The 72,089-nt window shown below is 38.1% G+C and overlaps 1 protein-coding gene across 1 annotated transcript; it reads right to left on the bottom strand.

The window, feature by feature from the left end:
- Positions 1 to 19,089: 19,089 nt before the first annotated feature.
- usp38 (ubiquitin specific peptidase 38) lies at positions 19,090 to 39,071 on the bottom strand. The gene is made up of 11 exons (XM_073842259.1): positions 38,946 to 39,071; positions 36,062 to 36,796; positions 31,369 to 31,504; positions 30,902 to 31,031; positions 30,606 to 30,707; positions 29,716 to 29,874; positions 29,052 to 29,245; positions 28,724 to 28,817; positions 28,307 to 28,413; positions 22,105 to 23,383; positions 19,090 to 19,944 (listed from the first exon to the last, which is right to left on the bottom strand). Exons 2-11 carry the CDS (start codon positions 36,741 to 36,743, stop codon positions 19,783 to 19,785), a joined length of 3,045 nt encoding a protein of 1,014 aa, XP_073698360.1. The 5' UTR covers positions 36,744 to 36,796; positions 38,946 to 39,071; the 3' UTR covers positions 19,090 to 19,782.
- Positions 39,072 to 72,089: the final 33,018 nt, after the last annotated feature.

Below are 72,089 nucleotides of genomic sequence, written 5' to 3'. Positions count from 1 at the left end.
ATACAGCCTAAATTTAATGTTGCTGACAAACTCATAGCCTACCTACTTAAAGGAGACTGAAACTAATCGATATAGCTTGTAATCAGGGCCAAGACTGCATTCAATTTAATCAAATAACTCAACAGTCCAACGGAAGACATTGTGAAAGTACAGAAGGCATTTAGAAAACCTGGGAAAACAAACTATGCTACACGGAAAACGGAGAACAAAAAAAAACAGAGAAAATGAAAGTGTGAGACTTCCATTTCCGTCTTATCTAATCTCTGCATGGGAAAGAACAAGTCTGAACAAATATCCCCTGCAAATAAAAGCTCCCATCTGTTTACAAACTGCCTTTTCCTGTAAGCCTCTCATTGCTGTACATACTTTGGCAGTTCAGCGCTTAGGCCAAAGGCTAATTCAGGATCAGCTGACCAAACAACGCTAGTCTAGATATGTAGACGATGACACACACAAGAATAAAAGCTAATCAAACGTGTGGTGAATCAGATGTCTAAGGCATCGATAGCAAAGGGCCACTGAACACTTCAGCAGGTTATAATTAGCTAAGATAGTCACGCTCAATGACTGAGCACTTCAAACAAACACTACAGATAACACTAGGAGCACATGACTATAGCGGGGCTCTAGATACAGAACTGTGAAATAAAACCACTTCTTGAAAAACTTACCAAGACATATAATGGAACATCGGATGCAAAATTCACTTTTACATGGTGTCTGCATATAAATCCTACAATGATAAAAATCCCTTTACTTCAAAAACCTGAACACTCAATTATCAAGCCGTTTTGATTTTCTGAGCAGCATGACATCACACTGCTCAGGCCCCGCCCACAACCGCTGATGGACTGTCCTGTATTAGCATATTACCGTCCTCAGCCAGTTATACGCTGTCCATCATTTTCTCTGCGCTCAAACAGCTGTAGCGACAAGAAAGTCTTGTAAGCAATGCAGGTGTTTTGAAGTTTGATATAAAAGTGAAGCTGGTTTCAGACTGCAAACGCTTCCAGTGTGACTACACTTAAGTTACGATGACCTGAAGCTGACGTAAAACTCATGCTTGCGGTGTTAAAGAGGCATAAGATTCTTCATTTTCTCCTGACATCAGAGCCTCTGAGGATACATTAGTTTTGTTTTTGATGGTAACGTGTCACCAAGCACACAAAACAACGAAAGAGAGGGGCGGAGTGAGCAGAGCTCATTAACATTTAAATAAACATGCACTGAAACGAGTTGCTGTGAATAGAGCTGTTCTTGACAAGGTAAAAAGGGTGCAGTTTTACACGACCATTGAGGAATTTTAACCAAAGTATGTTGCACACATTTCATGAAGAGCCTAAAGAATCATAGCAACTTGTGGAAAATGGGCATCTGATGTTCCCTTTAAGATCCTGAGCAACTAGACTGGGTGTATTAAACACATATTACTCACGGTGCAACAAAGGATTTTTTTTTTCAGTCAGGCCAGTGGTTCAGATTTTTGATTGCACTGCTAATATTTTCACTTGTCCTACATAATAACATATTATAATCACATTTTATTTTTAGCAAATGTAGCAAAAAAATATTTAAATAAAAAAAAAAACACTAGTAATTTATAATTTAATTTATAAGTAATTTATTGCCGTGATGGAAAACGCAATTTTTTAGCAGTCATTACTCAAGCTGCAAAACGATTAGTCACGATTAATCGATTCAAAATAAAAAGTTTGTTTGCATATATGTGTGTGCTGTGTATGTTTATTATGTATATATAAATACACACACATACATGTATTTTAAAAAATATTTTGTATGTAAACACTATATCATTTATAATATTTTGCATATAAATCTAACATATTTTTCCTTAAAGTAAACATGCATGTGTGTCTGTTTATACATATACAGACATAATAAATATACACAGTACACATACATATAGTATGCAAACATTTTATTTTTTTTTTAAATCGATTAATTATGACTAATCGTTTTGCAGCTCTAAATTGAATCATTCTAATACGCTGATTTGTTGCTCAAGAAACATTTCCTATTATCAATGTTGAAAACTGTGTTTGCTGGTTTATATTTTTTGCAGAAAAAGAATAAAAAAACAATACTTTTATTCAACAAGGATGGATTAAATCGACAAAAAAGAAATTTTAAATGTTACAAAAGATTTCCATCATGAATAAATACTGTTCTTTTGAACTTGCTATTCATCAAAGTGATGAAAAAAAAAACATCAAGCAGCAAAGTTTTCAACATTGATAATATGAACCATTATTAATAACTGATCACCAATAATTATTTTTAATATAATTATATTTGACAATAATTGAGCAGCAACTCAGCATATCAGAATGATTTCTAAACAACTGTGTGACGTTAACTTTTTTTTTTTTTTTTTTTTTTGCATCAAAATTTAAATAACTGTTTTGTTTTTCATGCTGCAAAGAGGCTGAATGTAGAGCTGACCATTTAGGTAGCAATACTTTATTATGCATGACACAGCAATAAACAGAAACATAGTTCCCTGCTTATTCTACATCCAGTTTGTAGCATGCAGCTGCCACACATAAAACATTCCATTCAGTGAAAATAATAACAGTGATTAAAAATATACATAAATGAAGATGTTTGTCAAAAGCATGCAGTTCACTATGGAAGTGGTTTAACACAATAACAACAACAGGAAAACTCAAACACAACACTGTTTCCAAAATAGTTTCCCACCAAAAAGGAATGTAAATAGTCTGTATGTAAAGTCCTGAGCTCTGGATCAAACTGATGGAGCCCTGGTGAATAATAATAATAAAAAAAACTCTGGAGCTTCCCAGCAAAAATAGAAAGGTCATAGAGTAAAGGGAGAAACTATGTATGGTTGTGTGTGTGTGTGTGTGTGTGTGTGTGTGTGTGTGTGTGTGTGTGTGTGTTTGTTTTAAAGGGGCAGGTCCCCTTCCCTGCTCCCAGACAGAGGCTGCCTTTGGAGGCCCTCTAGAGAGCAGACTGTGTGAATGAGTTACGACAGCTGAGGCCTGTTCCCTCACCACTGGAATCCTAAAACACACACCATCCTGCCAATAAAATCAAATCAACCGAGGAACAAATGCTTATCCAATGCTAATGTAATGCTCTCGTGAGAATCTGCATACACCTAAGGCACTAGAGCTCGACAGAGTGAACCGCACAGATCGCCCTGAATGCAACTACATGATCGTGCGGATCCCGAAATGCAAGCATCATACCAGTTGTTTCCCACAAGGCCTCAAAACATTTTCTGAAGAGGGTAAAACTAAAGTCTACTTCCTGTAACCACTAAACACTTCCAAATTTAATTGACCTATATCACAACTGTATCAAACAAAATGTAAACTTGCATACATTTGTGTTGTATATGCATGCAAAACGATGACATTCAATAGTTAGCAGACAAGGATGTTAGTCTCCCAGAAGTGTGTTAATGTGTTAGGTTAAGCAAGTTATCATTTTAATTAAGCATTTTCTTATTCCAATATATTAGTCACTTCAAGGCTGTTCCAAAAAGAACAGACACACCTAATTGTTATCTGCCTATTTTATGAAAAGTTTCAATTATATCCTCTCTAAAAACCATTCAGACAATAATCACAGCCATTGGATGTGCTCACTTGAAATGCAATGCAATTCACTAAACCAATGTTTATGTAAGCCTTTATTTTTCGTTGATGCAGATTAGAACTGTGACAGCTAATGATGAGATTGGCCAGGGTTTTTAACAACAATGCTGAGGCATTATATAATCTTGATTCTTGATCAGGTTTGTTTTTGACAACCATCTTAGATTTAGTCTTAGTCTTAGTCTTTTGGACTAAAATGCTTATTAGTTTTAGTCAAATTTTAGTGACTTCTATATGTGACAGTTTTAGTCCAATTTTAGTCGACGAAAAGTCAAAAAGGTTTTAGTCTAGTTTTAGGGGGAAAAGTAGTCTTTTAACAAATTAATGTAGGTCAGTAAGTATTTTGCTGTTGGGTAGTGTCACTTATAAGTTGTGAAAATAGCAGATCTATAGTTCAACACAATGTGAGCTTCCGGATCGACTATTTTCACCAATAATTACAATAATGACGGAATGGTTTTAGACATAAAAGACATATATTTGAAATAATGTGCAAACTGCCGCCATCATGGTTAATCGTCTGTCTGTCTGAGTGACAACAACGTGACGTGTTGAGCGTAACCAAACAAGAATAGAATGCTAAAACGCTTGCCATACTAGTATGGCAAAGAGTATTTAATGCTAAAACGGCTTGCCATAGCGGCAGATACTTTTTAGGTTTTAATTGGCATGCACAATAAGCAGAAATGTTGTGCATTTTAAACGTCTGACGGACCACCCACTAACATTTTCGTCTATTCTCGTCTCGTCAACGAAAACTCACACACGTCTCGTCATGTTTTAGTCATCAACGAGCCATTTTTATCTCGTCATCGTCTCGTTATCGTCATGAAAAAAAGTTGCGTCAACGAAATGATTTCGTCATCGTCATCGTTGACGAAAACAACACTGTTCTTGATAACTCTTTCTGACATCATCAAATTTAGATCAGGAAAACTGAAGTTTACTTGGATACAAGGGATTTCAGTTATAAAATGCCTCTGAAAGAGGAAGCCACAAATGGCCTTTTCAGGCTAAAATGTCAACTGTTACTTTAACAGCTGATAACAGAACTTTCGGCATGCATGTGGGAAAAGATCCTATTTAAATTGGAAGTAATGTAAATGGCAATGGCTGATTTACTGATTTAGAAGTGTATGAAAAAAACAAATAAAACAGAATAAAAGTACCTGACTAAACAAATACTTAGGGTCCTAAGATTTAAGCATCAAACCAGGAATGGAATCACAGAATCCAGTCATAAAAATAGCAAGTCAGAACACTTAAATCAAAACACGATATGGACTAGTGTATGTGAATATTAAGCAGCAAAAATACCATTTAAATATGAATCTTTTATGTTCTGCATGTCAGGTGTGTGAATAAATGAGTGGCGCAGATGTGCAATTTCATTTACTTCACATTCATGAACACAAACAATCTCTAGAGCTGCTCTGATAGTCACTTCATTAGAAAATTTACAATTTCTTTTGAGAAAAACTATGGTCATACCATATAGAAATTGAAACCTAAAGGTCTTTACATTAACCTGTTAAAAAAAGGTTCGGTTTAACTTGAAGAAACTTTGACAGAAATATTACTTAATGTAATTATAGTACTACTACTAATATTAAAATATTATTTAAACATTGTATTTTAAGGAACATTTACCAGAAAAATGTAAATACACAGTATTTCTGAAAAATAAACAAATAAATAAATAAAAATAAAATGAATAATAATTTATTTTTATAAAATGATTAAGTAGAGATGCTTTTGGTTATTAAAATTAAATCAAACCATTAAAATGGAATCCAGAAAATTAATGGAAAATACAGAATTTGGTAAACAATTAAACAGATTTCACAGGGCCTTAAAATTGTCCTTTTTGTTAAACTTTTAATAAACTGCTGTTTAATTGTGTTGCATGGTTTTTGATTAATACGTTTTAATTTAACCATGAAAAAAGTCTAGAAAAATTGAAATGAAAAAAAAAAAAAGAATTTGGGAACAAAATAATAGATTTCATAAAGCTCCGAATTCTGCAGTATAATGGAAAAGTGCCAATTTTTTTGATTACAAAAGGCCAAAAATCATACTTGCTTAAGGGCCATTGGCCAGAAGTCAATGTTGCATCATATCCGAACATATTAGATAAGAATATGTACAGTATTACATGTACATTTCACTTATAGTCAATTTACTTTTAGTCTTTACATTTCTACATTGCAGAAATAAAAAAGTAGTTAAAACAGACACTGACGATAAAATAAACTACACATAAATAAAAAAAAATTCCCAACACTAAAAAAAAAGGATTTTTCAAAGTTGTAAATAAAACAAATATTATTGAAGTATTTTGTCTTTCTACTCCAAAATGTCACGTTTAATTCAATATGCTACTTGCCAGTTATGTGTAATCATTTGTGAAACTTACTAGCAATTTTTTTGTTTTTAACTCTTTCTGCACCTAATTTTTCTTATTTCTTGATTTATTCCAATGTATTTTTCTCTCTTCTTATTTGAAAATGTAGGCCAAAACAAAAATCAACACGGTCCAACTTTGGCCATTTCTTCTATAATGCAATCATTTTAAAACTTTAAATTCTAAAATTCTCAAAAAAAAAAAAAAAGTTTTCCTCAGAATACACTACAACTTCAAATGCTTATCAATGAAAAGAAAACATTTTTTGTTTCCAGATTATGTAAATTCGACATCTACCAGCAGGGGCTAACTGGACCATGCTAACACTGACCACTCAGTCCAGACACTCTGTGTGTGGTGAGACTCTCACAGAAAAATACAAACAGACTAGTTTGCATTCAGTGTGTATTTGCATTTTCCCATGCCAAACTTAACACAGAACAGTCACCCTTTTGGTCAGACACAATATTAATGTTTGCTTGCTGTGAGGCTATTTAATACAATGTTAAACGCAACACACCAGAAGAGGAATCATCTTTCATGTGACAAGGCACAGACATACTGCTCTTTTTGGGAAATTATGCATAACATTAATATGCATTTCTATGATTCTGTATGCACATCATAATAGTGTCAAAGAATAAACATCATCTCTGTTTTGCAAGTCATTCAAAACAAAGGCCAATTCCAAATGAGCTTTTTCAGTTTTGGTTTCCAGCCCAGAAATTTCAGTTTCAGCCAAGAAATTTCATTTCAGAAATTCAGCCCATCACTACTGAAAAGCTATATTGGGTAGGAGTGAAGCACATTAATATTGCAAAAGGTTTTTTCTTATTTGTTACAGTTAATAATTGATAGCAGAAGCAATCCATTATCAGGGCCCCTCTCAGCCCTGACAGAACTACTCTGGACACAAATGACCAGTCGGGGTGGGAGAGAGACCGGCAAAAAGAGGGGGAGGGGAAGAAAGCGAGAGAGAGAAAACAAATGAGCAAAAATGTCTGCACCAGCACCTAGCTAAGCCGATAACCCAGACTACAAACGCTGTTTGTTTCTGTTCTCTGTGCATGTTTGTTTCAGCAAAAACTTGTGCGATTATGTTTCCCCCACCTAAGCAGATTTAATGAACCCCGACTAGAAGAAATAATTCAACCACTGAGTAAAGAACTATTCTTTTGTTTTTTGTTTTTTCTGAATTCAGCACAGCAAGCTTTTAAAATGCAACTGCATGCTTTTAGGCAGTGAGCGAGGGTAGCCATTGCATTGCATGGCTAATGGCTTGCTTGCTAACTGTGCTTTGTAAATGCTTAGAGCACCTAGTGGCTTTGCTGAGTTGCATTAAATCAAAAGGGTGGAGTGTGTTCTTGATTAGATAGGTTGAGCTGTGCAAGTTCCTAGATTCCTGCATTTTTTTCCCTCTGGCTCGCTTTCCCTGTTTTGTACCAACCTCTCAATCTTCCTTGACGCTTATTGCGCTGTGGAAGGCCGCGATGTATTACCAACCATAAACAATAATTTCACAATCTCAGAAATAGGCTACTGCAAAGCAGAACTGAAAACAACTAGGGTAAACACAGAGGTGCACGTTGTTGTAAGTGGGACATATTTTAGTCGATACCACTGTCATACATGAATGCTTCTTGAAATAGATCAATAAGCAGAGCTTTCTGTCCTGTGTGGGCATTTCCTATTGAAACAGAAAGTTTCTCTCTTTTTCTAAGGATGTACAATATATTATTTATTTAATAACATCGGTCATCCCAGGATTATTGGATAATTCGTTTTAAACAGATACAGTTGAAGTCAAAAGTTTACATACACCTTGCAGAATTTGCAAAGTAATTATATTACCAAAATAAAAGGGATTATACAAAACACATTTTATTTTTTATTTAGTACTGACCTGAATAAGATATTTCACATAAAAGATGTTTACATAGTTCACAAGAGAAAATAATAGCTGAATTTATAAAAATGACCCCGTTCAAAAGTTTACATACACTTGATTCTGTGTTGTTCCTGAATGATCCACAGCTTTTTTTTTTTTAGTAATAGTTGTTCATAAGTCCCATATTTGTCCTGAACAATTAAACTGCCTGCTGTTCTTCAGAAAAATCCTGCAGGTTCCACAAATTCTTTGGTTTTCCAGCATTTTTGTGTATTTGAACCCTTTCCAACAATTGCTGCATGATTTTGAGATCCATGTTTTCACATTGAGGACAACTGAGGGACTCATATGCAACTATCACAAAAGGTTCGAACAGTCACTGATGCTTCAGAAGAAAACATGATGCATTAAGATCAGATATTTAACTTATTTTGTCTTTGGGAAACATGCAAGTATCTTCTGTGGCTTCTGATGGGCAGTTTTAAATAAAAAAATATGGTATTTTAGGGAAAATAAGAAAAATCTACACATCTTCATTCTGTTCACAAGTTTACATCCCTGGCTCATAATGCATCGTGCATGCAACTTGTGGGACCTGGAGGATTTTTCTGAAGTACAGCGGGCAGTTTAACTATTCTGGACAAACATATGACTCTTAGGATAACTAAAAAACAAAAACTGCTGTGGATCATTCAGGTAACAACACAGTATTAAGAATCAAGTGTATATAAACATTTGAACAGAGTCACTTTTATAAATTCAACTATCTTTTTCTCTTGTGGACTATATGTAAATGTCTTTTATGTAAAATGTCTTATTCATGTCAGTACTAAATTAAAAAAAATAAAATGCATTTTGTATGATCCCTCTTATTTTGGTAAAATAATTAATACTTTGCAGATTCTGCAAGGTGTATGTAAACTTTTGACCTCAATTGTATGCATAGTTAAAGATCCAATATACATGTGTTATGTGTAAAAATTCCTTTTAAAGCATCTAGCTACCAGTCATTTGAAGTGAATCCTTAAAAAACATTTGTTTGACCCATTTTTTCATAAAGTATGTTATAATTCACTTAAAATGACTGATCTCAGATTTTATCAGAAATATCTTAATTTGTGTTCCAAAGATGAACAAATTTCTTACAGGTTTGGAACGACATGAGGGTGAGTAATTAATGACAGAATTTTCATTTTTAGGTAAACTATCCTATTAAAAAATAGAAATATACATAAGCAAGCACAATCCAGATAAGCTCCTTTTATGAAATCACAAGAAATCACATGAGATGAAAAATTCTCAATAGCAGAAGTGAGCATTAACACTCTTCTGTACCGTACATGTGCTCCCAACTTCATTTGGCTGTTTCACAACTAGTCTCTGAAGCATTATGTGAAGAGTGTGAAAGAAGAAGTTTACGAAGAAGAGAGGATGAGGTCAAATGGAAAATGCTAAGACACTACAAAAATGAGCCGACGGGGGCATTTTCAACTGACGTCATAGTCCAGTTTGAGGAATATGTTGTGGCTATTGTGGGGAGTAATAACTTATGATCTTCTTACGTCACCAGTCACACGTCTCACTTGGACAGGCCTAAAAAAAACTTTTAAAATCCCCTTTTGTTATACTACTGCTACCCTAGCTAGTTACCGGTCCGAGGAGACCCTTAGTAAAGCACTGTGCACTTTGAGCCATCAAGAACATTCCCTGCAAACAGTCGAGTCAAATGATCTGCTCTGCTCTTGAACTCTTGCCAAACTGTCAAAAACACATCAGACTTTTGACCTTACGCTGCTAAAAGCTTTGCAGCTTTAAAGGATTCAGAGAACGTACAATGATTTGTCAGAAAAATCAGCTACTGTTTTCTTCTAGGCCTTACAATGGTATGATTTAGAATACAAAATGCAAAATCGTATCGTGAGAAGCTAGACACCACTTCAGATCTTTCATATAATGAAACAAAGAGCTATTGTGTCATTTCCATTGTGTCATGTTATGATTTTCATAACATGTTCAAAGCATTTGAATTTCCAGCTGCTTCAGATGCAAATGATAGTCATCTTTTTAATTATAAAACAACTGAGTGTATCCTGTTTTGCGGCTGATTTTTTCAGAGATGATCCAATCATGAGCAGGATAAAAGCTACCTAAAAAGTATCTTCAAAGAAGAGAGAAGAAGAGCTCAATTTAATTTAGACATAAGAGGACACAGAATGAGGGTTAATAACAATGGATTTTGAATGACAAACACTACTGTTCAAATATTTGGGGTCAGCCAGACTTTTTTAAAGTCGTCTTTTATGCTCACCAACAGTTGCGAGTTATGTAATCAGATCGCCTTTAAAGTTGTCCAAATGAAGTTCTTAGCAATGCATATTACTAATCAAAATTACGTTTTGATATATTTACAGTAGGAAATTTACAAAATATCTTTATTGAACATGATCTTTACTTAATATCCTAATGATTTTGGGCATAAAAGAAGAAAATCGATAATTTTGACCCATACAATGCATTTTTGGATATTGCTATAAATATACCTGTGCTACTTAAGACTGGTTTTGTGGTCTAGGTTCACATATTTTTGCAATTTCCTAAAAAAATCCGTTACTAACCTCTATGTCTACGAGTGACATGAAAATCATCACAAGATGTCTGAAGCAGAGAAAATTGAAAAAAAAAAAAAATGCAATAGATTGATCAATGTATTGCATTGATAGATTCACCAACAGGCCTGTACACCTGGCATGGGGCTCCTTTTGAGGAAAAGTATTTTAGCAGCCACTCGGCTCCAATAAAAACAGTCTGGTCCTAATCAGCCACATGTGATACATTGAGACAGCTCCACCTTCGTGCACCAAGAAACAGACTGAGAATGAAGGCCAACGTTGAGAACGGCACTGGTACTAGTAAACCTAGACTGCGATTTTACTGCAACAAGAAAGAAGGAATAAAGGAAAGGAAGCTTCTCATCTCACTCTCAAAACCAACAAAACAACTACAAAGGCTTCTGTCCACAACCACTTTGTTTAAATACGTCCCGAGCAAAGGGAAATCTAAAAATGACTTGTGAGAACATTCTGTGTTCCAACAAAGCGCTTGTTCTTGCTTGGATCTAATCTTATTATAGCATTGTGTGGATGAGCTCAGAAATCATTTTAATTCGATTTGGAGCCATGAAATATTGTTCATCACATTCAACAGACTACTGTTTACTCTGGAAGCTTGTGAAATCACACCCTGTCTCTCAAGCCTGTGCATTAGCCACAAGGCCAAATGCAATAGTTGCCATTAGGGCTGCACGATTAATCGAACGATGTTGTGAGGCGCGTTTAGTCAATGAAGCCGGTACTTTGATTAGTAGTAAATCCCCATCACGTGCGTTCAGCTGGAGCGGCAATTCAAACACCCCAGCGTAAATCACTGACAAGCCACGCCAAATCGCGCTCAAAATCGAATTCGATTTTCAGCGCGATTTGGCGTGGCTTGTCAGTGATTTAAGGCTGTGTGTATTAACTGCCGCTCCAGCTGAACGCACGTGATGGGGATTTACTACTAATCAAAGTACCGGCTTCATTGACTAAACGCGCCTCACAACATCGTTCGATTAATCGTTGCAGCCCTAGTTGCCATTCCTTCTAAACAATGGCAAAATATGCCAAAGACCCCACTTTTGGCTGTTTGAGTCTAAAGCGTGTTGCTGATTGCACAATGAGATAAAACATGAATTCAATAGCAATGTTCCTAGCAGAGCTCCACTAGATTAAAGGAATCCAATAAAAAAAGCATCACATGAGCCTGGAGGAGATTTCTAACATGTTTGGTTAGGGCTCGATAGCAGGCAGAGCTGTAAGTGAGTGATTTCATTACAGATTATTGGTGTATATTACCACTAAGAGGAAGGGAAGACCCCATGGTACACATACAATGTGTGAATGACTAAATGCATTGAGTCATCCGGTGCAGACAGAATGGAGAGTTAAGTGTTCAGTTGTCTTGGCAACTAAAGTAGCAGCAAACAAAGGCGTTTCATACGATTTGGTGAAAAATGCTAAAAACCTTGAAAACGTAAAGTGACAATATACTTATAGGGTTAGTTCACCCAAAAATTAATTACATTAATTACTCACCCGCATGTCATTCCGAACCCATAAGACCTTTGTTCATCTTCGGAAAACAATTTAAGATCTTTTTGATAAAATCCAAGAGCTCTTTGAGACCCTCCATAGACAGCAAAGGTCCTACCACAGTCAAGGTCCAGAAAGGTATTGAGAATTGTTTAATAAAGTCTTTATTTTATTTATTTAGCGTACAAAAAGTATTCTCATAGCTTCATTAAATTACAACTGAGAGAGAGTTTTGTCGATGTTCTTGGTACCTTTCTAGACCTTGAATGTGGAAGGGCCTTTCCTGTCTATGAAGGGTGAGAAATCTCTCGGATATCATCAAAAACATCTTAATTTGTGTTCCGAAGATGAACGAAGGTCTTACGGGTTTGGAATGGCATGAGGGTGAGTAATTAATGACAATTTATCTATACCTTTAATACAAAACTGAAGACAACATTGAAAATACACAGACCGAGGAGCCAGCTGTCAATGTAATGATCATTGGTGCGAGCAGTGCAATTCAATCTATGAACATTAGTGTTACCTATCCATACCAGCACTGATTTCTGCAACATTGATGCTTATAAACAATAGCTTTCAGCTTGAACCATACTTAAAAGTTGTCATTAGATTTCAAACTAATTGTGCACACATTATTGTCACAGTCTCTTGCACAAAAGAATGCCGCTAACAACTTTTGCATGAGTAAACAGAACATAAACATGTTTAGATTTAGGTGTATGATACCAGTGTCTGCAGGTCAAGCCACATTCCATTAAACCAATAAGTATCACTTAGGTTTATGCATAGCTGGCTCTTATCGTTTCCAACTGCGCCAGTGGCTTTTGACTTATTCTAACTCCTATTGTCATGGATGCATGACATGTACTTAAAGCGTTAGTTCACCCAAAAATGAAAATTCTGTCATTAATTACCCTCATGTCATTCCACACCTGTCCTTTGTTCATCTTCAGAACACAAATTAAGACACTTTTGATGAAATCCAAGAGCTATCTGACCTTCCATAGACAGCAAGAGTCCTTCCAAGTTCAAGGTCCAGAAAGTTACCAAGAACTTTGACAAAAAATTCCATGTGACTTCAGTGGTTTCACCCGTAATTTTATGAAGCTACGAGAATACTTTTCGTGCAACAAAAACGACTTCATTCAACAATGTGGAAGGTGGAGGGACCCTTGCTGTCTATGGAGGGACAGAGAGCTCTTGGATTTCATCAGAAGTAACCTAATTTGTGTTCTGAAAAAGAACAAAGGTCTTATGGGTTTGGAACAACAAGAGGGTGAGAAATAATGACAGAATTTTCATTTTTGGGTGAACTATGCCTTTTAATTTTGTTCCTTTTTGTCTATGCTTCCCCAACTCATACATGCATTCACTTATGGACATTCTCGGATTCAATTCCAACAAACTGAACCTCACTGACAAGACTACCACAAGTTCTCTGTCTGAAACCTGCCTGCCAATGGCTGTGACCACTGAGTTTTGTTTGTGCATGTAACTATTCAGTGTTTCCCCTACCATTATCTTAGGGGGGCGCCCCGCCCCCCCAACGGCACCTCCCGCCCCCCTTGAATGTCAAGTTCATTTTATTTTTGATATAGCGTCAGATCACAATAGAAGTCATTAAGGTTATCTTTCCTATAGAACAGGGCTATACATTGTTCTTTTATTAAACAAACTAAATTGCCTTGTGTTATTTATCTTATTTACACGAAGGCATGTCATTTCTGTCTTTACATGATCGCGTGTTTACAATGTCTCATCTGCGAAAACACAGACGGGATCGCGGACTCCATTCATAAAAACCGAATCTACTATAGCGCGAAATGCCACGTAAATTCGTCGATTTTTGGATTAATAAATCAAAAGTTGGTCTGTTACTTCATTCAAATCGCGATATGGACTAGTGTCTGTGAAAACTGAAATGCAAAAAGACCGTTTCAATATGAATCCTGCATGCTCCGTTTGCCTCTGTATGTATGAATGGTGGAGACGCGCTTTTACTACACGCATATACTGAAGCACATGTGACGCTCCCGCTAATTTTGGGCATTTGCATCTCACATGAACAGATAAACTCAATATACAAAGCTGCTGTGAGTGTCACTTTTACCGTTTCATTTGAGAAAACTAGCATCATAACATGCTGTACACACACAGAAACTTCAAGGCAACCTGTCAAAATAAAAGTAACATGTAACAGAACATTAGTCTTGTATTACTTTTGTACAGTATAATGTAGTTGTTTATATATTCCTATTTAAATAATTGACATGAAACAATATATATGATAAAAATAAATATAACAAGATTAACCACTTAATTGTAGAAAAAATACTACAATTATTATTTAAATGTTAAATTATTATTATTTATTGATTTTAACAGTAAACCTCTGTTTGTTTGCCAAAAATTAAAAGGGTTTATTTTTCATTTGATTAAAAATAAATAAATGTTTATACTTTTAATTTGATTATGAGAAAAAATAATACACACAAGAATTAAAAAAAAAAAAAAAAGCAAAAGTTGGTAGAGCCCTATTGTTCAAAATGTTAAAATAGAGAGTTTTGGACTTATTTTTCCACTGAATAAGTCTATAATAATGTTTTCGTTATTTCACAAAGTAGGGTAAAGTACCGGGAAAAAAAAAGTAACGTTGGCTACCGGCACCCAACCCCCTAAGCCCCCCCCCCCCCAACACTGGAAACCTAGGGGAAACACTGCTATTTATATCTAGGCCTACTTGTTTGTTTACTAGCTAAAAGTGCTATATTAAGTAAGTAAGCATGATTTTTGTTGTTATTATTATTCGTACCTAAGTCAATTATGTCATGTGATGTCAACATGGCGCCGCCCATGAGGGGGCGACCCACTATATGTAGAAGAAAACAACCTTTTCTATAAAATTGACATGTGAGGCTCTTAAAGTGTACATTATTCAGTGATATTTCTCCAGAAAAAAAATGTTTTGTTTAAGTATCTCTTTTAATAAGAAACAAGTAAAAATACTAGGTGCGCCTTTAATAAACAAACAAAAAAAGTTATCTCCCAACACCGGTAGGTGTGTCCAACAGAACCGACCAAGACGCCACAAATAAGCATTTTGCACATGCGAATTTCACAATTTCAGTGCTGTGAACAAACAGACAGCGTTCACGTTTTTTGAGGAACTGATTCCGTTTTCAAACTATTCTTGGAGCGTCAGCATTTCAGGAAGAAAAGGGCTTAACCGACAGATCGCTAGCAGTGATTGACCTGCGGTTGTTGGAAAGCGTACTATAAATTTGCATGAATCTTGCCCCAACAGTTCTGCGGTTACAACGCTGTCAGTGCATTTGAATAAGATTAAAACGTTACTTACATAACGCCGTAACTTTTTTTCAGGTGGAGACTTTCTAAGCCACCCCGAACACACCACATCTCCTCCGCTCATTTTCTTCCAACCTTCCAGGAAAATCCGCGCTTTAAGTTTCGTGTTTCAACCTGCAACATATGAAACCAAAGTCCCAAAATATGAGGTGGAAGTTGCGCCCAAGTGTTTTCAGCAACATGTATTAAAACAACGCGAATACCGTCACTCCTGGTTTCCAGCACGTCCACACGGGAAGAGCTTCCCGACAGCGACACGGCTCTTAGAAACTCTTCTGGATGAAGTCCTCTCCTCTGCCGAGAGGAATATATCAAACACAATGTGTTCAAACACAGCAATATCCGTCTGTGGTTGAGCCCTCTTTTAGTTTACACACTTTGTTGGTGTAAATAATCCGCTGTTTTCGTTTTTTCTCCAAACTGAAATGCAACGAGGCAGCGAGTGATACTCGCCAAGTTCGGCGTAGTGAAAGCTTTGCTTGATTACCTTATTTCAAAGTAAACCAAAACAGTTTCCTTGAAAATATATACAGTTTTTCCTTGTTTTTCCAAAACATTATGGTCGCATTAGCACTGAAGTGCCTTTTTTGAACTAGAAATCCAACCCGATCGTCGACCTTCCCTCCAGTTTCACTCCCCACGGCTCCTTGCTGATTGACAAGCATAAACGTCGATACTTTCCCTAAACTCAGCCTCCTCTGGCCTATGGAGGCAGGGAGAAGTCGGTCAAGACAGAGAATAAAGAACATTACATCATGGGAAATGTAGTCTTGGAGTGTTGCCCCGTCAGAGGGAAAACACTGGGACGGTGGCTCCTATTACAAAGAATCGGTGTAAACAAATCTCGTACCCACGTCCCAAATAAAACTGGCTTGAGTTCGGATTTAGACTGCGATAATAAACTAGTGACGTTCATTTGAGTCTGATCTTTATAATGATTCGACTGAACTGGTTTGTGTTTGTGATTTATAAATAGGTCTGACATAGTTTTATCATAAATATTTTTAAAATACTTTATCTATAAGATTATTATCATTTTATCCGCCAGGCCTTTAAATACATGTTCAATTTAAACACAATTATTTTTAAACAGTTTTATATATTTTTAAAAGCTGAATCATGTTCCAACACACTGAAGTGAACACTGCAATAAACACAACCATAAAGCCCTAATAAAGTAATAAACAGCCATGAGTGTCAACATTTGGCTTTATTAAACGAAACGTTTAAAGCATGTAATATTCAACACATGATGACGTAATTACGTCAGCACGTAAAAGAACCACTAAATTTGAACCGACTCTTTAAAAGAACTGTTCGAAAGAACCGAATCGCATTAAAGAAACCGAGGAACCTCTAATAGTGCGTAACAAGCGAACGTCTTGAAGTTTAGCAAGCGAGGACGCTTGCTTTTATAGCCAGTTGGCTTTTTTTGTTTTTAATACTGCGTTTATTGTCCAAACAGGTTCTATATTTATAAATAAGACAGTGTTTCAGATAAACAAACACTAAAACGCGTAGTAAGGTACTAAAGTTTATGTCACTGATAATTAGCAATGTAATGATGAAAAGTGAACAGTTTCAGTAAAGAACTTTCACGTTTGTGGGATTGGTATCTTTGGAATGTTATTGTAATGCTAAACGCCTTACTCAGTTATCTCTGAAGCTTTGTGCCTACTCACTGCTGTGATTTGCAGCTCAGTGCAAAGAATTGATTTAGTCAGTTTATTATATTATAATTTTGCATCATGTAGTTTCAGGTTGTGACTTCAAAGTAAACATTTTGCAATATGGTGCACTTCCAGTTCACCTGAAGCAGTATATTTAAATATATAATTATAATACAATTATTTAATATAAGGAAGGATTTTGTTTATTCTTAAGTTTAAGTTTTATATATTAAGCTATAGTGCAGAAAAATACCTTAAATGAGAAACGCCTGCATTATTTGTAAACAGAAAGAATACGTTTTGTAATATTACACTAATATTTCTCACCAGACCTAATTACAAAAGTTTAAATTGCAAAACAAAAGTTAAATTACTCATCAAATGGCAAATGTTGTAAAGTAAATACAAGAATGAAGCCAAAACCGAAGATTTAATGAGACTTTGTGATGACTTAAGAGTAATATTTGATGTAGCCATATGATTTATATTAAAGGAGTAGTTCACTTTCAGACCAAAGATTTACAGATAATGTACTCGCCCCCTTGACATCCAAGATCTTCATGTCTTTCTTTCCTCAGTCGTGAGGAAATGTTTTGAGTAAAACATTTCAGGATTTCTCTCCATATAATGGACTTCTATGGTGCCCCCGAGTTTGAACTTCCAAAACGCAGCTTCAAAGGGCTCTAAACGATCACAGCAGAGGAAAGAAGGGTCTTATCTAGCAAAATGATGGGTTATTTTCTTAAAGAAATCACAATTTATATACTTCTTAACCTCAAATGCTTGTCTTGTCTAGCTTGGCAAGACGAGCGTTTGAGATTAAAAAGTTTATAAGTTGTATATGTTTTTAGAAAATAACCAATAGTTTCGCTAGATAAGACTCTTCTTCCTCGGCTGGGATCATTTAGAGCTCTTTGAAGCTGCATTTAAACTGCATTTTGGAAGTTCAAACTCGGGGGCACCATAGACGTCCATTATATGGAGAGAAATCCTGAAATGTTTACCTGGAAAAACACCATTTCTTTACGACTGAAGAAAGAAAGACATGAACATCTTGGATGACAAGGAAGTGAGTACATTTTCAATCATTTTTTTCCTGAAAGTGAACTACTCCTTTAAGTATCTTCATCTTCAACATAATGTTCTTGAATTAATAAACTAAAAAAATAAATGGTTATTACAGTATTATAACAACATTATAACAATTTCCATGTCACAGAATAAATTGTCAGTGGGAGTGGCCTAAACTGTAGCGGAGACATGTGTAGATATCAGTTGTTGAATAATTGAGAGTCATTGATTTTACCAAATGGTTTTAGAGACTGTGTGAGTGGTGCAACGCTGCAGCGCACATGTTATAAAGCTAATGGCTCTGGCGGGGGGGACTGAAGGACTAAAGGTGCCCACTTTTGAAAACCACAAGGCCGACTTTGCTACATGTATTAGTTCTCCAAGTAAGAAATGTGCATCTGAGGAGTGCTTCGGCACAGCCTTAAGTGTCTATTCTAAGCTAATGCACCAGGACAATGGTGTCGTCCTGATTTTAACTGGACTTTGGGCTCCAAAACAGCATTGTGTCAGGGTTCACCGAAGGACAGGAGTGCAGTGGTTCAAACTGAGGACACTGAGAGGTTGGGGGTGGACTTTTGGATTGATAGCTTCAAGGTCTCATGCTTTGATAGTCAAAACAGACCTCAGCTTGATTAGAACATCTTCAATATTCACAGGAATAACACTTGTTATAAATGTTGCTTTAGCGCTCAATATAAACCAATCTGAGTAATGAAAATGTATCGATATATTTGTTCTGAAATCAAAGGTCTTATTGTAACTGAACACTCTTTTTTTGATATATCACTGAGCTTACATACTGAAATTACATCTCTAACCTTGAAATAAAATACACACGGCTTCTCAAATGTTTTAACCATTAAATCACAGGGAATCTGACAGTGATATGCATTTTGAATAATAAAATTAGACCATGTTAAGTGATGAGTCTTTACTATAGAGCAAAAACATAATCATTACATATTAACACTGTACAGCAAGAGCATGTTGTTTTTGTATGTGTGTGTGTGTGTGTGTGTGTGTGTGTGTGTGTGTGTGTGTGTGTGTGTGTGTGTGTGTGTGTAGCTAGTCTAATAATTGTGTAAAATCTGAAGTATTGAAAGGCACATAAAAAAACTTCAAAATTTCAAAAGTTAAATCAAAAAAGTATTCCCTGAATGAATAAAATAACTTAATTGTAATTAAATAATTGACAAAAGAGATATAACTGTAATCCTCAAACTAGAAGTTGAAAAACTTCCAATTAAAATACTCATGCAAGTAGTTCACTGTATAGTATAGTTCAAAAATATTTGCTTTCATTTTAAAACCATTCTCTGCCTAATGATTTTTGTTTAGAAAACCAAACAATTATGATTCCAGGATGACTTACTGTATTCTGTACAGATTTATTGCATGCCCATTTCTGACCTGTAGTACTCAAAGTGCTTCAATTAATTTCAAATGAATGTAAAGGGGGAAAAAAGCATGCAAACCAGAAAAATTAAGACACATCTGTTTTAGGGTGGCACACTTATCCACATTGTGGGCATTTAGGACAAAAAAAAATGGAGTCTGGTTTTGTCAGTGGGACTGTCCAGTGCTCTGAGGGTGTGTCTGCGACTCTTGCTTAGAAGACGAGTCTGCTGATGGTATTGAAGCCCCCTCCTCCGCCCCCACCTGAGGGTCCACAGCTACCAGGAGGCTCGTTGTCATCAGAACCATTGGGTCGGAATGAGCAAGAAGCAGAGGTTGCTTGAAGAGCCCGAGCTCTGGCATTCAGCTCCTGCTCCTGGAACGAAAAAAAAAAGAAACAAAGGGTTAAATATATGCTCCAGGTTTGACTTTAATCATTCGACAAATAAGAGTCCAAAATAAGAAAACGGTTTCATTTGGTTTTAAAAAACAATTACAGAATGTTCAAACACTCACTGATGCTTTAGAAGGAAACACGATGCATTAAGAGCCAGGAGCTGAAAACTTTTTGAATTTGAAGATCAGGTTAAATTTAACTTATTTTGTCTTGTGGGAAACATGTAAGCATCTTTTGTAGCTTCAGAAGGGCAGTGCTACACATCTTCAAAAAGTTCAAAAGTTTACACCCCTGGCTCTTAATGCGTCGTGTTTCCTTCTGGAGCATCAGTGAACCTTCTGTAACATTTTAACCTTCTGTAATAGTGGCATATGAGTCCCTCAGTTGTTCTCAGTGTGAAAAGATGGATCTTAAAATCATACAATCATTGTTGGAAAGGTTTCAAATACACAACAATTCTGAAAAACCACAGAATTTGTGGGACCTGTAGAATTTTTCTGAAGAACACTGGGCAGTTTAACTGTTAAGGACAAACAAGGGACTGATGAACAACTATCACTAAACAAAAAAACAGCTTTGAATCTTTCAAGTAACAACACAGTATTAAGAATCAAGTGTATGCATTCTTTTGAACGGGGTCATTTTTGTAAATTCAACTATTATTTTCTCTTGTGGACTATATGTAAATATGTTTTATGTGAAATATCATATTCAGGTCAGTACTAAATAAAAATTAACATACACTTTGTATGATACCTCATATTTTGATAAAATAATTACTATTTTGCAGATTCTGCAAGGTGCATGTAAACTTTTGACTTCAACTGTATTTTAATTATACATTGAATAAATATTCAAAGTGTTTTCAGCAGGGTTTTTCTATAATATAGTAGTTTCCTGGCTTGTATTTGCATCACATGAATTTGAAAGTTTTTATTTGTATTTGTTCATATGAATTTTATTTGTGAAAATGTTACAACTTAGTAACGTTTTCATTTCATTGTGATGTGACCCTGGACCACAAAACCAGTCATAAGGGTCAATTTTTTGAATCTGAAAGCTGAATAAATAAGATGTATGGTTTGTTATGATATGACAATATTTGGCCGAGATACAACTATTTGAATATCTGGAATCTGAGGGTTCAGAACAAATCAAATACTGAGAAAATCACTTTTAAAGTTGTCCAAAATGAAGTTCTTAGCAATGCATACTACTAATCAAAAATTAAGTTTTGATATATTTATGGTAGAAAATGTATAAAATATCTTCATGGAACATGATCTTTACTTGATATCCTAATGATTTATGGCGTAAAAAATAAAATCAGTTATTTTGACCCATAAAATGTATTTTCGGCTATTGCTACAAATATACCTTTAAGTGCTACTTAAGACTGTTTTTGTGGTCATATCAGTATGATTTTAAAGGATGATGTGATTCTTTAAGACGGAAGTAATGCCTGCAGAAAATTCAGCTTTGCCATCACATGAATAAATTCTATTTATACATTAAAATAAAATTGTTTAATATAAAACTCTTATTTTAAATTGTGATAGTATTTCACAACATTACCTTTATTAATTGTATTTTGATCAAATAAGTGCAGCCTTGGTGAGCATAAAGGTATAGTTTACCCAAAAATGAAAACTGTGTCATTATTGACTCAACCCTCATGTTGTTCCAAACCTGTAAGATATTTCTGATGAAATCCAAGAGCTTTCTGACCCTGCATAGACAGCAACACAACTGAAACTTCAAGACCCAGAAAGGCGATAAGGACATCATTAAAATAGTCTATGTGACTATAATTTTTATGAAGCTGCGAATAGTTTTTGTATGCAAATAAAACAAAACTAACGACTTTACACAACAAATTCTTGAACCACTGATGTCACATGGAGCATTTTAACTATGTCTTTACTACCTTTCTGGGCCTTGAAGGTGGTTGTTGCGTTGCTATCTATGCAGGATCAGAAAGCTCTTGGATTTCATCAAAAATATCTTAATTTGTGTTCCGAAGATCAACGAAGGTCTTACAGCTTTGGAACGACATGAGGATGAGTAATTAATGACAAAATTTTAATTTTTGAAAACTATCCCTCTAAGAGCACCACAGATAAAGTACAACATTCTCACCTGTAGGAAGAGTTTGTTGTCTTTGGTAATGGCATCCATCAGCTCTTTCTGCAGGGGTGGCTCTCCACTCAGTCTTGAGCCATTTACAACAGGCCCTGAATTACTCGGTTGTCCACTGACCTCTTGTTTCCTATAGATCAGAACATAGGCTGTGTCTTTAGGGAAGCGACCGGTGACATTCTGCAATGACTCAAAGTTTGTAAAAGTCACTCGACTGTCATTAAACAAAAACCAGTCCGTGGACTTGTGGTCAGCGCGTCCCATTTCCTCTGGTGAGGCAGTCGAGCTCTCTGACAGGCTGGAGCTTTCCAGGGTCTTTGGACATGGGTGAGCTACATAACCATCAGTATTACTCACATTCCTCCCATACGAGTAGTAGTGACCGCTCTCAGAGGACATCCCAGAATGCACTACAACAGAACTTAAAACATACGGCACTGACAGCGTCTCCAAATCGCTGTCATTTGTCTCGCTATCCGTTCTGTTTTCCATCATCCCATCCTCCTTCTGAGAAGGCTTCAGCTTCTTAGCTAGATTCTCACCACTCTCAGGGGATTCAGATGTAGATGCAGTTGAGGAAGATGATGGACTGGAGATACCATGTTGACGTAAAGGTAAGCTCATGTGCACCGGAATGCCTACATTATCCAGGATTTTGCGACGGACATGGCAAGTAGCATCGTACGAGAAGCGTAACAGAGTCAGAATGAGGTACTCAGGTGCCGTCACCACCCGCATTACCTTCTCGGCTCTCTGCAATGAGGCGCAGCGCTCACAGAAGTAGCAGTTCTCATTCTCAAGAATTTCTGGAGCTAGGAAGTAGTCAACTAAATCTGGTACAGACAGTGTGGGCTCCACAACGGGCCTTTCCATCCTGGTTCCTGCACCTTCTTTTACTGAGGCCTCTGAGGATTCACTGCCTCCATTCACTGCCCCTTGGCAGGGTCCCACAGCAGAGGAGCTTTTGTGCTCTTCAGTGGGACCGTGGCACTTGGACATTGAGGGGCAGAAGGCAAGAGAGAGGTCTGTAAATGGCTCCTCTTTTTCTGACAGGCTGTGGCATTGCAGGCAGCGAATGGCTGTGGAGAGTCTACCACCAAACATACGCTCCACTAGAGTGCGACCATCTCCCTCGGCCACCACAGGATCTGGATGTGATGGCGTATCAGCGACTGGCTGACTTACAGCATTGTGAAGAGTTTCAGCAGAAGTGGTTGCAGGTTCAGGTTTTGGGCTGGTTACCTGAAGGGCTGAGAGAGTTTTCTCTTCTTCATGCAACCTTGACATCAAATAGGAAGACAGAACAAAAAAAAAACATGTTATACATAAAGTCACCCTGATGTAATATATAAGAAAACACATTATTTAATTGTTCTAAGGACTGGAATCAATTCAAATATTCAATCCTGATAAATCTCATATTTATTTGTAGTTAACAAATTACAGTGGTGGCCAAAATGATTAGAACACTAGTATTTCCACCAGCTAAAAAAATGGTTTTAAGTCAGTTATTTCTATCTTTTGCTGTAGTGTCAGTAGGAAATATCAGTTTACATTTGCAAGCATTCATTTTGCCATTAATTGTAATAAACAAGTCAGATTTTTGTTTGCACAAGGAGTCTGGCAACAGCTAGTGCTCCACACAGAGATCTGATCTCATTATCATCCAATCTTTTTGAAATGACATGAAGAAACAGAACAAACCGAGATGGACTAAATCCAGAAGAACTGTGGCAACGTCTCCAAGATGCTTCAAGAGACCTACCTGCAAAGCTACCTGAAAAAAAAACTATGCACAAGTGTATCTAGAGCAAAAGCTGCTTTAAATGGATGGTCACATCAAATGTTGATTTAATTTTGGCGGAGAACTTCACTTCCAGAACAAAAATTTACAGATAATGTACTCACCTCCTTGTCATCCAAGATGTTCATGTCTTTCTTTCTTCAATCGTAAAGAAATTATGTTTTTTGAGGAAAACATTTCAGGATTTTTCTCAACATAGTGGACTTCTATGGTGCCCTGTGTTTAAACGTCAAACACTTGTGTTGTCTTGCTCTGCCTGAACTCTGTTGTTTCCTGTTCAAGATAGTTAAGATATGTCGAAAAACGTATTTTCTCCCTCAACTTCAAAAATCATTCTACGTCGCTGCAGAAGTACCGACCCAGTGTTTGCAAAGTGAACATACAAAGATCAAACACCCTTAAAAAAAAAAAAAAAAAAAGGGAAACAGCGACATAGGACAATTTTGAAGTTGTGAGAGAACAGTTTGAGCAGAGCAAGACAGGATGAGCGATTGAGGTTTGAATGTATATAAATTGTAATTAAAAAATAAATAAATAACCGATCATTTTGCTTGATAAGACCCTTCTTCCTCGGCTGGGATCACTTATAACCGCATTTGGGATCGTTTGAAGCTGCATTTAAACTGCGTTTGGGACGTTCAAACTCAGGGCACCATAGAAGTTCACTATATGGAGAAAAATCCTGAAATGTTTTCCTCAAAAAAATATTTCTTTACGACTGAAGAAAGAAAGACATGAACATCTTGGATGACAAGGCGGTGACCTTTAAAGGGTCTCTTGAAGCATCTTGGAGATGTTGCCACAGTTCCTCTGGATTTAGTCCATCTCAGTTTGTTCTGTTTCTTCATGTCATTCCAGACAGACTGGATGATGATGAGATCAGATCTCTCTGAAGAACTGGGTGTTGTCAGAGTCCTTCTGCAAACAAAAATCTCACTGGATTATTACAATTAATGGCAAAATGAATGTTTGCAAATGTAAACTGATATTTCCTACTGGCACACTACAACAAAAGATAGATATAACCGACTTAAAACCATTTTTAGCTGGTGAAAATACTAGTTTTGTAATCATTTTGGCCACCACTGTATTACAAAATGATGACACATAAATGAGGTTTTGCTGACATTCATAGTAAAACTTCATGATAACAAACAGAATTAGGTTTCACAGGACTGAAAATCTGAAGTTATTAAATAACATACAGCCTTATTTGGAAAGCAACGTTTCTCATCTGGACGTCTGCATAAAACAAGTAGAGAATATTTTTGTGCTTTTCCGTGTCAGAAGAGTAACATGAAAGAGAAGAAATTGTTAAATAAAATCGTTATTTTTGTTTTCTTTTTGCAGAAAAAGTATTTTCATAGCTTCGTAAAATTACGGTTCAATCACTGATGTCACATGGATTATTTTAACTACGCCCTTACTACCCTTCTGCGCCTTGAACGTTACGTCTCAGTGTTGCTGCCTATGTAGAGTCAGAAAGCTCTCGAATTTCATCAAAAATATCTTAATTTGTATTTCAAAATTGAACAAAGGCAGAACAAAGGGTTTTACATGACATGAGGGTGAATAATTAATGACAGAATTTTAATTTTTGGGTGAACTATTCTTTTAATAGCTCCTACTAGTGGAGCAGTGACATGATATTATTCTTGTAAACATAATATTATTCTTGTAAAATAAAAAACTGTCATATTTATGCACATTATAGCGAAGCACCATATGGTGACTGGCAGCTAGAAAAAACGATTTTTGGACTCAAGAGATATGATTCGGACTGAATTTTTATGCGGCTCGCAGGAGAAAAACAGACATTCTGGTTTCTAAATGGCAATAAAGTAATACTAATCCCAGTAAATGAAGTAATTATCTTACTTCCTAATTACTGTCTGAACAGGGCTTATGAAAACTTTCTCACATGTTATAGACTTTGATTTGATTTGTTATTTGTACAGCTGATACCGAAGCTGACCAGCTGTCCTCTGACAGTCTTCTTTTTAATGCCTGTACAAAGAGATGGGCATAAATACATAGAAATGTATTTAAAATAAAAATACAAAATACTGAGTGGAAAAATGTATTTAAATACAAATACAAAATACTGTGTAAAAAAATGTATTTAAATACAAATACAGTATTTTGTATTTTTAAAATACACAAAATACATGTGAAATTGGCCATCAAGTGCAGGCATCCCTATTAGGCTGAAATATATCTGGACATATTCTGAATGCAAAGCAAAAACATTTAGATGTGTACTACTGATCAGAAATTATCTCTGGCTGTGTATCAAAGGTAAAAACTGATATACATACTGTTCAGTTTCTCGCAAAAAACGATTGTTTCGTGTCTTAGGACATCAATGTATCGTCATGAGCCGCAGGGTGTAATTTGGATTTGTCTGTGCATGTTTTGTTTTGTTTTTTTTTACTTTTAAAGGTCTGGTGCCCATCCACTCGCATTATTTGGCTGACAGACTGCACCAGTTTTAGCTAAAAATCTTCGTTTGTGTTCTACTGAGGAAACACAGTCACCTACATCTTGGATGCCCTGGGGGTAAGCAGATAAACATAAACTTTTCATTTTTGGGTGAACTATCCCTTTAAAGGTCCCATATTGTCAAAATTGAAATTTCCTGGCTTTTTTCATGATAACTGAGGTCTGGGGGTTATGTAACTACCATATAAGTTTCAAAACAGTCAGTCCACAGCAAACTGCACACAGCCTGAGTAAAGTAGCCGTTCCTTTTCACGAGCCCTTGTAACTTCCGTAAAAATATGACGTCCGATCTACTCAGTCACCGCCTTCAGTCACCACCCAGAGCAGCAACCAAAGTCCCACCCTCCTTTTGTGAAACCTCGACAACTTCGCGTCCATGCCATTGCTAAGCAACAACAACACGAAAACAAGTGGAGAAAACCCTGTTCAGTCGATAGATGTCAAGCTACATCATTGCACAGGCTTCCGAACAACGTGAATATAAGAGACCAGTGGCACGTCAACTTCAGCCTCTTTCACACAGCCATTTCGGAAAATACACGGATAATGTGTCCAACGATTTGTTCCGGAATTGCTTAATTAGGTTCATTCACAGTTGTTTTCCAGAATCTGTGCGTGCTTTACACACAACCCATAAAGACCTGACATTTGGATGTGAGATGTAATGCGACGCGTACATTTCTCTAAACTGAAACTAACCTGATTTTCAGCGCTGATAGTGAGGAGCTGGCTCTGCCTGATCGCTGCTTCATTCCACTTTGCACGTATTTTTTTCCGTCGTGAAGAGTCGCAGGGTAAAGTGCATCATCACTACAACACTGCCTTAATGGCATTTGGTTCTGGCTTTTGTTCACACAGCGCTCGTTCCCGTAATTTTCCGGAATCAGCACGCATTGTGAAAGGGGCTTTACTAAAGCAACAGTTACGTAGCTTACTGCATTCAGTGTTTGAAAAAGAAAAAAACATTAATGATCATTCTGAAATATCCTGTTGAATATCACCAAGCCACAGCAGGCTAGGCTCTGGGCTAGGCTACAGCATACATGACCGTAGTTAACTGTGGTTGGCCTGGCTGTGCGTCACTCAGAAAACAACAGGCCAATCAGAAGAGAGGCTCATGAATATTAATTAAATGGGCCAAAATCGACCTGTTCTTGACAGAGCTCCTAAAAAAGGAGCTGTAAAATTATATTGAGGTGGATTCTGGCACTTATACCGCAGATATATATTTTTAAGGACATCAACAACTAAAATAAACCTCCAGAAATGTGTACAATATGGGACCTTTAAGGTTGGGGGAGGGGTGTGTCTGAACTAAATCAGCATCCTGATAAAGAGGATGATTGGCACAAAGTATTTGATGTATTTTAAAAAATACAATATACTCACCTTTAATGTATTTAAATACAAATTACATTCGATTTTTCCCAAAGGCTTTACAATACGAAATACAAAATAGTATTTTGTATTTCAAATACGTATTTTAAATACATTTATCTAAAATACTGCCCGTCCCTGCCTGTACAAATGAATGTGTGTTTCACTTGTAGTTTACTAGCTCACTAGATTAATTACAAGGGTATTTCATCCATTATTCCTGACAAACAGGAAACAGAATACTTGTGTGTTTGTGTTTATCAAATATGAGAACACGTGTTGAAGACTGATTCTCGCTGGTGCTCTTGCAAAAGTTCAGCTTGTTCTGATCAGTCTCCAGGAATCATGTAACAAGATAAAGCTGTTATAATGTCAAACTGAATGAATTTGTTACCATAAACTGCCCTAATAAGGTTTCAAAATCAGCTCAGTCTGGCATTAAGCATTTACAGCAAACAGTATGCCTAGAGCAACCCTTAAACATACATCTTTCTTGCTGTAGTCACTTTCTGAGTTTACCTGTCCAGCAGAAAGCGCAAATACTCTGAGCAGTCCTGCTGGGATCCAGCTGAAAACCATGGTGGCCGAGAAAACTCCAAAAAACTCCTTGGAGAATATGCTGCTCTCTGGTGGGCACATGATATGATAAATAATTACCAATAATCTCATTTAACACACCTACACTCTTGGTGCTTCACAAGGCCATAGAAGAACCTTTCTGTTTCACACAAGGTTATTTGTGCGTAAAAAGGTTCTTCAGATTCTACAAAGATTAGAAAGAGATGGTTCTTTAAAGAACCTTTGACTGAATGGTTCTTTGTGGAAGCAAAAATGGTTCTTCTATGGCATCGCTTGAAGAACCATTTAAAGCACCTTTATTTTTAAGAGTGTACCCAACATTAACATTTCAGAAGATTGCACAGAAGATAAACATACCTGTGTGTGAGCCAAGAAGGCAAAAAGAAGCTGGAGTTTCTTCATGAGGGTGTTGCTGCCATTCAATTGGAGAGACATGACATGCCGTCTGAAACTTTAAAGAAAGACTGTTAGAGCTGAGTAATACCTTGGAGTTAAAAATACATTATAAATATTTAAATGCCCAAGGGTAATTTTATTATGCATTAAAACATTGTGTTTAATTGCAATCATTATGGTATAAAAATATAATGGTATTCGCAGAATGTTAATTACAGTCGGATTAATTAGTAGGCAGTAGAACAAGTGAGACAGAGATTAGACACTAAGCAATAGATTTAAAACTTACTCTGTAGCCATAAATAAAATTTGGATGATGCTGTTCATGTAGCATGTGTTGCCCAGATTCACAAGTCCCGTCTTCCCCGTTTCTGATTTTCCCGTGATCTTAAGCAGGCCTGAGGCAAATGAATTTGACTGTGAGGTCCAGGCACTTTGGTTCAGAACAAATTTGATCTTCTCCTCATTAGGTTTAGGTAGTTCCTACAACACGACCAGAGATGGATATAAAACAGATGAAGCACTGAAATAGTGGCAGTAAATGCATTATAACCATACAAAAGATGTCTATTTTAAATGACTGCTGTGCTTTTGAACTTTCAAACATGAAGGTTTCTTGAGCATCAGATCAGCATTTTAGAATTATTGCTAAAAATTCATAGGAATATGTTAAAATGTAATAAATTACATTTAAACATTTGTGAAAAATTCACAGTATTGGACAATGTTTTTATGATGCTTCTCAAGACTGGAGTTTTTACAAATGCAGTCTTGAAAAGCATTATAGGCATCTTCCAAAGACATTAAAAACCTTACTGACCCCAAACATATAAACAATTCTGTGTAAAATTTGTTTTTACATACTAGGACAAAATGGTAAATAAATTCAGCAATGACGCATAAAACATGTTCTTTGTTTTACATACTTTAGTTAGTTCATGTCAAAATCTTACTTTAATGGACTCAAGAATGCTGTCATAGAGGTCTGGGAAGCCAGAATACTGGTACATCATGCAGTGGACGAGTTCTGCGAACTGCAGCAAGAAGGTTTTGCTGTTGGGAAGGCCATCGTTCTTCAAAGACTTTACAAGTGGGACTATATGGGGAACCACCTGGTATAAATGACAGAAATAATATAATTCACATTACATTGAAGTTATTACAAAGCAGATATTAAAATGCTACATATCCTTAAAGCAACATATCCTTAAAGGGTTAGTTCACCCAAAAAGGAAAATTCTGTCACTAATTACTCATCCTCACCTCATTCCAAACCCATAAGACCTTCATTCATCTTTGGAACACATATTAAGATATTTGAGCTTTCTGACCCTGCATAGACAGCAATGGAACTAACATTCAAGGCCCAAAAGGGTAATAAGAACATGGTTAAAAAAGTCAATGTAACATTAGTGGTTCTAACGTAATGTTACGAAGCTACAAGAATACTTCTCGTGCACAAAGAAAACAACAATAAGAACTTTATTTAACAATTGCTTCTCTTCCGGGTCAACAATATCCTTACTTGCTTTCTGCTCTCGGATTTCCTCAAAAATATCTTAATATGTGTTCTGAAGATGAACAAAGGTCTTATGGGTTTGGGACGACATAAGGGTGAGTAATAAATGACAGAATCTTAATTTTTAGGTAAACAATCCCTTTACAGCACCACAAACATACAGAATGTTCTAACTCAATTTAAATTGGAAAAAAATATATAAGTTCTTTTTAAAAATGACTAAATGTCAAAAGTAATCTATGAAGGCTTAATTGGGCACAAGAGATTTTAAAACTAGGGTTTTTTGAGATTGAGAAAATGAAGCAATGTTCATAGTGGCCTTACTAAGTGAAAGGCTTCAGGAGAGTGCTGGAAACTGAGCAGCATGTGTGAAAGAACCACCAGCGCTCCTTGTCTCACAATAGGATACCAGAGACGATTAAAGACCTGCAAACAGACAAACAAAACACATTCATACACACAAACACAGAAAAGCCTCTGCTAGAAAGGTCTTACCAACCAATTCTTGGGTATCAATGAAAAAAAAAAATCCTGATCAATTCCACTCCTATGCTGGTGTTGCTTGTAATTCTCTAAATATGTGACTTTGAAAGCTCTTTTATGAGTACATACACACAAACCTGTTCAATTTTAAGCAGTGTGACATCTATGAGGATGGTAAACTTTTGAACAGCAGCAAGTCCCTTTAATAAAGCAATGACCCAGGTGTCCACATGATTGGCTAGAGGCCAGGACAACCAGTCAATCATCCTGAAAAAGATGGAGAGAGAAAACAAGGTCAGGACAGGCAACATATATATAAAAAAAAACTTACATAAGAGTAACAGCACCACAAAAAAGAAAACTGGCAACATTTTGACCTCAACATTCAACCCTAGAAAAAAAATCAACAACAACAACACCACAATTACTACTCATTTAAAACCTGTTAAGCTAAATGACTTGCATAAATGCAATTATCGCATACTTGAAGCACACAAGAAGTAGAGAAAACAACATGATGGCAGTTGGATCAAGGGCTTAGTCTTTTAAACAGACACAAAAGCACTATTCACCAGCTTTACACTGCGCACACACACAGTCTGACCTGCAAAGCGCTTGTGTCATACTGGCATCTTTAACATTCTGGTCAGTGGTGAGGCTTTTGATGAGGACTGTGATCATTTGTAGAGGGATGTGCTGGACCAGGCTTGCTAGAGCAATGGAGGGTTCAAATGAAGGGTCTGAAATGAAAACACATTGTGAAAATATTATTAGAGAACAATACACTCTTACATTTCATATACCATATTTAGGATTTTTTAAAGGGGTTATTTCATACGTTTACTTATTGTTTGACTGATTTCTCAAAAAAGGTCCCCTTATGTCTCTAAGCTTTTTTGTAATTAAATTCTATTATGCTTTCTATTTGAGTTTATCTTTTTTATAGATATGTAATTTATTCCTGTGATCAAAGCTACATTTTTTGCATGATAACTCCAGTCTTCAGTGTCACATGATCCTTTAGAAATTATTCTAATATGCTGATTTGCTGTTCAAGAAACATTTATTATTATTATTGTTGATTATTAAACCAGTTGAGTAAATTTTTTAAGAACTCTTTGATTAATAGAAATATCCAAAGATCAGCATTTATCTGAAATAAAAAGCTTTTGTAACATTATACACAATACATTTTTGGGAAGGAAATTATAGAAATTAATACTTTTATTTAGCAAGGATGCTTTAAATGTATCAAAAGTGATGACATTTATAATGTTACAAAACATTTCCATTTCCATTTTAGATAAATGCTGTTCTTCTGAACTTTGCATTAATCAAAGAAACCTGAAAAAAAAAATCTACTTAGCCGTTTTCAGCATAATAATAATAATAATAATGAAAAATAATAATAAATGTTTTTTGAGCAAATCAGAATATTAGAATGCTTTCTGAAGGATCATGTGACTAGAGTAATGATGCAAAAAATTGAGCTTTGAAATCACAGGAATAAATTACATTTTAATATATATTCAATTATAAAAAAAATGTCATTTTAAGAGTTAAAATATTTTAAAAATTGCATTGTTTTTTGGATCAAATAAAAGCAGGCTTGGTGAGCATAAGAGACTTCTTTAAAACTGTTCAAAAACCTTTGACTGGTAGTGTATTATTAATATTACTGTATAATTGAATAAAAATAGAAAAACTAATGTTTTAAAATATAAAAAGTAAAGAAATAATCTATTTTAATATTGTATTATAATCAGTGTTGGGTGTAACGCGTTACAAAGTAACGCGTTACTGTAATAATATTACTTTTTTCAGTAACTAGTAGTGTAAGGCATTACTCATCTAGAAAAAGTAATATTATTACAGTTTTCCCGAGCTAGTTACTTGCGTTACATTTGCCAGTAGCACCTTCATCACACACAAGGCACACGACAACACAGAGAACAGAAGGGAAGGGGAGGGGGGCGTGAATGGAACAGTGATTGGTCTGGGTTTGGCACGAGATATCATTAAATTACCATCACCGATTGGTCGACACCCGGCAGCCAGCAGCAGAGCGGCACTTGCAAATAGAGACCTGCAAACCCGCGGGACCCAACGCAACAGAGTGCGGCGCGGGACAAAACTTGATGGGCAAGTGCGTGTGCTGGTGCGGGCGGGTAGAGACTCGTGTGTGTGTGCAGGATGCGGGAAATTAAAATGATTCGCGGGACTTCCGCAATATAGAAATATCTAAACATAAAATATCTAAAAAACAAAAAAATGTTATTCATCTATTGCACAAAAGCAGCAAGAACAACATATATGATTAGTAAGCGCAAGAATAGGCAGTTTCGATTTAAAATCGAATGTTTTTAAATGTAGCCATCTGCTGATTTTTGGAACGCATCGCCAATCAATGGTGTTAAGATAGAATTCACTCTCTGCTCAAAAGTTTTGAACAGTGCTGAATATTGCGTGCTTACGAATCACAACACAAAAAGTGTAGACATTTATGAAAGATGAATTGTGCATAATATCCATTGTGTTATAAGAGCTTTATGAGATGTCAGCTTTAAAGGAGCTTTGTTTGCATTCTGCCGTGGATGCACGCAGTAGGTCATGTTTGCTTTTTTGTTAAGAATAACAGTGGTTTGTGTAAGAAAAAAAGTAACTAGTAGCCTAATGTAACTAGTAATATAACTAGTTACTTTCTCCAGGGAGTAATAAAGTAAAGTAAGGGATTACTATTTTTGAGAGTAATATGTAATATGTAATATATTACTTTTTTGAGTAACTAACCCCAACACTGATTATAATTATTATATTAATGTAACGTTAACAAAAATAATATATTAATTTTAAAATATTTAGCTAAAATATTTAGTTAAAGCAACCCCAAAGATTTAATAATTCAATAATTTACCTAGATATTCAAACGTTTATGGTATTCTAATGCTGGTTAATAGTCACACAAATTTTCATAATTTATGTCTATTATTCTGATTGTTGTTTTTTTTTTATTACAATTTTTTTTAGCATTTTACATTTTTGCAATTAAAAAACAATTTACTCACCCTCATGTCTATTATTGGTCGACCGATATGGATTTCTCAAAGCCGATGCTGATAGCGATTATTACAGATCAAGTAGAACGAAAACCGATATTTTTAACCCATATATATGTCTGGTGTAAAAATGAAAATTAGTGGCAAAATTAAGAATAACAAAGGCTGACAAAAACTGAAAAAAATGCTTTTATATTATTTATTTATTTTATTGCCAAATCGGTTTTCAAAAATGACCGAAACCCATAACGAAAAAAATGCTTAATTCCGGCGCCAATAATCGGCCAGAGGTTTTGAACCGATATTTATGTGTGGTGTAAAAATGAAAAATAATGTCTTAAATTAAAAATTATGAATAACAAGGGCTCTGACAAAAGCTCTCTTTAAATGATTTTATAATATTTTCTCGACAAATCAGTAAAAAAAAAAAAACTATACAGATAACCATAAAGATGCTTAATATCGGCAACGATAATTAGCCAGAGGTTTTGAACATATATGTGACCCTGGACCACAAAACCAGTCTTAAGTCGCTGGGGTATATTTGTAGTAATAGCCAAAAATACATTGTATGGGTCAAAATTATTGATTTTTCTTTTATGCCAAAAATCATTAGGAAATTAAGTAAAGATCATGTTCCATGAAGATTTTTTGTAAAATTCCTACTATAAACTGTGGCGAGGCGTCTGCCCGCCCCCCTAATTTTCATCACCACCCCGTCCCGTATTCGCCGCCCTTCTCCAGGCTCCCGACGGGAGTGGGTGTGTAGGGGAGAGGAGGGGCGTGTAATCGGCTCGGGCTGGCGGCGTGTGATGGGGACACCTGATGTAAATGAAGCCTCATCACCGCCGCTGTTTAAATCCCGAGCGCGCCTCTCCTCGGGAGACCGGTCTCTTTCCCCCGTGCATGCACGCTGGTGTCCTCGCGGGTCCAGGAGGGGGTGAAAAGGGAATCCCGCGCCACAAGAGTTTGGAGAGCCGCCGGACCCGCGGTCCGGTTGAGGCCGCCAGAAGCCGCCGCCCCAGCGCCGGACAGCTCGAGAGGGATGAGCCTGCCGGAGATGCCGCCGCCCTAGCACCCCGGCGCTAGTATGGAAAGCGCCCGCGGCCGCCGGACTCCGCCCCTCTCCTGGACCCTTCCCCTCTGAACACTACCGTTCCGTCACGCTGCCCCAGCACCCGAGGACACCAGACTCCCCTTTTATTTTGGACACTGTTTTACTTTATGGACTCACTTTCCCTTATTTTCTGTTTAATAAAAGCCTCTCCGAGGCCTGACGCCACACCCACTGTGTCTGTCGTTTGCCCCTCCCGCCACAGTGGTGGAGAATGCGGGCAAGGCGGGGCTTAGACAGCGCAGTGGGCAACACCTGATGACGTCATCCCCTCTCGCTCGCCAAAGCTCGTGAAGACCCGGACGGGGACGGAGAACTACGGAGACGGCCTCCCAGCCGCAAGAAGGGTAAGTGATGTTTCAGTTAGTCACTTATCCTGCGGTTGGTTGAGGCTGTCGACTAATACCGGTTTTTCTGTCCCTGTTCCGGTACGCGGCGAGAGGGAGCGTTGCCTTGGAGAGGAATCCCCGCCCACTCCGACCGCTGGAGCCTGGATGAGGAAGGTAGCACTCCTGCGTGGGCGGCGAATACGGGACGGGGTGGTGATGAAAATTAGGGGGGCGGGCAGACGCCTCGCCACAAAACATATCAAAATGTAATTTTTGATTAGTAATATGCATTGTTAAGAGCTCAATTTGGACAACTTTAAAGGTGATTTTCTCAGTATTTTGATTTTTTTGCACCCTCAGATTCCAGATCTTCAAATAGTTGTATCTCGGCCAAATATCATCCTATCCTAACAAACCATACATCAATAGAAAGCTTATTTATTGAGCTTTCATATGATGTATACATCTCAGTTTTGTAAAATTTAACCTTATGACTGGTTTTGTGGTCCAGGGTCACATATATGTCTGGTGTAAAAATGAAAATTAATGTAAAAAAAAAAATTATGAATAACAAAGGCTTTGACAAAAACTTTCTTTAAATGCTTTTATATTGTTTTATCAGCAAATCATGACCATAAAATTGCTTAATATCGGCGCCGATAATCGGTCGACCCCTAACGTCTTTATGTCTACTATGGGCATTTGTTTTTAAATTTTTCAAATAGTGCTTCTCCATCCCCATTCATTCTAATTTCCTTAATTAAAATATCATCACAAGATGAATCACTGCTTACTGACCTGTGGATGAGATAATGGCAAACACCTCCTGCAGTGACGGTAGCAGCGTGGCCGGCTCGGCCTTCCAGATGCCTTGTAGCAGCACGCTCACCCTGGTCACCTGGGTCACATACTCCCGCAGCTCCCGCTCTTCAGTAGCAGAACAGTGAAAATATGCAAAGGTGCGCACAAGCTGCTGACAGAAGAGAACTCCAGCCTTTTCTCGTGGGACGCACTGAGGGAAGTCCGTCAGTATGGTGGCCAGCTTGGCACAAGTCGCTGGTTCTGGCCGTTCACAGATGATGCGTAGGACCTCCGTCTGTAGCAGCGGTGCCAACTCCAACACAGCCGGGCAGCTGATGAGCAGTCGGAGTGAACCGTGAAGAAAGTCCAAGATGGCAGGGTCTCTGCGGTCTAGAGAGCCATAGCCCTGCTGTAGGAGACCAAGCACGTATTCCTTGCTGAAGAAGCGTGCAAACTCATCGCGATGGTAACGTGCGTACGCTTCTTGCACTTGGAGGCCAACCTGTCGCTGGAAAGCATCTTCGCCCAGGAGAATAAGGCGGGTGGTAAGATGGTACAAGGCCTGGCACTGCTCCTCAGTCACTTCCTTTTCTGCAGCCTCAATCACTTTTTTCACAATAGCCCGTTTGACGGTCAGAGGATGGGAGGAACTGACCAGCGCTTCCAAAATCTTATCCATGGTTGGACTGTATTGCACCACAGGATAGGTGAGGTAAGCCAATGGAGCTGTAACTGTAGATGAGAGAATGATATTATTTCTGTGTCAAATTATTAGTCATATCTGGCCATACTACCATGTGTTGTAGATTTTCCAATAAAATTTTTGTAAAAAAAAAAACTTCTGCCGTTCAAAAGTTTTGGAATAAGTAGGAATAAGTAAGATTTGTAATGTTTTTTTTTTAAAGAAGTCTCTTTAGAAGTTAATGAAGTTCCATTTATTTGATCAAAAAAACAAAAAAAAGAAAGAAAAAAGAAACATTACTTTTTACATTTCTTTTTAAATATACATTAAAATATAATTTATTTCTGTGATGCAAATTTGAATTTTTCATTACTCGAGTCTTCAGTGTCACATGGTCCTTCAGAAATCATTTTAATAAGCTGATTATCATCAGTGTTGGAAAAAAAAAGTTTTGCCGTTTAATATCCTTTAAGAACCTGTGATACTTTTTTCAGAAATCTTTGATGAATAAAGAGTTAAACGAACAGCATTTATTCAAAACAGAAACTTTTCAAACAATACAAGTTTTTAATATCACTTTTTATCAATTTAATGCACCCTTGCTAAGTATTCATTCTTTCAAACAAAGAAAGAAAAAATGACTGACCCATGTGTATTGTTAGAAAAGATTTCTATTTTAAATAAACACCGTTCTTTTTAACTTTTTATTCATTAAAGAATCCTGAAAAAAGTATCACAAGTTCCAAAAAATATTAAGCAGCACAACCGTTTTCAACACTGATAATAAACCTGTATATTAGAATGATTTCTGAAGTATCATGTGACACTGAAAACTGGAATAATGATGCTGAAAATTCAGCTTTGCATCACAGGAATAAATTCTATTGTAAAGTATATTAAAATAATAAAACATTATATTAAATTACAATATTATTTCACAATATATTTTTACAATTTTCTGTATGTTTAATCAAATAAACAGCCTTGATGAGCAGAAAAGGAAAAAAAACAGTTTTTCTGTTTTAAACGACAGTGTATTTTTGCAATTGTAAAGATTATTGGAGTACATTTTACAAGATAACACAATTTCACCTGCTCTATCATAAAATGATCATGTTTAATTCAACGTGTTACCTGCAATTTACAACTGTTTGTGAAATTTGATCACAATTTATAAGTGAAAATTGTTTCAGCGCCAACTTTTCAGTGCTTGATTTTCCTTTTCCACTTGGCTTTTTTAAATATTTCAAATAATAAAGAAATATTATTATAGTGAGTAGTACATTATATCCATTAATCAATTAATATCATAAATTGATTAAATAATACTTTCAAAATTTTAAACAAAAATAAATGATAGAAACTTATAGTGAATTTAATAATAGATTATTATATAAATTATTTTATTACTCTTCTGTGCAGAAATGTACATTTACATGTATTTTTTTAATAATATACCTTTTTTATTCTCAAGAAAGATGTTGATATAGAATTGAATTCTTTTAAGAACCCTAAAAATTCAGCTGCTTGTAAGAATTTAATTGAATGTGATACTAAGAAGATAATAACTTCATGTATTGACAATTATTGGCATTAATATAACACTTACATAACTATTCAAATTAAAGATGTGAAGGATGTTTAAATTAATTAAAGATAAAGAAGTATATCCTAAGTACTGCTATTATTGACAAAGCTGCTTGCATAAGAGAAAACTCCAACTGCTAATATTACCTCTCTTACCTATGTAAACAATATCTTTCCACAAGAAATAAGCCCTGATAAATGTGTATTTATTGTGTGTTACTCACCTAGAAAAACTGTTCTAGAAAGAAATGGCAACTGATGTTGTTTGTTGAATGTTGGAACATAAGCGGTTTTCTCTGAACTGTCATCAAGATGAAGCTACCTGCTAACTACTCTGGCTAGCTAACTTAGCTGTGCTAATACAAAGAGGAGCAATGAATTAAACAAAGCATTTAGTAGAACGACACAATAAAAAACGAAACAGAAATAACGGCACACACTGTTTATAGGTTAAATATCTGCTTTGTTTCTATCGACAATATCACCAACTAAGTGGCTGATTCAGTTATCGAAACAAAGCAGATACATACAAATGCCACAGCACTGACTTAGCAAAAACAAGAATTACTCTTCTGTCTTTACTTAAAGATGTCAACAACCATCGACACTCACCAAATTACGTCATTCCGAAAATGTCTTGGTACAGAATTGGAAATAAATCACCACAGAAGCCGGAATATATATATTTTAGGAGATTATTGTTGTGAGCTCTCTGGTAAACTGCGACCTCTTTCAATCAGCTGTTAAAACACACATACGTCATCTGAACGCGCCAGACACCGAACGCAAGGACCCCACACCTGCGTCCAGCACATTGCCACAAATAAATGGTTATTTCTTTTTAAACCATTCACCTTTGTGTTGGATTAATTCACAGTTCTTTTCTTGTCAAATGGTCTTCTTAATTTTTTCCAAATAATAAAGAAGTAGATTATTATTCGTATATTTTCCATTCATTAAAAACCAGCATATGCTGGTTAGGTATGTTTTGGTGCTGGGATGCTGGTTTTAGCTGGTTTATGCTGGTCCTTAATTGAACAGCAACATGACCCGCATAAACCAGCTAAAACCAGCATCCCAGCACCAAAACATACCTAATCAGCATGCTGTTTTTTCAGCAGGGTGAGTAAATATTAATTAAAAAAATGTTTGATTTGTTTGGTTAAAATTAGTTTTCATGGGTCCTCCCTTGCAGGGTTTAACCTTCAACTTTTTGGTAACCAGCCCAGTACCTAGATCCCATTTTCCCCCTCTCTCCCTCTACTTTCCTGTCAATTATTTGAAATTGGAATTACCAATCTTGTCCTCTTTTATTTTATAATGGACAAATGATCATAATATTCTTAAAACCAGTCTATCTATTCTGGTATGTATGTACCCATACTTACGCAAAGAAAAAAGTGAATACCCCTGTTGAAAAAAACAGCATATGCTGGTTAGGTAGGTTTTGATGCTGGTTTATGCTGGTCCTTGTGCTGGTGCTGTTTTTTTTTTTTTCTACAGGGACATTATACATTTTTGGCTACACAATCATGGGGAAGACTGCTGATTTGACAGTTGTCCAAAAGACGATCAGTACCTGGTTTAAGGACCATGGTATCCCTGTTCTTAATTGGCCAGCAAACTCGCCTGACCTTAACCCCATAGAAAATCTATGGGTTATTGTGAAGAGGAAGATGTGATATGCCAGACCCAACAATGCAGAAGAGCTGAAGGCCACTATCAGAGCAACCTGGGCTCTCATAACACCTGAGCAGTGCCACAGACTGATCGACTCGCATTGCTGCAGTAATTCAGGCAAAAGGAGCCCCAACTAATAAAAAGTATTGAGTGCTGTACATGCTCATACTTTTCATGTTCATACTTTTCAGTTGGACAAGATTTCTAAAAATCTTTTCTTTGTATTGGTCTTAAGTAATATTTTAATTTTCTGAGATACTGAATTGGGGTTTTCATTAGTTGTCAGTTATAATCATCAAAATTAAAAGAAAAAAAAACACTTGAAATATATAAGTCTGTGTGGAATGAATGTATACATTATACAGGTTTCACTTCTTGCATAGAATTAGTGAAATAAATCAACTTTTTGAAGATATTCTAATTATATGACCAGCACCTGTCTAAATGATTTAACTTTATTCAACATGAGCTTTTATTGAAGCTAAGCAGCAAAGGTGAACTTTTGTATTGTCTGGATCCTCTTTGCAGTCATCCGATAAACAAATACATGCTCATTTACATAATGTTTCCATATTTTTAATATACAAAAACATGCAGCATTGAAGAACACTGACTGCAATTGACCTTACAGAACTGGGCCAATGCTCAACATACCACTTACTGATGTTGCAGGAAAAAAAAAAAAAACATTTCATAAAAACTTTAATGGCCAATTTTCTTCAACAAGGCCTATTTAAAATCTTTAAAACAAACTCCAGTTCAAAACAAAGAACAAAATCAAAACGTACCCTATCACTAAACATAACTCCACCCATTTGTTCACACAGAGGTGGAGCTGGACCTCCAGAAAGGGGGAGCTGGAGGCCATTTGGCTCTGCAGTGAGCAGTACTTGCAAATTACCCCACTTTGTCATGGATCTTCCCTTGCAGGGTTTAACCTCAGTACTTAAATCATATTTTCCCGCTTTCTCCATCCACTTTCCTGTCAATTCTTTTGAAGGGGTGGATTTACAATCCCCTCCTATTTTATTTTGAAATGAATAAGTGAACATGTGTGATCCTGGACCACGAAACCAGTCATAGAGATCAATTGAGACTGGGTTGATATTGAGATTAAATAAACTGGTTGTGTTCGGGTCAAATTGACCCAGAAAATATATTCTTTTCCCTGAAAATACTAGTTAACATTATCGCATTGGACTCAAAATTCCTGACTTTGTTCAAACAGGGTATAAGTACTTCTCATAATTTCTTTTAAATTTCACCTAGTTACACTTGTGGTGTACTTGTGGACTCCAAACAATTGCTTATAAAGCTCTCATTACGCTATATTATGACCAAATATTGGATTCATTCTTCTTGTCAACTTGTTTTCTTTCATTTAGGACTAGTTTTGTGATTCTATTTGCATCTGATTAATTATAGGCCTCATTTTTATGAGAGTAGGTACCTTGTTTTTTGAGTGAAAAAAAATATTTGTTATGAATAATTTTCACAATATTAAACAAAAAAAATTGCACTGTTTATCACACCAGTGTGCCTTAATGTTTAACAAGGAAGTTTGCTTTTAAATGCTTCTATTTTGTACAAAATTGCAAAAAGTCACACTTGTGGTGTTCCCGGTCAAAAATGACCGGACTCCAAACAATTGCTTATAAATCTCTCATTATTATATTTTATATTATATTATCACCATTCTTTTTGTCAACGTGTTTTCTTTCACGTAGGACTGGTTTTGTGTTTCTATTTGCATCTGATTAATCATAGGCCTCATTTATCTGAGAGTAGGCACCTAACTTTTTGAGTGAAAAAGGCATTTTTTTATGAATAATTTTCACAATATGGGATGAAAAAAACTACGAAAATTTGCACTGTTTAATCAGGAAGTTTGCTTTTAAATGTTATACTTTTGTACAAAATTGCCCCACAAATGTGACTTTTGTCATTTGCAATTTTGTATAAAATAAAAGCATTTAAAAGACAGACTTCCTGATTAAACATTAAAGCACACTAGTGTAATAAGCAGTGCAAATTTATATAATTTTTAATTACATATTGTGAAAATTATTCATAAAAAAATACTTTTTTTCACTCAAAAAATGAGGTACCTACTTTCGGTTAAATGAGCTGATTAATCAGATGCAAATAGAAACACAAAACCAGTCCCAAATGAAAGAAAACAAGTTGACAAAAAGATCGAATCCAATATTTGGTGATGATATAGCATAATGAGAGATTTACAGTGCCTTGCAAAAGTATTCATACCCCTTCATTTTTTTTCACATTTTGTTTTGTTGCAGCATTATGTCAAACTGCTTTAAATTAGTTTCCCCCCACATCAATTTACACTCCATACACCATAATAATGACAAAGCAAAAACCAGATTTGCAAATTTTACAAATTTATTAAAAATAAAACATTGAAATAAGTACATTGCATAAGTATTCATACCCTTAACTCAGCACATAGTTAAAGCACCTTTACAGCCTCAAGTCTTTTTGGGTATGATGTGACAAGCTTTGCACATCTGCATTTGGCAATTATCTGCCATTCTTTGCCTCACCTTTTCACCTCTCAAGCACTGTCAGCTTGGATGGGGGCTGGCAGACATTTTCTAGAGTCCTAGTTGTTCCAATCGTCTTCCATGGATAATGCTTCTGTGAACCTTCAATGCAGCAGATTTTTTTCTGAACTCTTCCCTAGATCATTGCCTTAATGCAAGTCTGTCACTGAGCTCTACAGGCAGTTATCTTGACCTCAGGACTTGGTTTTTGCTCTGATATGTATTTCCAGCTGTTAGACCTTTTCTGAGAGGTGTGTGCCTTTCTAAATCATACTCATTCAAATGAATTTGCCACAGTTTAACTCCACTCGAAGTGTAGTAACATCTAGAAGCAATATGAATGCTCCTGAGCTAAATTTAGAGTGTCCCAGAAAAGGGTATGAATACTTATGCAACAGGATCTTTTCAGTTTTTTATTTCTAATAAATTTGCAAAGTTGTTACAAACCTGTTTTGTGCTTTGTCATTTTGGTGTATGAGATGTAGATTGATGTGAAAAAAATGAAGGGGAATAAATACTTTTGCAATGCACTGTATAAGCAGTTGTTTTGAATCCGGTAATTTTTGACCGGGAACATAAAAGGTGTGACAGGAATCTGAACACAACCAGAGGGCTAATAAATAAGCTTTCCATTGATGAATGGTTTGTTAGGACAGGACAATAGCTAGCTGACATACAAATTTTATAATCTGGAGTGGAATCTGAAGGTGCAAAAAAGTCTAAATATTAGTTTCTCTGTTTTTAGTATGCCTAAGAGCTTGATTAGCTGGTTCATGTCTAACTGGGGTTGGAGCTAAACTCTACAGGACACCGATCCTCCAGGACCAAGTTTGGGCACCCCTGTTCCACAGCTTTTAGAATTGTGGAAAGCTCAGTAAATTCTCTGTCAACTGACTTTGAGACTCAAACCCACAACCTTTGGGTTACAAGTCTGACTTTCTAACACTTAAGGCCATGACTGCCCCCAAAAGACCATTGAGGTGAGAGCGCCAAATCTTACTACACCGCCAGGGAAAGTAAGGTTTGACTGTAATTTTCCTACATTTTACTAACCAAAGGAAAATTTTGAGTCATGGTTTATTTAAATTAATCCTAACCCCAGGCAAGGTAAAAAGCAATGAAATTAAATGTAAAACATCAATTACTATGACGCAAAAACAAATGACTGTTATTTGCATTTTACCTAGAATTCCACATCCAAGTCCACTGCTAAAATTAATGTATATTATTATGTATTTTATCATGTACACCGTTTAGACATCTTGAATTTTCAAACCAAGCATCAGTGGGAAATGGGAATAAAAGTGAAAGATCACCTGAGTGTACGACACATCACGTCAAACTTTGAAGCAGATGGGCAACAGGATGTGGTGGAAAAGGAGTTTTGCATCCTGGATGTACAGCCCACAAATCTTTCATGCCGATATGGACTGGTTTCAATCACCTTGCTGAATCTATGCCATCAAAATTCAAGGGAGACCTGAACCCAAAAGTGAGTCTAACACGGTATACTAGCAAATTAAGCAGCAAGGGAGTTTTAGGACCTTTCAATAAACAAAACCACTAGACACTGTCGTATCTCCCATCCGTTGATAATGATGTTTTACAATTTGCATGTTTTACATCAGCGCTCCAGTGTAGGTAATAAACTGTTCAGTGCTCAACCATCCTGAAACCAAAGCAGCTCACTACAGCAGAGATGAAGATGACTCTAACCGGATTTTTCTTGTTTGTTCTTGGACTGAATATAGGAGAAACTGTTAGAATACACTTTTATGTGTCAACTCCAATGACCAGGACTGCAGCTCTTTCATACTGTCAGCAATACTACACAAGCCTGTCCACTGTCACTAGTGAGGAGGAACATCAGAAGTTGGTAGCAGCCGCAGGAGGAACATCATTTCAAGCTTGGATTGGTCTAAACAGAACAGGTGGAAATCCAAACGTCTTCATATGGTCTAATGGAGAACCATATAGCTTCACTATGGTATCCAAAACTAACACGGATTACAACTGTGTATATGCTAAAAAGTTTGAATGGTATTTGGATTATTGTCCAATTAAACGTCCTTTCTTCTGCCACTACGACTATAACTTGCAACTTGTAATGGTGAATATGACTTGGGAGGGCGCCCTCATTCACTGTAGGGAAAACTTTGGGGACTTGGCCAACGCAACAAACGAGCATGAGTTGGAAATTTTGCAAAATAGGACCAAACCTTCCAGGACAGAAGGTGTATGGACAGGACTGCATTTCCTGGCAGGAGAATGGCACTGGATGAGCAAGTCTTTCAAACATATTCAATATCAGGGCTCACTGCCATCATGCCCAGAAGAGCCCTACCGCTGTGGAGCACTCAACAAAAGAACAGAGCAGTGGGAGATGAGAGATTGTCAGGAGATGCTCAACTTTGTCTGTTACTAGAGGTGAAAGTGAGTAATAGAAATTCATTCATTCAGAAATTCACTCAATATTTTCCCATTATGTTTAACAGTATCAGAACATTCAGTAGTTTTATTCTCTAACAAATGTTTAAAATGCTTAAGATGTTTGCTTACTTGAATTTTCTGAATTAAATGTCCCTCTGAACAGATTACTGCCGGAGAAGAGGATGAAGCTCAGTTTCACACAGCAGTTTTCCAGCAGATCAACACCACATGACTATGAACATGCTGCAACTTTTTGGTGTAACACTTTGCTTAAAAAAATGTGTTTATGCTTTAATTTAGATTACCATATGGTTAAATAGATTTTGCTGTATTTTAATTTGATTGAGGGTCCAAATATTTATCAAATTTATAGCATTTATTAATGTAGGTCATGTTCATATAAATTAAAACAAAATACAGAACATGCATACAATACAATGCTTAATGTTTGCTAGTAAGCTTAGCGCTAATGTAGCATATTTACTGCACACACACACACACACACACACACACGTTGGGTTTACATGTTTTATGGGGACATTCCATAGGCGTAATGGTTTTTATACTGTACAAACCGTATTTTCTATCGCCCTACACCTAAACCTAGCCCTCACAGGAGATTGTGCACACTTTTACTTCATCAAAAAAACTCATTGTGCATGATTTAAAAGCCTGTTTCCTCATGGGGACCTGAGAAATGTCCCCACAAGGTCAAAATCTACTGGTATTCCTATCCTTGTGGGGACATTTGGTACTTTGATGGTAGGCCTTTCTAAACATGGAACTGCAGCCTTTCTCTCAAGCCTAGATTTCTTCTGTTGTTCTCTCTATTATCTGCGCATATGTCTTTTGTATCGCTCATTCAACCTTTACCTTTGTTCCTTTTTCTGCCTCCATCTATTCCTTTCTGAAGATGTTTCTCCTTTCTCTTCTGGTCTGCATTTAGTCATTTTCTCTCAGCTGCACTAACTGGAGCCATCTAACTGCAACCTGTATGAACTGGAATAATTACAGTAATCACTGCTCAAAGCCAATATAAATCATTAACATGCAAAGTGCATCCTTAAAGCAGTGCTACAATGGCCTAGGTAAAAGAGAGACAAAATTCTATGTTTGTCAATGAGCATAAAAAGCTTCAAATGTACAGTGTAATTTCTATTGATTTAAATTGTTTTACTATGGCATGTGTTAAATACAAGTTAAAGATGAAATAGTACTTGTTTAATTTATATGTATAATTTCATGCTTTTAATCAATTGATGTGAATGATAACAACTTAAACTTGTTATTGATAGAGTTTTTCTCTGAATAACACTTTTTAGAATAACAAACTACGAAAGCTGTTTGGCTGGAGACAAGGAAAAGGATTTGTAATTCTTTTAAGGTGTTTTCAATAAAGAAAAAATATCTGAGAACCAAATAAATTACATGTTCCTTTACATAACTAACAGAAATCAACCATCCTGTTTTTTTAGACATTACTTTTTATTTACTGTAACAAGTCAAGGACAGATAATGTACATTTCTGGTAGAATGTCCAATATATAAATATATACGTTTAATACATCAGTATATGTTGTATGGTAATTAACATTACCAAAGTTTATGTGATGAAAAAATATTTACCGTTACCTTTTGTACACTATTGCAGTTAACTGTTATACAATACAACATTTAGGTTTACAGTATACATTTCTACAATGTGGTATTCACTGCATTTGTCAGCTGACAAGATAGCTAGATGACTAATGTGAACTCGTGTTATAGCCTACATAACACCAAAACGGAAATACAAACTTGACAAAATGCTATAACCTAAATTATGCTGCATCTTGAAGTGTTAACAAATAAAAACAATCAAATGAAATAATAAAAAAAGTCATTTTCTTACCTGAATCGAAATGTGCGCTGTATATCCTAGAGTTTGAAATGCCATAATTCATATAATCCAACTTTTTCATACCAAACATTTCATACAAAGAATTTCAAAGTACATTACCAAAACGTATACATTTGGGGGAAAACAAAAAAAATGCAATAGAGTATACTGAGTATGTAAATATATTAGGTCATTTAGTTTAAGTTTAAGTATATGAAATTACAAATAAAAAAAGATAATGTCTGAGAATGTTTATTAAACAAAAGCAACAAAACAGCTGTCACCGGCCGATGAGGCAGATTCTAGAAGGGAGAATACGGTGGACAGGTGAGCATTGTTAAAGGCAAGGTGGTAGCGAGAAAACAGTCCAAGAAAGGAGGGCAGAGGCAAACACAGAATCCAGTAGGCAGGCACAAGTCAACACCAAATATCAGTAAGGATATCTGAATACCGAAAGAAATATAGTTAGCATTACACCAAACCTCATCGCAAACTAACACTCGATATGTGAATAAGCTATTCTGTTCATCCGTTAACAGAACAAATAAATCTCACACTGGACATGAAAATTGTAGTTTTTTTTTTTACATTTTACTTTAACATGTTGTTAGCGTAATGCTAACACGATTAACATGAAGCTAACAAGATTAGGGTTACTATTGCCTATAGTGCAGAGATTTGAAACAGCAAGCACCACTCACATTTTCTTCAGAATATGTACGTATTGTTACGTGACGTGCTGGTTTGACGAGACAGGAAACAGGATTCCAACAATAACTTTCATAAACTTCTTGAACAGAACAGGAGCCATCCACACACACAGGTTAACGTTAATGACCAGACAAAGGACAGAACTCAAAGACAGACTTATAAAGGCAAACTAATCAGTACACACAGGTGATACAGATGACGATTAAACAAGGACTAAACCAAATGATCACAAACAGACGGGGGAAGACAGAGGGAGAAACCAAATGACAAACAGTGCAAAACAAAGGAGAACAAGGCTACATGTAACACGTATATATATTTATTTTTCTTTATTGATTTTTTATTTAACTTTTTGATACACAATGCCTGGTTGCACTTTGTTCTGCACTATGTTCCACAACTTTAAGACAAATGGATTTGTTGTCTGTTGTGTTTTCATATTTAAGAAATTATAAGCTAGATGCAGCATTTTGGGGTTCGCATCAAATGTTCTTCGACTTTTATACATAAATAAAAAATAAAAAAAAAACAGCTAAAACCAGCCTGGTTGGCTGATTTTAGCTGTTCAGCAGGCTGGTTTTAGAAGGGTTTTGGCAACTTTCTTAGCTGGTCAGGCTGAGAGACAACCTTGAACCACCAGCTAAAACTAACCCGACCAGCCTAAAACAACCTAGGACCAGCCAACCAGTTTAGGCTGGTGTTAGCTGGTCATCCAGTCTGGTTTTAGAGGGGATGGGATAGGTTGGTGTCTGTAGTCAGAAAGTCTAATAAAATAACGCGAGCCACTAAAGGGACACTGTTATCAGTTTGCTTGGGGTAGCCTGTTTTATTACATTATAAGATTTTACTAATGTTTCCTAAAGCGGACTTATGCTGCCTTCACATGCTATTGGAAATTTCATATTTCCCAATAATAAAGTCATAATTACGAGTTTGACATATTCAAGTTCTTTAATGTCGGAAAAAATAAAAAGTAGTATCCCATTGACAATCATATATACATTCACTGCGCTACACATGCAGTTTGTTGAAAATTCTGGAATTTTGATCGATGATTGATCATATCTAGCCTATAAATACATTACTTTAATGCAAGACAAAGGGATGTAGTTGTTGTGAGAACAGCATTGACAGCAGCAATGGTTGTTCCCTCCACCATGTTTAAAGTTTATGACCCGCCCAACTCGGAAACTGTGGTCCCATAATTATTTCTGAATTTCCCAATAGTAAAGACGACTTGAGACTTGTTCAATTTCCGATTAAGAAACTCGTATTTACAGTAATTCAGATAGCATGTGAAGGCAGCATTAACCTTTCAACAGAAAGCTCAAAAATGTTGGCTTCAGCAACTGCTGGCGCCCCTCGGACTAAGAGTAAAGCTAGCCTTAGTGGTAAGCATTTATCTAGGCACCTGTTGTCGAAGTAAGTTGCTTCCATTTCTTCAGACATGGTGGAGATGAAGCGCCTGTCTGCCAACTCATTTTGGCAGCTTCTAACTACTTGGAGTCGGTAGAGACTGATCCCTCTGTCCCACGGTTTTTACAGACAGCCTTACTAGCTGGGACATGTGAATCAAGAACTAGGTTCTCTCACAGCAACACTCTTGAATGCTCGCCGGCAAGTATGGCTCCCTCCGGCCAGATTACAGGAAGATTGTAAAAAGACTTTGAGGGACCTTCCCATCTTTCCTGGACATCGTTTTGGTCCTGATGTATCAGAGGTGTTGGAAAATGGACCTTCTAGCTAACCTCAGGTTTAACAGAGGTTTCCGGGTTATGATGCCGCCCAGATACGCCCACCCTCGTGGTAGCCCTAATCCCAACTGCTCTCCATGGGGTCCATGTCAACGTCAGGGCTGTTTATCTGCAGGGGTAGTCAAATAGGTTGCAGATGCTTTGTCCAGGAATTGGATACATCCAGGCGAGTGGAGGCTACACCAAAGGTAGTTCAGGGCATTTCGTGAGAGTTCAGTACGGCGGAAGTAGACCTGTTAGCTTTGGAAAACACAACCCACTTGCCGTTGTGGTTTGCCCAGGTGAACTTTTGCACGATTGGCTGGACTGCCTTCTTTATGCTTTCCTTCCACTTCCTTTACTATGGGAGACATTCCACAGAATTGCTCAGGGCAGACACCATGTGCTTCTGATAGCACCATGGTGGCTGTCCAAACCATGGTTTCTCTTGCTCCTAACATTGTTGGTGAGCAAACCGAGGCAGCTTCCAGTCAGGAGGGATCTGCTGTCCCAACTGGACGGTCGTCCAGATCCAGATCCAGCCCGCCTGCAGTTATGGGTGTGGCCTCTGGGACCAACTCCTTATTAGCAGACTGTGTGCCTTCAGTCATTCACACTCATTCACACTGTTCTTAATACAAGGGTGGCTTCTATAAAGAAGCTTTATCGGTGGAAATCTTTCTGTTCATGGTGTGCGAATCGTGATCTTAATCCTGTCCAGTGCAAGGTTTCTGTGGTTTTAACTTACTTGCAAGCTTTTTTAGAAAGTGGCAAAGTGGCGTTCACGTTAAAGGTTTATGTGATGGCCATTTCGGCGCATTATGCACCTGTAGACAGCTCCTCTTTGGCCTCCCACAGTCTAGTTTTTTTGAAAGGTGTGAGGTGTCTCAATCCTGCTCGCTCTCCCCGTTCACCAGTGTGGAACGTGCCTATAGTGCTGGAGTCACTCTGTCAGTCTTCTTTTGAGCCTTTGGAGGAAGTAGATCTAAGATGGAAGTCCTTAAAGGCGAAATTTCTCTGAGTGGCTTCTGCAAAGCGAGTGGGTGAGCTTCATGCACTGTCTGTAAGTCAGTCCTGTATGAGATGGAAACCAGAGGGCATGGGGGTACCCTTTGGCCCAATGTGGCTTGCCTACCTAAGGTGCTGTTGCAACAGTTAGTTAACCAGTCTATTAAACTGCACTCCTTTCAGCCAACAGCCCTTGACCAATGCAATCTTTAAAATTGTATGTAGAGGCTATAGCGCAGTTATTTGTCTGTTATGGGGAGGCTAGGAGAGGTTAAGCAAGCAGAGGTTGTCACAATGGATTATTGAAGTTATTGTTTTGGCCTATAAGAAGGCTCGGCAACCTGTGCCTGGTGTCATCACTTGCCATTTCACCAGGGATGTTTCCTCTTCTTGGGCTGCTTTTAAGGGTGTTACAGAGATCTGTGCAGTGTCTTCCCCTTGTACATTTGCGAGATTCTAAAACATCAATGTTGCTGATTCTCCGAATGTGAGCTCAGCTGTTCTTCGCAAGTGACCCTGTATTCTCCTGGTAAGTAACTTCCTTGTGACTTTGTTGGCATGGGTCATCCACTATGTAACACCATCTCTGGCGGTCAGGAGGAATGAAACAGAATGCTGGTTATGTATGTAACTGTGATTCTGTGAATTCCAGATGACCACCAGACTTCCCTGTCATTTGGAATGCAAGACATGCACACAAACTGAAATATTTAAAGTTTAAATTTAAATTTAAAGGTTTTTTTTTTTTTTTTTAATTCTGGTGGTTACGACTTGAAAAATTCAATATCTCCAAAAATTTGAATATTTTCTCAAAGATCATTTAAAAAAAGATTTACAAAACAGAAATGTTCAAGATCTCCAAAGTAGGATTAGTTATGCACTCAGTACTTGGTTGGGGCTCCTTTTGCACAAATTACTGCTTCAATGCATCGTGGCATGGAGACGTTCAGCCTGTGGCCCAGGTTGCTTTGACAGCGGCCTTCAGCTTGTCTGTATTATTTGATCGGATGTTACTTATTTTACTCTTGGCAGTATTCCATAGATTCTCTATGGGGATCAGGTCAGATGAGTTGGCTGGCCATTCAAGCACAGAAATATCATGGTCAGTAAACCACTTAGAAGTAGTTTTGGCACTGTGTGTAGGTTCTAAGTCCTGCTGCAAAAAAGCACAGTGGACTAACACCAGCAGATAACATGGCACCCCAATTCATCACAGACTGTGGGAACTTCACACTGGACTTCAAGCAACTTGGATTCTGTGCCTCTCCAGTCTTCCTCCAGACTCTGGGACCATGATTTCAACATGAAATGCAAAATTTACTTTCTTATCTGAAAAGAGGACTTTGGACCACTGAGCAACAGTCCTGTTCTTTGTCTGCTTTGCTCTGGTGAGATGCTTTTTACATTGTTTCTGGTTCAGGAGTGGCTTAATTCTAGGAATTCAAACTTTTTTTTTAAACTCAAAACTAATACAATCACTGCAGTACAATTCTTCAGACTATACAGTCAGGGCCTAAAATTAACACTCGCCAAGTGCCAAATGCGAGTAAAAATTTATGTTGGCGAGTATATGTAACTGTGCCAGTTGCCAGTTCCAATAATCCAATAAAATAATATTTTCCGAAAATGAGATTATCGTGACTGGTTAGCTGTTCTGTTATAAGCGACAAGAGTGAATCAAGTAATGGAATACAAACGGGCTGATAAGTCAAAACAGTGTGATGGCTAGCTTAATTGTTCCTAGACAAGGTTTTATAACTTTCACCTGAGAAGATATTTCAGGTTTAATTTCGGCAGATTAACTTTTCCCTTTTTTATTCTTCATAACCTGAGAATATAGCATCACATACCCGCAAACTTGATAAACGGAATGCAACGCAACGCAAATCAGAAAGTCATGGTGGTTCTCTGTGTTTTAGCGAGAGATGGTGTTTCACTGATGATGGATAAAAGAGAGACTGGCTTGTATTTGATACTTTGCGCCTGTTTCACACATCCTCCGTTTGCAGTGTGTTTGCGGTGTGTATTTTCTTTTGTGCTCATGTTAACGGATTTGAACGTTCACGCTGCACACGGTTGCAGTCCAGCAGTGCATTAGGAGCGGTGCGTCTGCAGCAGTCGTTTCCGCACCAAGTCAATCCTTGCGTCCCAGGGCGCATACTATCCAACCTATCTGCCCTAAATAGTATTGAAAATGACTACTATCACATACAATTTAGGATAGATAGTATAAACATTGAGATGCAGGCCACTTATGCTGTGCTGGACACTCTGAATTAGTGACAGCTCATTGTTTGCTCTAAACATCAACATGGACTGACACGAAAATGTAGTAATTACACCATGAATGCTTATAATTGAAGTAACTGCGTGTTTTTGCAAAAAGAGTTTCATGGCCTGTAAAAACAATTTTTTGCTGGTAAGTTTTATCAAGTTACTGGCCATTCGCAGATGTTGCAAAAAGTTAGTTTTAGGCCCTGTGTACACTACTACTAAAAAGGTAAATAAGATTTGCTAATGGCTTAATAAAAAGCTTGCATTTGTTTGTTTAAAAATACAAAAATACCATTTGAAAAAAATAAAAAAGCTTTTTATTTGAATATATTTTAAAATGTGTTTTCCTCACATGCTAAGCTTCATTACTCCAGCTTTCAGTGTCACATGATCTTTCAGAAATCATGCTGAATGCCAAAAAAAAAGAACATGTCATTTGTTCTCTTTAGCATTTATTTACTTGACTGAAGTACAAAGAAAAGATTTCCAATGTTTTCACTGGCCAACTTAATTTTGTTAATATAAACAAATTTTGAGCCGTGATCCAGCTTTGCTTGCAAAGACTGTGAAGCTCCTTTTATACCCAAAGATGCTACCCTCAACTATTGCCAATTCACCTGCCTCCTGTGAACTGTTTCAAAACAGTTTACTTGGTTATTCTATAACCTTTTCACTTTTATTTTGCCTCTGTCCCACTTGTTTTGGAGTTTGTTGCAGACCTAAACAAATGTTTATTTATATTTCTAAAATACATGTAAGTTGGTCACTTTGGAAATCTTTTCTTTGCACTGTTGTGAATTAAACAAAAGTTAAATAGAACTTTTGGACGTTTACTTAATTTTCTTTAAAGTATTTGTAAACAAACTTTGAAGTATTCTCAAAATTTCTTCCATTTGCATGTGTAAATGTGGTAATCTCTTATGTAAAGATGTTCATTTGAATATGTTCTAAACAGGAATTTTCATTTAGTCTTTTTAAATGTGGGGCAACAAAGTATATCAGCATCTCAACAACACTGAATCTGTAGCAATGAAAATCACTAACTTGCTTTAAAACTCTGTAAATAAATGTTATTACTCTTATTTTAAAATAATTTACTGTAAAAAAAAAGTGCATCACTGTCTTTTTTGATAAATTCAATGCATTCTTGAATTAAAGTAATTTCTTAAAAATCCTAATGACTGCATACATGGTTGTAGCGCATGTCTTGAGTTGAAGCTCCGTCGAGTTAAACTAAACTATTATTTTCTCCGCGAGACGGAGCGCGACGCTGTGATCGTCGGAGACTCCATCGTCCGGTACGTTCGTGCTAACTTAGCTAAAGGTAAAGTGCACACTCCCTGTCTCCCAGGTGTTCGCGTTCTCGATGTTTCTTCACAGATACCTGCCATCCTGAAGGACGATGTGAGCGTCGGCGCGATCGTCCTGCACGCGGGGGTGAGCGACGTCAGGCTGCGGCAGACGGAGGTCTTGAAGAGGGATTTCAGGAGCCTGATCGAGACGGTACGCAGCACATCGCCCGCGATGAAGATCATCGTGTCAGGACCGCTTCCCACGTATCGACGTGGACACGAAAGGTTCAGTAGACTTTTTGCTCTAAATGAATGGTTGTTGTCATGGAGTAAAGAACAGAAACTGCTCTTTGTTAATAATTGGAATCTTTTCTGGGAGCGTCCTAGGCTTTTCCGCGCTGATGGCCTGCACCCCAGCAGAGTCGGAGCAGAACTCCTGTCGGACAACATCTCCAGGACGCTGCGCTCCATTTGACTAGTAAGCAAATCTTCAAATAGTTGCGATGATGGCTTTTGTTCTGCACATTTAAACAATAGTACTGGTGCTGTCCAATCTATAAAGACTGTGTCTGTTCCTCGAATAGTGAGGTCAAAACAGAAATTTAATGCAGGATCTAGAAAAAATCTAATCGTGATTAAACCAGAAAAATGCACAATAAATGAACAAAAACAATTTTTAAAGCTTGGGCTCCTAAACATTAGATCACTTGCACCTAAAGCACTTATTGTAAATGAAATGATCACGGATAATAGCTTTGATGTACTCTGCTTAACTGAAACTTGGCTAAAACCAAACGACTATATTGGTCTGAATGAGTCTACTCCACCAAACTACTGTTATAAGCATGAGCCTCGTCAGATTGGTCGTGGCGGTGGTGTTGCAACAATATATAGTGATATTTTCAATGTTACTCAGAAAATAGGGTACAGGTTTAATTCATTTGAAGTACTTCTACTCAATGTTACTCTGTCAGATATGCAAAAGAAATCTCTCCTATCTCTTGCTCTGGCTACTGTGTATAGACCTCCAGGGCCGTATACAGATTTCCTAAAAGAATTTGCAGATTTCCTCTCAGACCTATTGGTTAATTTTGATAAAGCATTAATTGTTGGAGATTTTAACATCCATGTTGATAATGCAAATGATGCGTTAGGACTTGCGTTTACTGACCTAATAAACTCTTTTGGAGTCAAACAAAACATCACTGGGCCCACTCATCGTTTTAATCATACACTAGATCTAATTATATCGCACGGACTTGATCTTACTGATATAGATATCGTACCTCAAAGCGATGATGTTACTGATCATTTCCTTGTATCATGCATGCTGCGTATTACTGATGTTAACTATATAGCTCCGCGCTATCGTCTGGGCAGAACTATTGTTCCTGCTACCAAAGATAGGTTCACAAATAACCTGCCTGATTTATCTCAGCTGCTCTGTGTACCCATAAATACAAATGAACTAGACAAAATGACTAGTAACCTGGGCACTATCTTCTCTAATACACAAGAAGCTGTTGCCCCCATCAAGCTTAAAAAGGTTAGAGAAAAACGTACTGCGCCATGGTACAACAGTAATACCCATTCTCTAAAAAAGAAACTCGTAATCTTGAGCGTAAATGGAGAAAAACTGACTTAGAAGTTTTTAGAATTGCATGGAAAAACAGTATGTCCAGCTATAGACAGGCTTTAAAAGCTGCTAGAGCCGAATACATCCACCAACTCATAGAAAAAAACCAAAACAATCCAAGGTTTTTATTTAGCACAGTGGCTAGATTAACAAATAACCAAATGCCACCCGACCTAAATATTCCCGCACAGTTTAATAGTAACGATTTTATGAATTTATTTACTGATAAAATAGACAACATCAGAAATACAATAACAAATATAGACAGCAACCGATACTTCAGCATTATTCATTACACCCTAAGAAAAACTGCAGTGCTTTACAACTATAGAACAGGAAGAATTAAATAAACTTATCACCACATCTAAACCAACTACATGCCTATTAGATCCTGTACCCACTAAATTACTAAAAGAGTTGCTACCTGTAGCAGAAGTACCGCTTCTTAATATTGTTAACTCATCGTTATCTCTAGGTCATGTCCCAAAACCATTCAAACTAGCGGTTATTAAGCCTCTTATTAAGAAACCACAGCTAGACCCTAGTGAATTGGCAAATTACAGACCTATTTCTAATCTTCCATTTATGTCTAAAATTTCTTGCAAAATAATAATCTCTTTGAAAAATTTCAGTCAGGTTTCAGGCCCCATCATAGCACAGAAACTGCACTTGTAAAAATCACAAATGACTTGCTACTTGCGTCAGATCAAGGCTGTGTCTCATTGCTAGTTTTACTTGATCTTAGTGCTGCGTTCGACACTATAGATCATGACATACTTATAGATCGATTACAAAGCTATACAGGTATTCAAGGGCAGGCTTTAAGATGGTTCAGATTCAAGGATTCACTTTGTTTATTTAAATGGGGAGTCATCGCAGCTAACACCAGTAAAGTTTGGAGTGCCACAAGGATCTGTCCTTGGTCCTCTGCTATTTTCAATTTACATGTTACCCCTTGGTAATATTATTAGGAAATATGGGATTAGTTTCCATTGTTATGCTGATGATACTCAACTATATATTTCAACAAGACCAGATGAAACTTCTAACTTAGCAAAGTTAACAGAATGTGTTAAAAATGTGAAAGACTGGATGACCAATAATTTTCTACTATTAAATTCAGATAAGACCAAGATATTACTTATTGGACCAAAAAACAGTACACAGAATCTCTTAAACTGCAATTTGCAACTAGACGGATGTACTGTTATTTCCTCTACAGTCAAAAATCTGGGTGTTATATTAGACAGCAAACTGTCTTTTGAAAATCATATTTCTCATGTTACAAAAACAGCATTCTTCCATCTTAAAAACATTGCCAAGCTACGGAACATGTTACCTGTCTCTGATGCAGAAAAGTTAGTTCATGCATTCATGACGTCTAGACTGGACTATTGTAATGCACTACTAGGTGGTTTTCCTGCTTCTTCAATAAATAAGCTACAGGTAGTCCAAAATGCAGCTGCTAGAGTCCTTACCAGGTCAAGAAAATATGATCATATTACCCCAATTTTACGGTCTCTACACTGGCTACCTATTAGGTTTAAATCTAGATTAAAGACTCATCTCTTTAGCCAAGCATTCACATAATGTATTTCATAACGTTGTACTTCAGTTACATCTGATCAAATGCACATCAACATTTTTCAGCTTGGGCAAAACACACAATTTTTTCTTTTGCTGGAACAGCAGCTACGCTAATTATTTCTCTATTTGTTTCTCTGTTTCTGCCACGGGATTTCCATCCCGTGGTAACTAGGAATTACACAAGATTCAGCCCAGATTCAGAAGAAGAGATGATGCCAACCCCTCAGAGGACCGCCGATTATGCCAGCCTTGAAACAACATACAGCACTACACAATTTTTCTACAAGTTTGATTGCAACACATAATCATTACTATTAGTGTTCATCATCTGTTTTTGATTACACCATTAATTTTTTTATTTTATTTTTTTTTATTTATACCATATGTACATCAACTTAACATACAGTAGTCACCACTAATAAGCTACTAAATATATTGTAGTAGCCTTTGTACAGCTGCTTTGCAACGATTTGTATTGTGAAAAGCGCTATACAAATAAACTTGAATTGAATTGAATACATTTGAATTTTTATAAATATAACAACACTCCTTATTATAAATACAAAATATAAATAATAATAATCAAATTTAATATTCAGTGAGGACAATTAGACTAAGCTTTATTTGATGTTGAGGGACATGGATAATGGGTAAGGGTGCGCTGGCCCAAAAAAGTCAGTCCTGGAGGGCCAATTTCCTGCTGAGTTTAGCTCCAACTTGCCTCAACACATCTGCCTGAAAAGTTTCTAGCATGACTAGAAAGACCTTGATTAGCTGGTTTATGTGTGTCTAATTTGGGTTGCAGCTAAACTCTGCAGGACACCGACCTTCTAGGATTGAGTTTGGTCTTCCTGGTCTTCATTGAGCATACTGGTCTCTCTATGTGGTTTAACTGTAATTTTCCTACACTTTACTAACCAAAGGAAATTCCTGATGCATATTGCCAAAGATCCCCATGAGTATTAATGAATGCCACTGATCTTCAGATTGGCATACCATGTGAATTTTAAGCACAAATAATACAAATGCTCAAGTACTGACAAGTAAGTCTTAAGAAGATCAAAAATTTAAAACTCCAGTAATGTGTGACTGTTCTGTAACAAGCGTTCTTTCAAGGTTAGTACACCTAGGTTAAAGTGAATTTCTTTGCGTGCAGAAATATATGGTGAAAATGCAAAATTGTGCTGTATTCAAGTTAGGCAGGGATTAAACAAAACAAAGAACACAGAGATTTTGAATATGAATACAATTAACAAATATTTCCTGGTGAGCATGCAAAAGCAAGAGAAATACAAAATAATCACAGAGAATAATGGGTTATGTCAGGTTATGTTATGCACTCTTATACTTTTAATCATTCATTTTAGGTATTCCTTCAAATGTCTCAAAAATCTACAAGAAACTCTTTAGTCAAAGCCACATCTACATTTGACTGGCAGTGACTGTGAGTTTGAAGTCATGGTTTATTTAAGGTAATCCTAACCCCAAGCAAGGAGTTGCTTTACATTGTAATCGGCAATAAAATCTATTTAAAACATTAATTACTAAGAAAATTACTCACAAATGACTGTTATTTGCATTTTTCCATTAATGTGCATTAAACATTATATTACATTAAGGTTTCACAAACTGGTGTTTGTGAAGGAACTGCAGGAGGTTTATGGGTTTAATAAACAGCTAATAATTAATTAAATCATAAAAATATGAAATTAAAATAAATAATTTAAAAATGAATCAAAACACTTAATTATTAAAATATTTATTTTAAAATCTCAGGGGCGCTATAGGGTAGGGAAATGTAAGAGAAAGATAACAAAAAAAGTTTGTGCATTTTAAAGTGTTGAAACACAAATGCCTTCCAAATACACAGAAATGCATGGTTAAATAACCTATAGAGTGATAATTCAAATAAAAATTAATATGTATATCAGGAGTTGCTGCAATGTTGAAACACTTCTTAACCCTGAAATGATTTTTATCAGTGGTCAGGTGCTGTGATCTTCGTGTAAATGCCACAAAACTTGAAGTCTTTCTGAATATAAGCATTGGGTTGTTTTAGAAAGGAAACTGAAAAGATGAAAAAGAGAAATAGGGGGAATCAATAAATTATTAATAATCTGTTGCTATTGTAAAAATAATATGAAATATATACAAAGTAACTGCAGTCTGATTACAAGTACTGTACTTTAAAATGTAATTTAATCGAATTACAAGTACTTAAGTCATCTGGCCGAAAAAGCCTTACAGATAAAATTGGTCAGTGTAGAATGACCAGGCTTTTTCAAGCTAAATGAAAAGCAGTAATGCAAATAACCACTCAGAAAATCATATCTGAATGTACAACACATCACATCAAAATTTGAAGCAGATGGACTACAGCATGTGGTGTTACAGAAGTTTTACATCATGGATGTGCAGCCCATCAATCTTCAGCATTTATCATGCCAATATGAATTGGTTTCCAGCACCTTGCTGAATTTCTGTCATAAAAATTTAAGGCAGTTCTGAAGGCAAAAGGCATCCAAACTAGCAAGGTAAGGTTTCAATAAACAAAACTACTAGACACGGTCCCATATGTTGATGATGTTCTACAATTTGCATATTTCACGTCAGCGCCCCATAGGTAATAAACTGTTCAGTGCTCAACCATCCTGAAACCAAAGCAGCTCACTACAGCAGAGATGAAGATGACTCTAACTGGATTTTTCCTGTTTGTCCTTGGATTGAATATAGGAGAAACTGTTAGAATACACTTTTATGTGTCAACTCCATTGACCTGTTCTCAAGCTCTTTCATACTGTCAGCAATACTACACAACCCTGTCCACTGTCACTAGTGAGGAGGAACATCAGAAGTTGGTAGCAGCTGCAGGAGGAACAGCCTTTCAAGGTTTCATTGGCCTGTACAGACCAACTGGAAATCCAAACATCTGGGCATGGTCTGATGGAGCATCATTTAGCTTCACTAAGGTATATGATCCTGAAAACAAGGATGTCTGTGTATATGCTGCAAATTCTTATTGGTATACTAGTTCTTGTCAAATGAGTCGTCCTTTCTTCTGCCATAACGAATATGAAGTGCAACTTGTGATGCAGAATATGACTTGGGAGGGCGCCCTCATTCATTGTAGGGAACAGTTAGCCTTGGACTTGGCCAGTGCAACAAATAAATATGAGTTGGAAATTTTGCAAAATAGGACCAAACTTTCCAGGACAGAAGGTGTATGGACAGGACTGCGTTTCCTGGCGGGAGAATGGCACTGGATGAGCAAGTCTTTCAAACATATTCAATATCAGGGCTCACTGCCATCATGCCCAGAAGAGCCCTACCGCTGTGGAGCACTCAACAAAAGAACAGAGCAGTGGGAGATGAGAGACTGTCAGGAGATGCTCAACTTTGTCTGTTACTAGAGGTGAAAGTGAGTAATAAAAAATCATTCATTCAGAAATTCACTGTTATACTCCATTATTATGTTTAACAGTAAAAGGACATACTGTGGTTTTAATTTCTATTAAATGCTTATTAAGATTCTGTTTGCTTACGTGAATTAAATATCCATCTGAACAGAATACTGCTTGAGAAGAGGATGAAGCTCAACGCCACATAACTATGAACATGCTGCAACTTTTTGGTGCAACACTTTGCTTAAGTGTGTTTATGCTTTAATTTAGATTTCTACATGCCATATGTTTAAATACATATTTTTTAAATTGCATTTTTATGTGGTTTAAGTTTCCAAATATTCATTAAATGTATTCATTTAGGTCATGTTAATTTAAAGTTAATTTAATATACACTATATGTCAAAAGTATTTTAATGTGTTTTAAAAAGGAATTTATTCCTGTGATTTCAAAGTTGAATTTTTAGCATCATAACTCTAGTCACATGATCCTTCAGGAATCATTCTAATATTCTGTTTTGTTATTATTATGTTGGAAACAGTAGATTTTTTTCAGGTTTCTTTGATAAATTGAAAGTTCAGAAGAACAGCATTTATTATCTATATCATCATTTTTGACCAATGTAAAGCATCCCAAAAAAATCAATAAAATTAAAAATTAGCTTTTGAATGGTATAATTGTTATGAGTGCGTGCAGGACGAAACGAGACGATAGACAAGATACTAACAAACAATATATTTAATATAAATCTTCGGACTGGACAGGCAGGAACACAGAGATCTTCACACACGTTGACAACATTAAGGACCGACAATAAACTCAAGAAACAGACAGACTTCTAAAGGGGAACTAATCATTAAACACAGGTGACAGGGATTACTGAATAATAAGGGCTGAACCAAATGACAACAGAAAGACAGGGGGAGACAATGGGAGAAACCAAAGACATAAACTGATATAACTGTGACATCACGCCCCCCTGCGAATAGGCGCGTCCTCACGCCGTAGAAAACAAAAAACAGAACAGACAAGTGGGGCGGAAAACCAGAAAAGTAGAGACCATAATGAAGGAGGCTTCGGCGAAGGACGCAACCCCAGGAGGGGGACCAAAACAAAAGTCCAAGTGGACGACAAGACAGTCCAAGGGGGCGACGATGGTGGGAGGAGCCAGGGAGGACACAGGAGGGACCCAGAGCAGGAGAGGCTGAGCCAGACCCAGAGGGCAGCCATGATGTCGACCCACCGTGGAGCCGACAGAGGGAGGAGCCATGGTGGAGGAGGGGCCGACGACTTTGATTTTATGATTAACTCGAATGTGTAGTTTACATCGATTTGTTTGAATGAAATTCAGTTTTCTCTTTAATATCCGCCGACGCTCCTCTATGGGCTCAGTTCCGAATGGGCTCAGCCCTCCCCCGCGCTAATAACACACTAATATATATATTTGTTTTCAGAAAGGCATGGAAAACAAATAATGGGAGCCACTAAAGGGATATGATTAGCTGCTTGTTAGCAAGTTGGCCGGACCAAATCAGCTTATTTGTGTTTGCGCTCAGGGGAGCTTCAAAGGTTTCTACGTGTTTTTGCAACGTAGAGTAATGTATCATGGACCTCATGAATCCTTTCAGAAACAAAGTGTAGAGAGAGTGTAAATAAGAGACTGATTGTACAGTATAGCGAGCATCGTTGATTATAATAGAGCTTTGTGATATTGCCATCCAAGATGAGTAACAGCTTTTAATAATTAAAAAAAAATTGTAAATGAGATCTTGTTTATTTAACAGTTGTGTTAAATCAATAAGTTATTATTAAGTGACTTACATTGTCTGACTAACACTATTAACTAATTTTGCTCTATTTCGTGGTCAAAAGTAGTCTACAAGTCACATCTGAGCCTCTGAGTGTTTATGAATAAACGTGCGTTTTTAACGAATCTAGTGAAATGATTCAATTTCCCATTCATAAAAAAAGCTACTTGCTTTATTCTGAGTGAACCAGCGGTTAGAACGAATCAAATGAATGATATGATTCAGTCATTAAATCAGTCTTGCTGCCACCTGCTGGCAGATCGTTTCGGTTATTTAAATGATTTAATATTTCTGTATTCAAAATTTTTGATTTTTATATACATGCAAATCTATCATCATTGTAATACAGACTGTATTAATTAATTCCTAATTTGTTTATTTGTTCTTATTGCATTGCTTACTGTGTACTTGTTTTAATATCTTAAATATATATATTAGTAAGGCATACTGTTTTTTTTTCTTCTTATTGTGTTATGTAATGAATGGAAAATATATAGGGTGATTAACCTATAATTTGCATTTGACCTGGAGGAAAAAACCAACTAAGATTGATCAGTACCATGACATCATAATAGCAGCATGTGCTTCATTGTCTGGATCTTGTCTGATTCAGCAATTATGGATAATTCAATAAATATCACCAGCTAAAAAGTAATTAGTACTCTGAGTAGTTTTTATGAAGAGTAATTTGTACTTTTACTTAATTACTTTTTAAACACCAGTACTTTTTGTAATTGAGTACAATTTCAGCAATGTAACGGTACTTGTAATTGAGTATAAATTTTCAGTACTCTTTCCACCACTGTTACTACTACTACTACTAATAATAATAATAGTTGGTGGTCTCTGCCCCACTTTCCAATCAAATGTATATATTCATTAGAAATTTGAACAACAGCACACACACACACAAAAGGGTTCTTCCTCACGACTATTCTTTATTTAGAAACACACTGCTACAAGTTTAAGTAAATGGAGTCAAATTTGTAAGAAGCTCCAGTAAAGCCACCATCACGAAAGACCCCACCCATAGTGTTTTCCAGCTCTTGCCATCAGGAAGACGGTACAGGAATATCAGGCTGAACACACCACCTGTGAAAAATACTCTCTTTCCCCCCATATGCCCCAGACCCTTTCGTACAAACACTTTAATACCTCTTTTGCACAATATCTTGCACAATATTGTATAGCATTATGTAAAGTATTGTATAGTCTGTCTCAAATTATTTGTATAATCAACTATTCATAGTATATGTATAGTTAGATTACTGTTTCAGTAAGTTAGCTATATATAGGTCTAAACAATTGCTCTTATATCTAGTGTTGTATGTTATATCTGTTTATTTATGTAGCACTGTGGTCCTGCGAGACAATGTACATAGTGACCAAAATGTATTTTATTTGACAAAAATATATATTTTTACTAGAATAAAACGATCTTCAGATGAAGTAAAAGCATTTTTTTATTATTATTATTTACATTTTTCATCACTTGCCTTTATTTCTTGATACAAAGATTTTTGAGCTTCTCCTCGCAGTCTCTGATCTCCCATCGCTCTGTCTTGGTGTTGCGGGCTCCACAGCGATACGGCTTAGGTGGGCATGAGAGCAGACGGAGGTTGTTTTGACCATTTATCATGTTTAGCCAATGCCAGTTTCCAGTCAGAAAGCGCAGGCCTGTCCACACACTGTCAGTCAGGGCATTATTAGTTTCACGTTTAATCTGACTTTATTGGCCAACCAAAATGAAAATAAGCCAGATCAGTGTAGTGAGACCTGCAGTACACCAGAGCTTCTTCCCATGTCTTATTCTCCTGCACCAGAATGAAGTTCTCATGGCAAAAAAAAAAGGGTAGTTATTCGAACACGATTCTCGTTTCCAACGGATCGCGTTAGTGACTGTACAAAATGGAAGATTATCAAGTAGGAAACCCACCGCTGAGGTAATGGTGTTCTCGTAGTTCAGTAACTTGCATGAGTTTTCTTGGTTGTTGATCCAGCTATCACCATATGTTCCTCCAGCTGCCTCTTCAAGCATCCTAAGATCTTCACGGTTAGAGACTATAGACAGGTTGCTATAAAACTCTTTGCAAAACTTCTGAGCAAAAGCACAGGTCACTGGAGTGGTCACATAAAAGTGCACTTTAACTCCAGTACTACCTGTTGTTAGTCCATAAAGGACAAACAGGAGAAGTCTAGTGAAAGGCATCTTCATCTCTGCTGTAGTGAGCTGCTTTGGTTTAAGGTTGCTGAGAAGTGAACAGTTTATCACCTTCACTGGGCTGCTGAAAACATTCAAATCCTACAGCAGATCTATTTTGTTTAAACAAGTTGGAAAGTCAGACGTGTGGCTGTTTGAAAAAAAAAAAGCAAAGCAAAGATATTAAAGACCTAAGTGAAAGTGAAAGTCGTGACGTATTGTCAAGTATGGTGACCCATACTCGAAATTGGCCCTCTGCATTTAACCCATCCAAGTACACACACACAGCAGCGAGAAGTGAACAAACACACATACACACACCGGAGAAGTGGGCAGCCATTGCTCCAGTGCCTGGGGAGCAACTGGGGGTTCAGTGCCCTGCCCAAGGGCACTTAAGTCATGGTATTAAAGGTGGAAAGAGCGCTGTTCATTCACAATCCCTTCAAACCCTGCCGGTGTAGGAATCGAACCGGGAAACCTTTGGGTTACAAGCCCAACTCCCTCACCATTAGGCCTCCTATAAACTGGCATCTCTGTCTATATTATTAAAGGGATAGGGCATCCAAGATGTAGGTGACTTTGTTTCTTCAGCAGAACACAAACGAAGATTTTTAACTCAAAGCGGTGCTGTCTGTCAGTCATATAATGGCAGTGGATGGGCACCAGACCTTTAAAAGTAAAACAAAACATGCACAAACAAATCCAAATTAAACCGTGCGGCTTGTGACGATACATTGATGTCCTAAGACAAGAAACGATCGGTTGCAAGAAACTGAACAGTATTTATATAATTTTTTACCTTTGATACACAGCCACGTCCATCTGTCCTGAGCACGAGCTCATCATCCGGCTTGTTACACGTGTACGCGCTCTGGCATAGTATACGCAAACGCCGGCAGGGGAAATCAGTGAAAAGTCCCAGATGAGTTTGCGCAAGCAAACATAATCTTTTAGCTTTAAATCACTTTGAACAATCAGGATACCCACAATCTCTGTGCACTATGTAAACAGATCGCTTCCAGCGTTTGTGTATACTACGCCAGAACGCATTCACATGTGTGCCTGATGATGAGCTCGTGCTCAGGAGAGATGGACGTGGCTGTGTATCAAAGGTAAAAATTACATAAATACTGTTCAGTCATAGGACATCATTGTATCGTCACAAGCTGCAAGGTGTAATTTGGATTTGTCTGTGCATGTTTTTTTTTACTTTTAAAGGTCTGGTGCCCATCCACTGCCATTAAATCAGATACCATTAAAACAGACTGCAGCGGTTTGAGTTAAAACTCTTAGTTTGTGTTCTGCTAAAGAAACAAAGTCACCTACATCTTGGATGCCCTGGGGGTAAGCAAATAAACATCAAATTTTCATTTTTTGGGTGAACTATCCCTTTAATGGGCATATTAGCTGCATAACCCTTAACATGAAAATAAAATCCAAGTTGTTCATATGCTGCTGTTCTTTAACAAACTAATGCATAAACAAATAAAAAAACAGCAAAACAAAAAAATATATATACAGTGCATTACAGTATTAATTAAACTTAACACAAGTAAACACAACATGCAGTTTTTGAATGAAGTTTTTCATTATGAAGGCAAAACAAAATCCAAACCCACATTGCCCTGTGTGAAAAAGTGTTTGCCCCCTAAACTTAACAACTGGTTGGGCCACACTTAGCAGCAACAACTGCAATCGAGCGTTTGCGGTAATTTGCAATGAGTCTGTTACAGCGCTGTGCAGGAATTTTGTCCCACTCATCTTGGCAGAATTGTTGTAATTCAGCCACATTAGGGTTTTCGTGCATTAACCGCCTTTTTAAGGTCATGCCACAGCATCTCAATAGGATTCAGGTCAGGACTTTGACTAGGCCACTTCAAAGTCTTCATTTTGTTTTTCTTCAGCCATTCAGAGGTGGATTTGCTGGTGTGTTTTGGATCATTGTCCTGCTGCAGAACCCAAGTTCGCTTCAGCTTGAGGTCACGAACAGATGGCCGGAAATTGTCCTTCAGGATTTTTTTTGGTAGACAGCAGAATTCATGGTTCCATTTATCACAGCAAGTCTTCCAGGTCCAGAAGCAGCAAAACAGACCCAGACCACCACACTACCGCCACCATATTTTACTGTTGGTATGATGTTCTTTTTCTGAAATGCTGTGTTACTTTTGTCACGGATTGGCCAGGCTCCACACCCTCTGTCACGCCCAGATCACCGTCACCTGAGTTTTAATCACCATCACCTGCACGCCATCATCACCACCACGTATAAAGCAGCACGCCACACCACACTCACTGTCCGGGCTCGTTCCCACGAAAGCGGACTGTAGTGTCTCTCTTCCCAAGAGTTTCGCTATCAATCGTTACCTGAAATTACTTACCTGAATTCTGTCTCGTTCCAGTCTTCCGAGTTTCCAGTCTTCCAAGTTCCAGTCTTCCAAGTTCCAGTCTTCCAAGTTCCAGTCTTCCGAATCGCCATCTCCAAGTTTGTCAGCGTCTGCTCTAAGTGGTGTGTGCCATAAGTCTGCGATCACTCCGTCCACGGGATCGGCCACTCTATCCCCGCTGCACAATTCCTGCAAGAAAGATCACATCCCGATTCAATACCCTGCTCATTCAACTCCCAACCTCTCAACGTCTGCCATACTCACCAGTCTCAGGGTCTTCTCTCATCTCCGGCATCGCTGCATTCAATAAACATATATATCTGTTGCACTTACCTTGTTGTCCTGTCTGCTTCCTAACAGAAGCCCGGACCTGAAAACAGTCAGCAGCATGAACCCACAAGACCCGTTTCAAGAGTTGGTGGACTCGCTGAGAAAAGTCCTTCTGGCTTCACCATCTGTCACCCCTTCCGCACCGCCGCTTGTCACGCCTCCCAGCACTTCTTCGGATCCGCTACCATCCAGTCCCATGGCCCGACCAGCGCCATACAATGGCGGGGCGGAGGAGTGCAATGGATTTCTTCTGCAGTGTTCTCTGATTTTTACAATGCAACCTGCGCTCTACCCCACTGATCAATCTAAAATTGCATTTATCACCTCTCTCCTCACAGGACCAGCGTTAAAATGGGCAAACTCTATTTGGCAGCAGAATGGACCGGCCACTCGTTCCATCCAGACTTTTATCACTCACTTCAAGGAGGTCTTCAGTCGCACGGATGGAGAAATATCAGCGGGTGAACAACTGTATCATTTGTCTCAAGGATCTATGTCTACTCAGGAGTATGCCCTACGATTTCGCACCCTCGCAGCGGCCAGTGGATGGAACGAGCGGTCATTGCTGACCACTTACCGCCTTGGTCTCGAGCCTCGCCTTCGTCTCCAACTCGCTGCCCTAGATGACGCTATGGGGTTAGAGCGCTTCATCCAACAATCCATCCGATGTTCAGACCGCATGCAATCTTACCTCTCTGAAACCTCGACTACTGCACTCCTCCGCCCAGCGGACATCGCCAGCCCTCCAGAACCAGAACCTATGATACTGGAGTCTGGTAGACTATCTCCCGCTGAGCGACAGAGGAGGCTGACCCGGGGTTTATGCCTCTATTGTGGTGCTAGTGGGCACATCAGACTGACGTGCCCCCTCCGTCCTGTTACTGCTGCGGTGAGTGTCATCCAGTCAGACGTTGAAAAAATGTATCCCTTGTCTACATGTGTGCAGTTAACCACTCCTACGTCTTCCATCGTAGCCCACGCCCTCATCGACTCCGGGTCAGCGGGTAATTTCATCTCGGGGAACCTCTGTCGCCAGCTCCAACTCCGAACCGAAGCTTCGTCGAGCGTCTACCAGATCCAGCCTATAACCCGTTCCATCACCACAAGACCAAGGATCCACCGGAAATGCCAACCCATTTACCTCCAAATCGGAGTCCTACATCAAGAGGAGATTCAGCTACTGGTTCTGGAGGGCGCCACTATGGACATCATCTTGGGGCGCCCGTGGCTGGCGAAGCATAATCCCATCATCTCCTGGGGCAGTGGAGAAATAATTCAGTGGAGCCATGCCTGCTTTCCCGAGTGCTTTCCAGAACTTCCCCTTCCTGTTCCGAGACCCATACCTGTCAACGCCACGTCTATTGAAAGCCCCTTGGAGAACCGTTCTACCCAGATTCCGGAAATTTACTCCTCCTTCCAGGACGTCTTCTGCCCCAGGAGAGCTTCCCAGCTGCCGCCCCATCGGCCATGGGACTGCGCCATCGACCTGATTCCAGGCGCCCCTCTGCCCAAGGGAAGGATCTACCCGTTGTCACTTCCGGAGAGTAAGGCCATGGAGGAGTACATACAGGAAGCATTGAACCAAGGCTATATCCGTCCGTCCAAGTCCCCAGCAGCTTCCAGCTTTTTCTTTGTCGCTAAGAAGGATGGAGGGCTGCGGCCATGCATTGACTATCGAGTGTTAAACCAAGGTACCGTCAAATTCAAATACCCCCTTCCTCTCGTCCCTGCGGCCCTGGAACAACTAAGGTCAGCCACCATCTTCACCAAGTTGGACCTCCGCAGCGCATACAATCTGGTGAGAATACGGAGGGGGGACGAGTGGAAGACGGCTTTCGTGACCCATACCGGGCACTACGAATATCGGGTCATGCCCTATGGCCTGGTCAACGCCCCCTCCGTATTTCAGAACTTCATCCACGAAGTCCTCCGGGAGTTCCTCCACAGATTTGTTATAGTCTACATAGATGACATCCTCGTGTACTCCCGGAGTGAGACCGAACATATCCACCACGTTGCGGAGGTCCTCCAAAAACTCAGGGAGCACCAGCTGTTTCTCAAGGCAGAAAAATGCTCATTTCATCTTCCATCTGTTCAGTTTTTGGGTTACATCATCGACCATGAAGGTATCCGCATGGACGAGAGGAAGGTGTCGTCCGTCACATCCTGGCCCCAACCATCATCTGTCAAAGAGCTTCAGAGATTTCTTGGCTTTGCCAACTTTTATCGTCGGTTCATCAAAGGATACAGTCTCATTGCCACGCCGCTAACCAACCTACTCAAAGGTAAACCATCCAAATTATCCTGGAATCCCGAAGCTGCCGCAGCCTTCCAGTCCCTCAAGAGAGCCTTCACCAAATCACCCATTCTGCGACACCCCAATCCTGAACTCCCTTTCATCGTCGAGGTAGATGCCTCCACTACCGGCGTGGGGGCAGTTTTATCCCAGCATCACGGAACCACTAAATTGCTCCATCCATGTGCCTACTTCTCCCGGAAGTTCAACCCGGCGGAGAGGAATTACGACATCGGCAACAGGGAACTCCTAGCCATTAAACTTGCCCTGGAGGAGTGGCGACACTGGCTGGAGGGAGCCAAACATCCATTTCTGGTATTGACCGACCACAAAAACCTCCAGTACCTCCGTGATGCCAAACGCCTATGTCCACGCCACACCATCTCCTACCGCCCAGGTCCAAAAAATGTCAGAGCCGACGCCTTGTCCCGAATTCATGATTCTTCCGATATCACTGAATCTCCCTGCAACATCCTCCCAGACAACATCATAGTCAGCCCCATAGAATGGTCAGCCCCTCCAAGTGTCGCCACTCCCGTCCCTCGTCCTCCGCCGGGCTGTCCTCCTGATCGTCGTTACATCCCCAGGACACAACGGGTAGATCTCATCCGTTCCATCCATACTTCCCTGGGCACCGGGCACCCCGGGACCAACAACACCCTCTCGCTGTTGTCCGAACGTTTCTGGTGGCCTGGGATGGCAAGGGATGTGCAGCGCTTCGTCAAAGGATGCCGAGAATGTGCTATGTCCAAGAGCCCCAGACACTTACCAGCAGGCAAGCTCCATCCCTTGCCGATCCCGAACCGCCCCTGGTCACACCTGGGAGTCGATTTCATGACGGATCTACCGGAGTCGGATGGAAACACCTGCATCTTGGTTATTGTGGACCGCTTCTCGAAGTTTTGCAAGCTCCTACCCCTGAAAGGATTACCCACTGCCTTTGAAACCGCGGAGCTCCTGTTCAATAATGTCTTTCGTCAATACGGCATACCTGAGGATGTGGTATCCGATCGTGGTCCACAGTTCATCTCCCGCCTCTGGAAATCCTTCTTCCGGCTCCTAGGTGTGACCGTCAGCCTCTCCTCTGGCTACCATCCGCAGTCCAACGGCCAGACGGAGAGGAAAATCCAAGAAGTGGGGCGGTTCCTCCGGACATTCTGCCATGGCCGCCAGAACTCCTGGAGCCAGTTCCTGGGCTGGGCCGAATACGCCCAGAATTCACTGCGGCAACCATCCACCGGCCTCACACCATTCCAGTGCGTCCTCGGGTTCCAGCCACCTCTATTCCCCTGGAATGGTGAACCATCTGAGGTCCCCGCAGTGGATCACTGGTTCCGGGAGAGCGAGAGGGTCTGGGACGAGGCCCATCACCACCTACAGAGGGCAGTCCGCAGACAGAAGACCCAAGCGGATCGGAGGAGGACTGCGGCTCCTGAATTCAGGCCAGGTGACCAGGTTTGGCTGTCTACCCGAGACATCCGTCTGCGGCTGCCCTCCAAAAAGTTAAGTCCCAGGTTTGTTGGTCCCTTCCAAGTCCTGGAACAGGTAAACCCGGTAACATACAAACTCCAACTCCCTCCGGAATACCGCATCCATCCTACATTCCACGTCTCCCTCCTAAAACCATTTCACCCACCTCTCACTTCCTCCACAGAGCCTGGCCATGAAGAGGAACCTCCTCCCCCCCTGATGCTGGATGAGGGCGCCGTCTATTCCGTCCGAGAGATCCTCCGGTCCCGTCGTCGTGGTGGTCTCCTCGAATATCTGGTAGACTGGGAAGGGTATGGACCTGAAGAGAGGTCATGGGTCCCAAGAGAAGACATCCTCGATCCCACGCTCACCGAGGAGTTCCACGCTAATCACCCGGAGTTTCCTGCACCTAGGGGACGAGGGAGACCACCACGGCGCAGAAGATCTCGGCCCTCAGGAGCGGGCCCTGGGGAGGGGGGTAGTGTCACGGATTGGCCAGGCTCCACACCCTCTGTCACGCCCAGATCACCGTCACCTGAGTTTTAATCACCATCACCTGCACGCCATCATCACCACCACGTATAAAGCAGCACACCACACCACACTCACTGTCCGGGCTCGTTCCCACGAAAGCGGACTGTAGTGTCTCTCTTCCCAAGAGTTTCGCTATCAATCGTTACCTGAAATTACTTACCTGAATTCTGTCTCGTTCCAGTCTTCCGAGTTTCCAGTCTTCCAAGTTCCAGTCTTCCAAGTTCCAGTCTTCCAAGTTCCAGTCTTCCGAATCGCCATCTCCAAGTTTGTCAGCGTCTGCTCTAAGTGGTGTGTGCCATAAGTCTGCGATCACTCCGTCCACGGGATCGGCCACTCTATCCCCGCTGCACAATTCCTGCAAGAAAGATCACATCCCGATTCAATACCCTGCTCATTCAACTCCCAACCTCTCAACGTCTGCCATACTCACCAGTCTCAGGGTCTTCTCTCATCTCCGGCATCGCTGCATTCAATAAACATATATATCTGTTGCACTTACCTTGTTGTCCTGTCTGCTTCCTAACAACTTTTACGCCAG

Source organism: Garra rufa, chromosome 6, assembly GCF_049309525.1.
Source record: "Garra rufa chromosome 6, GarRuf1.0, whole genome shotgun sequence".
Classification (NCBI taxonomy): Eukaryota; Metazoa; Chordata; class Actinopteri; order Cypriniformes; family Cyprinidae; genus Garra; species Garra rufa.
Note: the sequence above shows the minus strand (reverse complement) of the source record. Positions and strands in the feature narration are given on the sequence as shown.

Excerpts from the sequence above, each read along its gene's own strand:
- usp38 (XM_073842259.1), bottom strand. The coding sequence starts at position 36,743 with ATGGATAAGATTTTGGAAGCGCTGGTCAGTTCCTCCCATCCTCTGACC. Across the intron at positions 29,246-29,715 it reads GCATTCTTGAGTCCATTAAA|GAACTACCTAAACCTAATGA; the intron begins GTAAGATTTTGA and ends GTCGTGTTGTAG. Across the intron at positions 19,945-22,104 it reads ACAACAAACTCTTCCTACAG|GAGCAGGAGCTGAATGCCAG; the intron begins GTGAGAATGTTG and ends TTTTCGTTCCAG.